The 66,830-nt window shown below is 30.1% G+C and overlaps 4 protein-coding genes across 4 annotated transcripts; all 4 read right to left on the minus strand.

Moving 5' to 3' along the window:
• Nucleotides 1-14,368: 14,368 nt before the first annotated feature.
• On the minus strand, nt 14,369-17,343 carry LOC123213671 (CASP-like protein 4D1). Its single transcript, XM_044633139.1, has 5 exons — nt 17,226-17,343; nt 16,975-17,069; nt 16,662-16,888; nt 14,663-14,724; nt 14,369-14,388 (listed from the first exon to the last, which is right to left on the minus strand). Exons 1-5 carry the CDS (start codon nt 17,341-17,343, stop codon nt 14,369-14,371), a joined length of 522 nt encoding a protein of 173 aa, XP_044489074.1.
• Nucleotides 17,344-20,723: 3,380 nt separating this feature from the next.
• LOC123213672 (serine/threonine-protein kinase BRI1-like 2) lies at nt 20,724-21,725 on the minus strand. Its single transcript, XM_044633140.1, has 3 exons — nt 21,623-21,725; nt 21,411-21,535; nt 20,724-21,359 (listed from the first exon to the last, which is right to left on the minus strand). Exons 1-3 carry the CDS (start codon nt 21,723-21,725, stop codon nt 20,724-20,726), a joined length of 864 nt encoding a protein of 287 aa, XP_044489075.1.
• A 1,027-nt stretch (nt 21,726-22,752) lies between these two features.
• LOC123215038 (transmembrane 9 superfamily member 2) lies at nt 22,753-26,546 on the minus strand. The gene is made up of 7 exons (XM_044635080.1): nt 26,286-26,546; nt 26,108-26,148; nt 25,263-25,851; nt 25,040-25,177; nt 24,774-24,930; nt 24,196-24,680; nt 22,753-23,216 (listed from the first exon to the last, which is right to left on the minus strand). The coding sequence occupies exons 1-7, from the start codon at nt 26,447-26,449 to the stop codon at nt 22,997-22,999; spliced, it is 1,794 nt and encodes a 597-aa protein (XP_044491015.1). The 5' UTR covers nt 26,450-26,546; the 3' UTR covers nt 22,753-22,996.
• Nucleotides 26,547-45,939: 19,393 nt separating this feature from the next.
• Nucleotides 45,940-47,368, minus strand: LOC123213674. The gene is made up of 3 exons (XM_044633141.1): nt 46,684-47,368; nt 46,173-46,606; nt 45,940-45,984 (listed from the first exon to the last, which is right to left on the minus strand). The coding sequence occupies exons 1-3, from the start codon at nt 47,366-47,368 to the stop codon at nt 45,940-45,942; spliced, it is 1,164 nt and encodes a 387-aa protein (XP_044489076.1).
• Nucleotides 47,369-66,830: the final 19,462 nt, after the last annotated feature.

The raw sequence follows: 66,830 nt of genomic DNA on the forward strand, positions 1-66,830 counted from the left end.
AGAGACTGCAGAGACAGAAGCCAGCCCACAGTGACTGTTTTCATTTATTTAGAGCCCAAAGCCATCACTCTTGAATTGAATGAATACCCATTTTACAAAAAATGAAATATAAAACATGGAAAAGAATTAGAACTAGTGGTTTTCTGATTTTCTTTCACAATTTAAACCAAAGCAAAGACTAGGTCAGAGTGATGGTGTACAAAAAGGCTTCCCATTTCTCTCTTTGCTTTTTCAATTTTTGGGACCATTTGCTCCTCTCTTTCCTTTCCCCACCTTTTAATGCACCTCCCCCTTTTATCCTTGGGACACCTTCCTCATTTTCTATTAATTTCTCTTATGGATTTTAACACATCAAAGCAAACATATTGACCCTCAGTTTTAAAGGGGTTCGGACAAATATCACTTCACTCCTCAGATTTATTTGAAATTATTCATTTGCTAATTTTATTATGTTGATTAAATTGCCCCCTAAGCTATTGAAAATCCATCAATTGCCATCTTAAAGTTAAGAAAGAAAATTTTGTTATTTAATACGTTTTGGAGTTAAGCCTTCGAGGTATGATAAATATGAGAATATCTCTAAAGTTTCCCAAAAAAAAGATTAAACTACAATTTTAAGGGTAAAAGAGACCACTTAAAACTATTTGAGTACAGATGGCATTGGCCTTTGGGGTGTTGGCTGAGGATTTTTAAATAGTTTTCTAGCGGTTAAACTAAAATTATAATAGTTGGGTATTTGAGGATTTTGAATAAACTTAGGGACCTAAAAAAAAAAAAAAAAAAAAAAAAATATATATATATATATATATATATATATATATATATATATATATATATATATATATTCCAAAGGACTATTTTCCGTGTACATATTAGTGTTTTCTCAATTTTTACTCATTAATGTTAAAAAACTCAAATATTCATCTTTTCGTTAATTTTTGCTGTTATTATTAGAAGTAAACTCATTATTTTATTAAATATTTTAAAAAACTAAAACTTTATCATATTTTTTCCCTTAGGTTTAAAACTCTAACAATTTTTTTAACCTCCACCCAAAATTTGAAAAGTGACTAATTCCCCTTAGAGTTTCGATCTCCCTCTTTTTGACGAACAATGACTTCCCAGTCATCGGTGTTCTCCCCCTGAGTCTCTGAGTCTCTCTGCTACTGGTCTTCAAGTGACAATGCATTTTTATCATATGATCTTTATCTAACGAGCACGATTCGTCTTTGTCTACCCTAAATTAGTGTCATAAGACATCAACAAACCCTTTGTCAACATCTTTTGACGTCAATCTAGGGCGAATGAAAATGAATGTCTTCATTCGCCTAAAGAGACGAAGACACATGTTGGCTTATTCACTTCGTTGGCTTTACATCGTGTGTTGACATTTCTTCATTGTTAGCCTTCGTCATCGATGATAGAGTGAGAATAATGGGATGAAGGAGGTCTCAGTCAGAATCCGATCATCGAAGAAAGAAGGACAATATTGAAACCTTAAGGAGGAAAATTTTCAAAATTTAATCATGAAAAAAAATGGTTATTTTTCCAAATCTAGGGGGAAATAAAAAATATTTTATCATTTTTAATATATTACTTATTAAATAATGATTTTACCTCTAAAACTTAAATGGTTTAGTTAATTTTAACTGTCCAGTTTTTTAAAATGAATGGGTAAAAATTTGAGAAAATACTAAACTTTGTGTGGGAATAAGTCCTTTGGCCTCTCTCCCTCCCCATATACATATATATATATATATATATATATATATATATATATATATATATATATCACCTACCATGTGGTCCATCAGCATAGGCATGAGTATGATGCTATATATGTATCTATTTTGAGAGAGTATTGATATGTGCATGAATAATATGTATAATTTTGTCTACAAATAATGATATATTATCATGTGATTTGTTAGTTTTAAATTAAATATAAAGTAATATCTAATTATATGTAACATATTATTCTTTATTCACAAAGTTATTTATATTGTTTATGCACATAATTTTATTATTCGAGAAATGAAACATTATTATTATTTTAAATATATAAATATTAAGTTATCTGACATATATTCAATATTAAAAATATTAAAACTACATGAAAAATACTTCAACTTGAAATATATAAATCTAGAAAATAACATCGAACCCCAATGGTGATGGCAATTTAGTTTGTTAATAACTCTGTATGTCTCACTTAATTTGGATACATGAGTTGTGACTTTGAGAAGTATATTAATATGAGTGTCAAATGGCAAGAGTAGGATTCAGCCGACTTTTAAATGCATCAAATACTTGCTACTATTTTTTTCTCCTGTTTTTTACTTGCATTTTTTAAGACAAAAGATTTAATTAAAAACAAATATGTGAAATAATTTACAAATAAGTAAAAAATATTTAACTTTTTTTTTTTTTTTATAAAATTTCTACAAATTCTTCATATGCACAAGGCATTTGGTAAATTAGTAGTCAATAGTTAATATTCAAATTTCAAAGATTAACGTTAATTGACTCATAACATGTAAAAATATGATACAAACACGATCCATTTACATAAAATGCCAATTATTTAAAGAGGTAGAAATAAAATGTCAATTATTTACAGAGGTAGAAGTAAAAGGGAGAATGGATGATTATGTCATGACAAAGAAAAGCTTATTACTATCACGTTTTGACAGCCAAGAGAAACCCAAAGATGAAAATAAAAAAATTTTAAGGTTAGTTTGTCTCTACGTCCTAGTCTTTGATGGTACCTTACCCTACCCCCGGCCGAAAGAAGCCTCTTCCACTTGGAAAGCAAGAATGCCAAAAAGTTATAAATTCAGAAAGGTACAACTATTTACACTACCATATATATGGACAAAAATAACATCTTCTTAATTGGAATTTCTTCTCAAATGTAATCTTTGCGTGTTTCCATGAATGAAAATTAAGGCGTAAATTGATTTGTGACTTGGGATATTATGGGGGACTGAAAATAATATTGGAACTATATGTGCCACCAAATAAAAAGTCTAGATGTCCAAAGAGAATATAATAAATGGTCTTCAAATTTTATTAGAATTTGCTACTTTCGGCTGAATTTATACAAAACCAACATCTAATGTGGTAACCCGTGTGATAATCAGCCACAATCATTGCTCTTTATTCAAAGAAGGCCAAAGGACTTATTCCATATTCCCCACCTCCCTTCAAAGTATGTTGTTTTTCCAAGTTTCTTTTTGTTAACTTTGAAAATCACATTTATCCACCCATGAGTGGTTAAAATTAACCGAGTTCATTAGTAATATCATTTCCCTTTTTAAACCCTAAAAACTAATAATTTTCTCCCAACCTAAGTTTTGAAAAACAACATCTTCCCCCTAGGGTTTTCAAATTCAATTTTTTGACCATGAAAAGGCTTCTTCGGTGATCTTCAGGTAATATCTCTTCCTCTCTAATGTGTCCTCTTTTCGACATTGTGCAGCATCATCGTTGAGGAAGATGATGACAGGTCTAACAGCTTAGGTGATTGCACTTGATTAGGGATGTTAGAGACTAAAAGTCTCACATCTAATAAATATAACATAAGAGTGATATATAAGTGTTGTAGATTGGACCTTAATACAAGCCAATTGATTTTGTGTAATGTGGGTTTTAATCTTCACACTTGTAAGCCTAATATATATTTCAATACGGTATTACAGCACGAGCCAAACGACAGGCTTAACAACCCAAAGTGTTCCTAGATACAAGTGATAATACATCTAGGTCTAACAACCTAGGTGGTTGCACTTGAGCGAAAGTGTTGGAGATTAAAAGTCTCACATCTAATAAATAGAATATAAGAGAGTGTAGAGATGTCAATGGGCCGGGTCGGGTTGGCTTCAGCTCGGCCCATTGAGTTAATGGGTCGGGTCGGGTTGGCTTCAGCTCGACCCATTGAGTTAATGGGCTGAGCCGGGCACAAGGCCCAAATAGTAATGGGCCTTCGGGTCGGGCCGAACCATTGAAATATAAAGGCCCAAGGCCCGGCCCATATAATAACAGACCTTAATTGGGCCGAGCCGAGCTTTAATCGGCCTGACCGGGTTGGGCTTTAATCGGGCCGAGCCGACCCAATTTAATCAATTTTTTAAAAATATTTTTAATTAAAATTTTTAACATAAATTTGTTTCAATTATTAAAACCGATAATAGTATCCCGAATATTTTATTTAAAATTCCTCACTTGTGGCGGAGGAATACCGTGGTTATATGATGAAAAATATTATAAATTGATAACATAATACAAATAAATTAATTTACATACGGTATAAATTATAAAATATAAATAAAATATATCTACTACATAACATTTATCTACTCATCTTCTATATTTAAATCTCTGAATTCTTCAAAAATAAATAATTATTATTTGAGAATTTAGATATTTTATAATATTTTGTAATGATAAAATTAAAATAAAAATGAAATTGTAAATATAAAAAATTATTATTTACGAATTCAAATATTTTTCGAAAGAGAGAAAATGAGATTAAAAATATAATGAAATAATTGAAATTGAGAGATTAAAAGATTTATAAATAAAAGTGAAAATAAAGGAAAATAGAATAGATTTATTTAAAAAAATAAATAAATTAAAAAAAATTATGCAGAGGCCAATCTGCCTTTCTACCAAGTGGCAGAAGCATAAATCTGCTTCTGCCAAGGTAGAAGCAGACCAAGGCAGCAGAAGCAAATTTTTTGCTTCTACTGCCTTTTGCTTATGCAACCTAGAAAAAAAAAAGAAAAAATTTATTTTATAAACAATGTTGGATCAGGTCGGGTCGGGCCAGCCCATGGGCCTAATATTAAAGCCCTAAGCCCGACCCGATAGGCCCATGGGCTTGGCCCGATACTCTACAGTGTCGGGCTGGGCTTTATCGTGCCCGAGCTTTTTTTCGTGTTTAGGATCGGGCCTCCATTTGGCCCAGCCCAATTTACGTGTCTAAGAGAGTGATATATAAATGTTATAGATTGAACCTTAACACAAAACAATTGGTTTTGTGTAATATGAATTTCAATTTTCAAACTTGTAAGTCTAATATATATTTCAGCATGGTATCAGAGTAAAAGTCAAACGACAGGTCTAACAACCTAAAGTGTTCTTGGATAGAAGTAACAATACACCTAACCAAAAACTAACTGAGCCAATGGCAAGTCTAATAACCTAGGTGATTATATTTGGGCAGGGGTGTTGGAGACTAAAAGTCCCACATCTAATAAATAGAATATAAAATAGTGGTATATAAGTGTTGTAGATTGAACCTTAACACAAGCCAATTAATTTTGTGTAATGTGAGTTTCTCACACTTGTAAGAGGGTATGCCGGAGAGGAAGAGACGTTACCTGGAGATCGTTGGATAACTCTTTTCGATGTTGGAAATTGAATTTGAAAAATGACAAACCCTAAAGGGGAAAATGCTATTTTTGAAAACTTGGGTTGAGAGAAAATTATTAGTTTTTAAAGTTTGGGGGGGGGGGGGGGGGAAATGAAATCAAATTTAAGTTTATTTTTGATATTAAATATAAAATTATGATTTTTCCCTTAAAACTAACAAACTTAATCGTCCATGGATAGATAAATAAGATTTTCAAAGTTAACAGAAGAAAACTTAGGAAAATAACATACTTTGGGTAGGAGTAAGTCCTTTGGCCTTCAAAGAAACACAACACAATAAACATCAACTGTTGGATCTTCTTCATTTTATCAAAACACACCATTTGATTCATCTTTATTTTGCTAGCGGAAAATGTAACTTCTCTACTCTAGTCTAATTTTGTTAACCTTTGCAATACAATCACCTATAGATGAAACATCAAATTTTTCATTCTCAATATCCTCTCTCAAATCAGATTGTTTGAAAAATAATATGGTTTACCAAAGATAATGAAAACCAACTCTGAAGCTTTAATAATACAAACTGCTACAGAAACACAACCATTTTAACATTCTCACACCACTGTAGAAATGCACCATTTTCACATCATTAGAATCCTTTCTAAAGCTTATAAAACACAAATTACAATAGAAACATACAACTACTTTCACATCAACAAAATCCTCCTTGAAGCTTATGAAACACAATCAACAAAAACACATATCACAATATAACACACAACTACTTTCACATCAATAGAAACCTCATTGAAGCTTATCAAACACAAACAATTTCAAATCAATAGTCTCCTCCTTGAAACTTTCAACTTTTAGGGGCACTACAAATACCATGAGACATTAATGTTTTACTTTATCATCCTCCTTGTAATATCTCCACAATGCAACATTGTTGTACACATCTCTTTGTTGAGACTTAAAGATAACCTACTTATTAGACATTATGTTAATTCTTTGTAACCTCCTTTTGAGACTTAAAGATTACCTAATTATTAGACATTATGTTAATTCTTTGTAACTTTCTTTTGAAACTTAAAGGTGACCAACTTATTAAACATTAAGTTTTTCTACTATAAAAAAACTCAATGTAACTGCTCTAAAAGTAGTTAATAAGGAAGATTAAATATGTAACTGTTCTTAAATAAGTTAATGAGGAATAATGAAGATTATATATATAACTGCCTTCAAAGTACTCAATGAGAAATAATGGAGATTAATTGAGTGGTTCATGACTTCTACTACTTTGTAGTTTTTAATTGATTTTAAAAGGCTTCATAAAACTCATTAAGTTATTAATTAAATACATTAGTTATGTTTTCTTAATGGTAGAAAACATTTTTTATTAATACACTTATAGATGAAAGGTCCCTAGCCTAACTAGTATAAAAGGTTTGTAACACTACTATCATTGTACTATCATTGTACTATCATTTTGCATTTCGATGATATAGACTAAAAGACACTAAAATGAGAGGCGTGAGTTTGTGTTCTATTGTTTTACTTGAACAACAATGGCTAGAGCATCATGTATATTTTCATCATTCATATGATGCATATTCAACAAATAGATAAATAGTAATACTACTTTCAATAGTGATATCAAAGCCTCTTTGTCATCATGTTGTTCAATATTTAGATTATAGTTTTACTACTATTTGTTTTGCTTTATAAGATTAATCATATATGATATGCATATCTACGATGTTGATATTATATAATTTCATGTAACTGATTCATTTGACCCATTGAATTTTTTGCTATTTATTTGATTTTTTTTTATGTATGTATTTATCTTAAGATCTACATATTTTAATGTTTTAGAGTATAAATTATTGCATGTGGGTATAATCTAATTTAACATGCATGTTATTTTCTATTATGAGTTCTTTATTCATAATTGGACTAGACATAAAAACATAAATGTGCAGAAAGGAATTTTTAACTTTTGATTAAAAGAGAGTTTGATGAACTTATACACGCACACTACGGTATAAAGTTTCAGTTCTAGTTTTAAACACCATATATGCATGTATGCTAAACCTTTGTTTTATTAAAAAAAGAAAGGGAGGTATTAAATATTTGGTTTTTTATTCTTTGATACAAATTTCTATGGATGTCTTATTCCAAGTATTGGATTTCATATTGATATCTTAGGAATAGCCACAACCAATGTCTTCATAATCGGATCAAATATCAACCCAGTAGAAGGGACAATTTAGTTCAACTAGTGGTCGGACCAATTAACCAGTGGTTAAATTAGTTAACTGTTTATAAATAAGATTTAAAATAATTTTATATAATTTATCATTAAATATATAACCTGAAATATTTTGATATTAAAATAAACTTAGTTTAATATTGTACATATTCAAAATTGATATATGAGGTCTTTGGTTCAATTAATAATGAATGTTTTACAAAAAAAAATTATTTTTTATGTTTTTTTAGATAAGTCAATTATTTTTTATGTTGATTAGGTCAAACCTGAATTTTTACTCAATCTAATCGAGAGGTTTGAATGTTTCAATTTAGTCCAAAGCGGTTTAACTTTAAAAATAGTTTTTAAGCAAATCAAAACCGTTTGGTTAGAAAATCTTAGTTCAACCAGTCGGATCTAATTTTCAAAGCCATGGCCATAACATCTAGTCATAAAGTATAACAACATGTATATTTGAACAAAGATTGACAGACATATAAATTTTTATAATTCATTTATGGAAAAAAGTCACCTTACCCACAAGAAGGTGAATATTTTTTATAAATTAATTACAAGATAGTGAATTTACGATGCAAAAATAATATTCTTAAACTCTTAGGTATGAATTATTCTTTTTCTATTTGAACTTTACTAGTTATAAAGTTAGTTGATATATTATGTTTGACACAACCTTTTCCCACAGGAATATTAGACTTTATTAATATTTTAAATTTATTTTTCTGCTTTGTTACATGAGATTTATATGTTTCTTGGTTTATTATAGTATTTTCTATTGCTTTATTTAACAACATTTCTCATATTCCAATGCTAAGTGGTGATAATTTTGTTGATTGGAAAAAAACAAATCCTATTAACACTTAGGCGTATGGATATTAGCCTGGCGATTCATGAGGAACAACCTCTTGCTATTACATAATTAAGCACGCCACAACAAATTGCTCATTATGAACGATAAGAGAAATTCAATCGATTGAGCATGATGCTTATGAAGGCTTATATGAGCAAGAGAATTAGGGGATCAGTCCCTGTGACATGGTCAAGGATCTAATAAAAGTAATTGAAGAACAATTTGTGACTTTTGATAAGGCATTAGCAAGTACCCTCATGAAAAAGCTTTCAAGAATGAAATTTGAAATTTCTAAAGGAGTACGTGAGCACATTAGAAAGGATGAGAGATATTGTTGCTAAAATCAAATCCTTGAATATTGATATTTCAAACTCTTTTCTTGTGCACTTTGTCTTTAACACTTTACCCATGGAGTATAGTCCGTTTAAGATTTCCTACAATACATATAAGAAAAATTGATCAGTCAACGAGCTTTTGACCATATGTGTATAAGAGGAAGAAAAATTGAAATGTGAGAAACTTGATAAGAAGCAAGAATGTGCTAATCTTATGACTCATGGAAATAAGAATAAGAAAAATGGCAAGTCTATTCCTAAATGGAAGAAGGATGGAAACGTGCCAATAAAGAAAAATGGCAATAAAGATACATGCTTCTTTTACAAGAAGAAGGGACACATGAAGGATTATGCCAAGTATAAGAAATGACTTGAAAAGAAATGTACTTTTGCATCCCTAGTGTGTTATGAATTCTTATTGGTTGATGTTCCAAATAATACATGGTGGATTAATTCTAGTTCTACAATTCACATTGTTAATACCATGCAAGGCTTTCTCAACCAAAGGTAGTCGAAGGGAAATGAGCAAAACATCTATTTTGACAATCAGATGCATTCACAAATTGAAGTTGTGGGGACTTTTTGTTTGATTTTAGAATGTTGTTTTATTTTGGATTTTGAAAACACCTTTTATGTTCCTTTATTTTCAAGAAATTTAGTTTCTATTTCTAGACTTATTAAAGTTAGTTTTAGTTTTCTTTTTAAAGATTTTATGTTTAGCATTTTCAAAAATAAAAGTGTTGTTGGCACTAGTTTGCCAATTGATGGTTTTTATAAATTTAATCTAGACCCTATTGATGAATGTAATTTTTTGGATGTGCATGGTAACAATATTAGCATAAAGTGTAGTATTGTTAATGAGAACTCATACAGTTTATGACATAGGAAATTATGACATATCTTTGTTTAAAGAATCAAAAGACTAATAAATAATGAAGTTCTAAAAGCTCTTGATTTTACTAATTCTGGTATTTGCTTGAATTACATAAAGGGAGAGCTAGGCAACAAGAACATTAAAGGTGCCAAAAGAATTTCAAAACTTTAGAAATTATGCACACAACCATATGTGGACCATTTAATCAATAGTATAAAATATTTCATTTCATTTATTGATAACCATATTAGATGTAAGTATATCAATCTTCTACATGATAAAGCAGAACACTTGATGCCTTTAAAATCTATAAGACATAAGTAGACAAACAAAAAGAAAAGAAAATTAAGATAGTAAAATCAGTTAGAGATGGGGAATACTATAGAAGGTACATAAAAAAGGGACAAATAATAGGTCTATTTGCTTAATTCCTAGAGGAAAAAGACATAATTGGTTATTATACTATGCCTGGTACACTACAACAAAATGGTTTAGCTAAAATAAGGAATCATATGCTTATGGACATGGTAAAAAGCATGATTAGTTACACTAATCTTTCAATGTCCCTTTGGAGTGAAGCTTTAAAAACTACAATATATATCTTGAATAAAGTTCCATCAAAAGTCGTTTTTAAAACACCTTTTGAACCGTAGAAATGATGGTTGCCTAATATGAATCATATACGTGTATGAGGGTGCCCAGTTGAAGTAAGGGTATATAACCTAAACTTAAAGAAACTAGATCCAAGAACAATTAGTAGTATTTTATTGGTTATGTAGTGAACTTCAAATGATACATATTTTATTGTTCCGATTATTCTCTTAGAATTGTTAAAACTAGAAATGATAAGGTTCTTGAGGATTTTGAGCATAGTGGGAATGACTTACCTTAAAAAAAAAAAAAGAATGTGAGGAAGTAAAAAACCAAATTATGAGTCCCACATTAGAACAAAACATATATTCCATAGGGAACAAATTCATAATAAACATCAAGAACAAGTTTATAATGAACAAGAATTGCAAGAAACAATAGGAGTAAGAAGATCCTCAAGAGAAATAAGACCAACAATTTTTAATGATTATGTTGTATACCTACAAGAGTCAAAATTTGACATTAGACCTAAAGATGATCCTCAATCATTTTCACAAGCCATGAATGGTGGCAATTCTATACTTTGGTTTAATGCCATGAAAAAAGAAATAAAGTCAATAGTTAAAAATAAAGTCTCGATCTCATTAAATTACCAGAAGAAATAACAACTATTGGTTGCAAATGAGTTTATAAAATCAAAAAAGATTCCTTAGGTATTGTAGAACGATATAAGACTAGACTAATAGCCTAAAGTTTCACTCAAAATAAAGGCATTGACTATCATTAGACATTCTCCAGTTTGAAAGAATTATTCATTTAGAATTATCATGACTTTAATAGCTCATTTTTTACTTAGAATTACATTAAATGGATGTGAAAACAATATTTTTCAATGGAGATCTTGAAGAAGAGGTATATATGATATAACTTGAAGGTTTCAATGATAGGGACATTTGGTTTGCAAGTTAAGAAAACCAATATATCGGCTAAAACAAACATCCTGCTAATAGTATATAAAATTTCATAAAATTATAATATTTTTTCAGTTTTATTAAAAATATTGTTGATCAATGTATATACCTTAAGGTTGGTGGAAGTAAAATCTTTTTTTTAGTCTTACATGTTGATGATATCTTATTAGCAACTAATGACATGGATATGCTACATGAAATGAAATACTTTCTTTCTTAAAACTTTGAAATGAAGGATTTAGGTGAAGCTTCTCATGTCATTGGCATAGATATTCATAGAGATAGATTATCAAGGATATTGGGTTTGTCTAACAAGGCTCACATTAATAAAGTTTTAGAAAGATTCTAGATGCAAAATTGTTAAAAGGGACAAATTTTAGTCACACTTAATGTCCACTAAGTGATTTGAAAAAATAGAAAACGAAATATATGTCTTATACATCTGCAGTAGGACGTTTGATGTATGCACAAGTTTGTACAAGGCCTGATAATACATTTGTAGTATAAATGTTTGATAAACATTAAAGTAATCTAGGATTGGAACATTAAAAAGCTGCTAAAAAGGTCATGAGATATTTGCAAGGGACCAAGGAAACATGCTTACTTATAGGTATACTAACCATTTGGAATTGGTTAGGTATACAAATTCAGGTTTCGGTGGATGTATGGATATAAGAAAATCTACTCTAGGTTATATTTTCTTCTTACTAAAAGAGTTATATCTTATAAAAGTGTCAAACAAATAATTGTTGCTTCATCCATTATGGATGTAGAATTTATTGCATGCTATGAAGTTACGTCACAAGCATTATGGTTGAGAAATTTTATTTCTGGATTAAAAATTGTCAATTCAATAGTAAACCTTTCAAGATTTATTGTGACAACTTGACAGTAGTCATTTTCTTGAAAAATGACAAAAATTGAAGTCGCATGAAACATATTGACATAAAATATCATGTTATTAGAGAACATATTAAGAAGTGCAAAATAGATATCTAATATTTTAGTATAAAACTAATGATTGCAGATCCCATGACCAAAGGACTATCGACTAAACAATATAATAATCATGTGGATCGTATGAGACTTATTAGTTTGTTCAAGTTTTGATTTTGTTTTGCTTCTTATTTGGATGTTTAGGTTAAAAAATTTTGCCAAAACAAAATTAAAATAAAGGAAATATTATTTTGTGCACAAAAGAAAATATGTATGTCTACATGACTTTGAATGGACCATTGGAGGACTATTTAATCATTATTACTAGAGTTTTCATTGATGACTATGATAATTTTCAACAATCAAATTGTTCAAATAGGCTAAGTGGAAAAATGTTGTACACGTTTCTCTTTTAAGACTTAAAGATGACCTACTTATTTGATATTATATTAATTCTCTGTAACTCCCTTTTGAGACTTAAAAATGACTTAATTATTAAGCATTAAGTTTTTCTATCATAAAAATGTTCTATGTAATTTCTCTAAAAGCAATTAATGAAGAATAATATAAATTAAATATGTAATTGTTCTTAAAGCAATTAATGAGGACTAATGGAGATTATATATGTAACTACTTTCAAAGTAGTTAATGAAGAATAATGAAGATTAACTGAGAGGTCCATAACTCTAGTTACTTCTTTAGTTTTTAACTGATTTATAAAGGCTTCATAAAACTCATTAAGCTATTAATTAAACATATCAGTTTTTTCTTTTATGGTAAAAATATTTTTGATTAATATATCTATAGATGAAAGGTTCCTAGCTTAACATATATAAAAGGCCTGTGATAATACCATTATTATACTATTATTTTGCATTTCACTAATATGGGCTAAAAAACACTTAAATGAGAGGTGTGAGTTTGTGTTTTATTGTTTTACTTGAATAATAATGGTTAGAGCATTAAATATGTTTTCATTATTCATATGATGCATATTCAACAAATAGATAAGTAACAATATTGCTTTCAAACACACCACAAGATCAAATGAAACAACACATCACTTCCATACCTCTTTGAAAATTCATACCATTCTAAACAAATAAAGAAAAAAACTGAAATCTAAATCTACATTGCAGTATTCTTCGTACTACACATCCACACTATTGTTTGTATGTCTAACAATCTCATATATTCATCCATTAGAGTCAACCTCATCAAATGTATTTATGGTGGCAATCACTTAGGACAAGACAGTTACATTCAACTCAAGTCTCAATTTTTAAGCCTAGTTATAGACAAAGGTTTGGTGAACAAATCAACCACCTAACATTCAAAGGTTACATACTAAATATATATTGTTTTTGCAATCACATGCTCTCTAAAAAATTATATATTAATTTTCAATATGTTTGGTATGACTATGAACAATTGAATTAGAGACCAGAAGAATGGGATTCTAATTATCATACCAAAGTACTATTGAAGTGACTTATTAAATTAATAGTTCTTGAAACAAAATCCTTAGTCATGCCAACTCAGTAATCATTTGACTTAAAAGCCCAATATTCACTCTTAGTTGAAGACATAGACATGACCTTCTATATTTTAAAATTTCATTACATCATATTATTCTTAAAATATACAAAATACCTATTGGTTGATCTTCTATCCTTAATGTTACTAACCTAATCAGCATTTGGATAGACTTCTAATTGTAAAATTGAAATTGGGTTGAATATCAAACCATGATGAATAATCCCTCTAATATATATCAATACCATTTTACATGCTTATTATTAAAGTTGTGTAGGTGCTTAAAGAATTTAACTTAGTTTATTGAGTACAAAAGCTAAATCACGCCTTTTCATAGTTAAATATTGTAAGGTAATGATAATACTTCGATATAAAATGACATAAGTAAATAACTCATTATCCCTTGCAAATAATTTAACCCTTATTGACTTTGGTGTAGTGCAAGGATTAACTTCATGCATACTGGTTTTAATAAGTGAATCTAAAATAGATTTTGCTAGAGACAAATGAAGCCCCTTACTAATCCTATGTGTTTCAAGCCTTGGAAATTAGTTTAATTCCCCAATTATTTAATGAAAACAAATCATTCAACTCAAAAACTAAGTGTTGAATAGAATCAAGATTTGTTCATGTTAGCAATATGTTATCTACATAGATCAAAATGTAAATCTATAACCCATTTTTATGCAAAAAAAAAAAAAAAAAAAAAAAAAAAAAAAAAAACAAGAGAGACTAGAATCCAATAGAGAATTCAGAACCCCATTTTCTAGCAAAATATTTTTTGATTTGTCATACCATGCTCTAGGGGTTGGCTCATAAAAAGACCTACAAAGACATAACCTAAGGGACTATGGCCAATGCCCCGAGCCTTAGTTTTGTGATGGGATATGATGCAACATGGCCTTTGGCACGATGGGTTACACCAAATAAGACACAACTTAGCCTGACTCGACCCTTGGATAGGTCTAATTGTAATTACTATCAATCAAATAAAGACAACAAAAGGCACGATGATAGTAAAAAGCACTCTCAAGCATTAGAAAAGTTAAATCTAGTTGGAATATCTTGTCTCTAAGCTTGCTTTTTTCACTCAATGAAGACAAATTCACATGCTCCAGAAAACTTTTTCTTCTTTACATGCAATGTACTTTATACTTTACCTCACTTTTTGAACACTTGTATCTACATCTTTCAAATCATCTTGCATTACTAAATTTATAATATGAGCACAACATCTAAGTTGGAAAAATTCACCATTACCAATAAGTTTTTTTTTTTTTTTCAAAATTAATTGTTTTCTCAACAACTCAACAAAGATATCATTGGTAGAGGTAAACATGTCAATTAGGTTAGGTCAAATAAAGACTTTGTCCAATACTGTAGCATGTTGGGCTCATCCCATAGGTCTTCTAGGTCGGACTATGAGTTTTAATATTAGACCTATGGGTTAGTGCAACTTGACCCGATGTTGTTGAAAATTTAAAAAAAAAAAATGACAGAAGTGCTTTTCCTAAGCAAAAACCTTCAATGACTACTTGTTGTTGTTTTTTTTTTTAAGTTTTTAATTGTTTTATTTTTTTTATATAAACTAATCCAAATCTTCTCTATTTCTAATTTCATTTACAAATCTCTTAATTCAATTTTTTCATTATATTCTCAATCTTATTTTCTCTCATCAACTCTTTTTTAGAAAATTGTCTAAATTCACAAATAATAATTCTTTGTGTTTATAATTTCATTTTCATTTCAATTTTATCATTACAAAATATTACAAATAGATCAAATGTCAAATGAATTCAGAAATTTGGACTTTGAGGATGAGTAGATAAAAGGTATGGTATACATATTTTATTTATATTTGTAATTATACAGTATGCAAATTAATTTATTTATACTATGTTATAAATTTATAATATTTTTAATCATGTAACCACAGTATTTTTCTGTCACAAGTAAGAGATTATAAATAAAATATTCGAGATACTGTTCTCAATTTTAATAATTGAAAAATAATTTATGTTTAATTTTTTTAATTAAGTTTTTTTAAAAAAAAAATTGTTTAAATAGGTCGACCATGAGCTAACCCAATCAAGGTTCAATTAGACTCAAAGGTCTATTACTGTACGAGCCTAAGGCCCAACCCGGCCTATGAATATGTCTAGAGGTATTATTCAAAGTTATGGAAAACAATTTGCTTTTGATCCTTCATTCAGTTAGTAATGAATAAAACTTTCTTTTGTAACATCTAATCCTTATCAACAAAGAAAGCAATAATGCATATATGCCCATCAATTGCAATTGAAGTCCATAAGTTTAAGGGTCAAGCTTATCTTGCACGGTGCTTTTGCAAAACAAAAAAATGTTTAATATTTGTTCCTGATCATATTCTATCAGGTTAATGGGGTATGCCACCAATTGACAACTCTATTTATACCGGTTAAAATGTTATCCCTACTATAAACTATCTCTAAAATTTTTTATAATAAAAAATTACCAATAACCCTTTAAAAATTAATCAGCCTCCACATATTTAGCACAATATGTAGATGCCTGTATTATATTATAACATATCAATCACACCCGGGCTTGAAACCCAGGTAAGTCTGGCTCGAGTTTTACATTGGGTTTTTCTTGGATTTTAGGTTTTTGCATCCGAAGTCCATGTACATTTTTTATTTCGTAATGATATATTATTTTTAATTCCAAACAATTTAATCAATGAGCTTAGTTTCTCCAACACAACCATTAAACCGTGTTACAGAATAACAATTAAACCACAACTTTCAAATCTAGTAGATAAAAGAAACCAAGAACAAAGATTGAACACTAATAAAGGAACTAGAAAGTGTGCCAACTAATATATTGATTTCCTGATTTGAAAAGCCTTTGTTTATCCTATCTTTTTGACGATCTATTAATGGAGGAAAACACAGAAAGTATTGCCATGCAAATGAATCCAAGGAAGAGAAGGCCAGTAGCAACGTTAGCTTTGTCGAGGAATTTCTCCGTAATCGAATCTGTTTCATCCAGCCCACTGAAACCGAATGTAGCTCCAACGCTTTTAATAAAATCTTTCAGTAGTTTTTTGAACTCGAAGGTTACTGCAAATCCAGCCCCGGCACCAGTAGCCAACAAGAATGCAATGATCTTCAAGAAATAACCTTTATGCCCATTATTAATTGATAAATGCATCCCATTTTATATATATATCCTTATCACCAACGAAATCAAACTCTGAAAGACATCCATTTTTTAGAAGCCTTGGAAGCATGGTATATAGCAAATGGATTTTGAACAAAAGTGTAAAGGAAGCCGATAACACCTGTTGCTATAACATATTTGAACAAATTCACTTTTAAACTCTTGAGATATTATTACTGCATTCATATTTTCGAAATTCAATAATTTTTTTGAATTCTAACTAAAAATTTAAGAGATCATTGTTTCCCGTACGCAATAACAATCTTGAAAGAAATTTGTGTACCATCACTAAAAGTGAATTTATCTAGAAACAATAAGACAATAGAAGCAGCTAAAAATCCAAGTGTTAGGAGCCTCAGCACAACTACTGATATCAAGACCGACTTTGTTTTAGAAGCCATGGATGGATCATGAATGCTTGGATTTATACATTTACTTGTGCCCATATATATATGTATGTATTTATGTATGTATGTGGTCATTAAATAGCTTACTAGAATAATTCAGAAAGGATCTTTTAAACAATTGGCATCTTTAGTACTTTAAGATTGTTGACAGAAATTATATACGGCAAATGAGATGATTAAAAATTAAATAAGATGTTAGAACTGTATATGCAACAAAGGAATTATTTAAGTTCGGAAAGTAAAGAGAACAAAGGCAGCTTCGTCTCAGGTTTTGTAGTTTGTAAATGAACCAAATGGTTAAGACAAGGCACAGACTCAACCTTGTTAATGGATTCATCTATATTGTTTGACTAATTAATCTTGAATAACAGCTGACCAATGGATACATTAATTACAAGTTCAATCTTTAGTAAGATGAAACTTTTCTCGCTAAAACCATTTAAATACTTGCTTAAACTCTTAAATAAAAAAACCCACTTGCTAAAACTCTTAAATAAAATTAAAAAAAAGAAAGTTTGGTGATGGCAATAAAACTATTTTAACTATCTTATTATCATTTTTTTTCTTCCCAAATAATTATATTATTGGTTATACTGCAAACATTTTCTTTAACTAAACTCACGGAAAGATACTCAAAAAAATGATAAGTCATAAAAATAAAAATCAAACATACTAATTTAGCACAGGGGAAGCAACCCCTCGCCTAAAGTCAACAACATTCTAAATTATACTACACCCTTATCTTGTGTCTATGTAAGAAAATAATAATTTTTATCAATTAAATTTAAATTTAAAGTAATAAATAGTACTATAATGCCACTATCTTTATTCTATAAATATAAAGGCTCATGCAAAGAAAAAGATAAGATAAAAAGAACCGATAAGGAATCATTTAAAGAAACACAAATATCTTAACTATAGATCTTTAAATAATTACGTCTTTTATAAAATAATTCTTTTATAATCACTATATAAACTATATTGAAACACTTTTTTAGAGATAAAAAAACATCATTGTGAATACAAGCTCTTGAAGAATGGTTGAAACATATTATAAAACTCTCTCGTGTTTTATTTGTCTCGTTATCATTTGTAATTAACATAATAAATAACAAAACTTTCATGTAGTTCCTATTGCCGTAATTATAGTTAATTTTTACGCAAGATTCTCTATTGCAAACTTACAGTTGGTGATGAAAAACACATCAGCACTAACTTAAAAGAATTGAAGTTGAGGTTTCATGTAACTTGTGATGTTTTTTTTTTCAAAATATTGAGGTTATTTCTTTGATAAAAATTAAGTATTTTTTGTAAAAATTTCACAAACATTGAGCGTAGTTAATAATAATAGCCCTTTAAGAAAGGACGACGATTTTGGGGTGACTATGGGCCGTGGGGCACCTAATATAGCCCGTTTGGCTAACATGACCTAACTGTCTCGTATTGGCCTGCAATCACCAATCATTAGAAAATTGGTCGTAGATAAAAACTAATATGCCTTGTATACCAAAACTCAGGTAGATTCGCCCCAAACAGACACCCTTTGCTTGACAAGTTTCCATTCAAAGTTGGCTTGGTTGACACTTTATATTCACAGTAACCATGTGATTATTTCCCACATGAACTTTTATGAAATAACAATTTCTTTTATCCCTTTTAACTTTGAAAAATCTTTCCTTTTTAATCCATTATTCAAAGCCAAATGTTAGTTTTTATAATAAAAAAATATGCATCACTTTTTACCAATGTTTTTAAATTGGACTAGTGATTAAATCAATTGTCTCATTGATTCACAGTTTGATTAGTTCAACCAACCTACATGCAACGTGAAAGTATCAATTTCAATAAAACTTTTGCTCCAAGAGCTAGATTTGACACCATTAGAGTTGTTTTGGTTATTGTCACTCAATATAAATAGAATGGCTATCAATTTGATGTAAAATTAGCTCTCTTAAATGATGTTTTGAATGAGAAAGTATTTATAGAGCAACCATCAGGTTATGAAATTAAAGGGGGAGGACAAAAAAGGTTTATCGGCTTAAAAAACCTTTGTATGACCTTAATCAAGCACCCAGGGCTTGGTACTATAAAATTGATGATAATTCAACAAGCTTGGATTGAAAAATAGTTCTAGCAAGCCAAACATGCATGTCAAAGCTAGAGAAATTGAGGTACTCATCATCTATCTTCATGTTGATAATTTAATTTACACTATGAATAGTGTTGCCTTGATGGAGGATTTTAAAAGACTGATGATTAATGAGTTTGAGATTACTGATTTGGATTTAATGAGCTATTTTTTGGGGTTGGCAGTACAACAAAATGGTGTTGGAATTTTTCTCTTTCAAGAGAAATATGTTCACAAGCTACATGAGAGATTTTAGATAAAAAACTGTAATCCGGTGAAAAGTCCTCACGACACCAATTAGAAATTCAATTTAGAAGATGGAATAGAAAAAGTTGGTGGCCATATGTATCGAAATTTGATTGGAAGCTAGGTGCATCTAACATAGTAGGCCAGACATCATGCATGCAACTAGCTTTTTGTCATGGTTCATGCAAAATCCATTATGGAGCTCTTAGAAGACTACTTAAATATTTGAAAGGAATTTGTTCATCTGGGCTTTGGTACTCTAATGCCAACAATATTTTGTTGTATAGTTTTTCAAATAGTGATAGCTAGATTCTTTTGATTCAGGTGCTATATGATAGAGCTCAAAGAAGCTATGGTCTATTGTTTTGTCCTCAGCAGAAGTTAAGTACGTGGTTATTACTTTAGTAGCTTGTCAAGCAATATTGTCATGACTACTAACTGATATTGGGCAAAAGTAAGTATGGAACAATTATTTTTATTGTGACAACCAGTCAACTATTATTATGACAAGGATTCTAATGTATCAGAGTTGTTTAAGACATATCAAGACTCGACATCACTTCATAAGAGATTTAGTGACTAAAAAGAGTATAAAGATAGTTTATTGCAACACTAATAAACAGCTGAATTATTTACAAAGGTTCTTCTACTTGAAAAGTTAGAGCACTTGAGGAATATTTTAGTTGTAAATTTTTGCATTATAGGAGAGTGTCAGAGATAAATGCAAAAATTAGTTAGTCTATTTTCTTAAAATTCAAGTGTTATTGTCTTTTACTTGGTCAATTTGTAGTTACTGAAAGTCCTACTCTAAAGAATTGTGAGCTGTGTTTTTAGTTCGTAGAAGATATTTGTTAAGTGGGTTGTTATGGTGTATGAACTTTAGGCCTTCTGTTTTATTTGCTTTGTATTTAAAGGTGGTTTAATGCTCAATAAAGTTGCAATTTTTATGCCCAATATTTCTTGTGTTTATAACTTGTTTGATATAAAGTCCTCTTTGATTTTACCTCTCTACTTTTGTTGTTATAGAGAGAAGCTTGTGAGAGTATAACAACCATTGCATTTTTGACATATAATGTGTGGGGTGCAATTCTGGTGAAGTAAACATAGTCCTCAGGCAACTCCTCTTGCAATCTTTTTCCTTTGATATTCCATGGAGCACCTCTTCAAGACCACCAACACCCAAGAACTCATACACAAGGAGTCTCTCCTCACCAACTTTGCAATAGCCTAATAGATGCACAAGATTTCTAAACTTTATATTCCCTAGAGTTTCTATTTCAGTAATAAATTCTTGGTCTTCCTGGTAGCTCAACCGGATGAGTTTCTTGATTGCCTTGAGGACTTCTCCAAACCCTCCACTTCCAATAAGGCTTGCCGCAGAGAAACCATTGGTTACCTCAATTAGTTGGGAGAACTTGAGTTTTCTTAGCTGCCTTCGAAATGTTGCAACATTGATGCTCGATGGCTCTTTCTCCTTATCAATCTTCCATTTTGTAGCTGCATGAGTTGTTTGCAAGCTATTAAGTATCCTGATTCTTGACCCCTTTTTGCTTCCTGAGGACTTGTACACATTATGATTGCCCACACAATCAGATGCATATCGAAGCAATGGAAATGAGGACTCCCGTGAACAATGCTATTAACCCAAGTTGCAGCTGAGGCCTTTCTTATCGCCATCTGCACTTACATTTACCGCTGGTTGATTGTTGCCATTTCGGCATTCAGGCAAGGAAATCCCCCACAAAGTCCTTTTTTCTTTTGGCGTATTGAGTTGCTTGAAGTGTGCTAAGCTGCCCCTTTGTGGAATGGGCCCTGTTAATTAATCGTTTGACAGATCAATTTGCCCCAAGAATGATAGGTTTGAGGAGGACTCAGAAATTTGACCCTACAATCTATTACGCAATGTATCAAAAACACCTAAATTCCAGAGCTGGCCAAGCGATGATGGAATCTCCCCAGATAGCTGGCTATGAACTAATTCAAGAACCTGAAAAGTAATCATCTCCCTTATTTTGTCGGGGGTGTTCCCTCAGCTCATTGTAAGAAAGAACGAATTACTCCAATGTTTGATAGAGTAGGAGGACTCAGACAGCTCCAGAATACATGTTTGATCTATTCCTTCATTTTGGTCTTCACAAGTCTCATGTTTGATCTATTTGCTTCATGAACTGTTGTTCATAACAAGACTTACGTCTTTATTCTTATGTATTATACATGTATTGTTGAAATTCAATACAAATACATATACAATTAACCCATGGATTGATCTAATTTCCAATTCAAGAAATTTTATAGTTTTATTTTTTATCGTTGCAACATGAAAACCTCTTAGGAAGTCACCTATCTTAGTAATGCTTTAATGCTGTTAATCCACGCAGGATAAACTTTGAAGTTTTTTATGAGATCTGATGCATTAAATATAGTTAATTCTTCACCAGCTTTGTGAATCTTATTGGCTATGATTGTATTGACACAAATTATAAGATTTGTAATTACAATTTACACAAATAAATTATAAAAATTTATCTATACAAATTGAAGTGGTAGCATTTGATTGGGGGATTTTAAAATAAGAAAAACAAACAAACAAACAATCACATTACCCAATCACAAGATGTCACCTTAGTTTGTATAATTTGTTTATACAAATAATTTTGTTCCAATGAAATCTTATGGTTAAATGAGAATTGCATAAGAGGTGATTCAAGTAATATATGCTAAATAATAAAACTATTTGTCATTTTGAAAACACAAAATAGGTACACAAATGATGTACCATTATGTGATTGAATGATTTTGAATAAAAAATAAAATAGCACTCAATAATATGATGACACATCATCTGTGTTCATTTTTTGTACTCAAAGCATATATACGTAATATTGCTCTATGCTAAAATCTTAAGCCAGTCAGAAAATTTTAGGTACAAGTTTCCTGGACATAACCAGAAGTTTAAGATAATAAAGTTGTATACCAGACAATTTAGTAGTATTAAAAAAAAAAAAAAAGTTACCTTTGCTCAAATCCTATAACACAAAAAGAACTTGATTTCAATGAAATTAAAACAAAACATATGACATGATGTGAATAACATTTATAGGACAATCATAGGGGGCCTGTTTGCCACAAAGTTACGTATGCCCGCAAGAAGGCATAGTAAACTTAATTAAACCAAGTATTTTGATACCTGAGGCACTCTACAACCTAGCTTCTAAAAAAAATCATAAGAATTTTATGGCTAAGTTAATGCGACAAAACAGAGAGGCTGACTACTTACTCACATTTGATCGACCTGTATATATGCCGAACGAAAAACAATGAGGCATGGAAACCCACTGTCCCAAGCATAAGAAAGAAGCCATAGCAGATGCAAGCCATGTAGCCAAAGAAGAACGAGGTCTGCATAAAACCAGACATATCCGATCGTGCATAATAATAATACAAGCAATATGCATAGATAAACACACCAGTAGATCCACCACAAAGGAAAGACCTGCGATAAATCAAAACACCAATTCAGTCCAAAGATTGCACAGAAGCAAAAATGTTAGAAGCTTTTTTCCAGTTTAAAATTTAAAGACCATATATGCATATATTTGCCATTAAATTAAAAATTTTTAATTTAACGATAACTACAAGATAAGACAATCAATTTGATTATTAGATTGCATAATAACTCAAGAAAGCTATTAATCTTCTGATTGTATGAAATCAGAGGTACAAATTCAGTTATACAGTCCCAAAAAGAAGCAGCTCTATAATGACTGGCAACAATGGACTAAAACAAACACACCACATTCAGTTTATTGTATGTGGAAAAATTTTGAGATTGTACACAGCACACAACATACACAAGCATAAATTAACTAAGGTCCTAAATTATTAAAACATGAACAATCAATCCAAAATACATAACATAAATTAACTAAGGCCCTAAATTATTAAAACATGAGAAATCAATCCAAAATACAAAGGCAGCAGGTAATAGAATAATTTAACATTATATCAAAAAGCAACTGAGATTGGTTGTTATTATGTTTATAACTCATTACAGTTGCATTTAATTTTTATGAAAATATTTAGAAAGAGCCCTCCAAAGTTAGCCAATCAGTCACATATTCAGGTAAATGGAATAATCAAAATTGCTGAGCACCTTAGATTGTGCACCAAAATATAACACCAAAAACAACTGGTAAAAAGGTCCCAAAGAAAATACTTCCATTGCAAGGTACAGCCTAGATGAATCTTTATCAACCTACAATAGCAATGTTTTCCACACTATGCAGAGGATTGTGTTTGAGAAATTATTTTCTAGTTTAGGCAAATTTAGAGTTAAACCAGCTGATTAACATTCAAAATGCCTTTTATAATCATAAATGGGAAACAGAACTAGAAAATAATTGTATATTTTTTTATAGGGATGATTAAAGGAACCAAATGAAGATGACAATACAGTAAGATAATCTGTGTACCTCCACCACCATTCATGATCTTCTGCAGCTAGTTGGAAGTATGTCAAAGCCACAGTAATGAAAGCAGTAACAATCAGCAGAATAATGAAGACAATAAAGAGGATGCTGTATATTGTGTAAATCCGGTGGCCCCAAACACTAGCAAATATGTAGTAAAGCTCAATGTAGATAGCACTGAAAGGGAGAAAACCTGCCATTGCCATCTGAGGAATGGCACTCCTATACCAAGGCAGTGGTGGGATCTCTCTAGGATACTTTGTTGTACGGCAGGGAGCTAGGAACTCTGCCTTACTGTTTTTACCAGCAATACCACCTAACACAAGCAATGGTGATGTGACTAATGTCCATATAAGAACTATGACCACGATTGTGCCAAAAGGCAATGCTGCAGTAGCACTGTAAGCAATGGCAACAGTATTAAGAAAGCAGAACGTCAGGAATAATGGTCCGCAGAAGAGGCATCCAGTCAGTAACAGATTCCTCACCTATGAAAACAGAAGTTAAAAACTAAACTAGTTCACAAGGAAGACTTTACATAACAAGCGATATTCAGAGATGAGAAGTGCATCAGTGCATACCCAGTTCGAACCTTCAAGCTGACAATAGAAAGACGAAGCTGTATATCCAGCAATCCCAGAAGTGAGTGCATATATGACCACCAATGCAGTAAACAGAGCTCCTCGGTTGTATGGATAAAATACACCAACCAGTGCAAGCATAAAAATAAACACCGTGCTGGAAAAATTGCAATATAATAAGAACAAGGCATCAATTATTGGCAAAAAGAAAAAGGTCAAAATAAATTAAGCACTTTAATCTGAATGAATCAAAACAAGGTCCTTACAGAGTGAACAACTGGGTACCAGAGCCAAGAGCAGCAGCAAACAAAGACTTGTGTTTCGGGAATCGAAACACATCACCATGAATATACTTCCATCCAGTTTCTTCTTGGTCATCAGCAGTTTCCTCATCTTGGGCATACCTTTAAAGAATTAAAAACGAACAGTCAATTCCAAAAAGTAGAACACAAACAAACATCTACCAATAAATCGAAAGATAAATCTTACTTCATGAAGTCATTCTTCAGAACACGCATGAGAATCGTTGCTAGAAAACCAGTCAACAGTAGAACTGTTACACATGAATTTATGATTGAAAACCAATGAATTTCCAAATGGTGAGGCAGTGAGGAAGAAAACGAGTATTTCTCCATCCTCTTTTGAAAAGGAGTGTTAGTCTCCTTCCATTTCACACTGTACGTGAACTCTGCATCTACATCTTTGTCCTCCGTCAAGTCCACCAAAGAATGGGGATCCATTCGTGCACTAATCTCAATGACACGATCGTTATTGTAAAGAATATCAAACTGGATATGCTTGTAAAGGAAATACTTGTACTCACTCGGGTAAGTTTTCCCTTCCTTATCAACTTTACCAATGAAACCCCAAATTGGCAAGTCATCATAATACATTTGGAAGTAATAGTCCTTCTCTACCGCTTTCCGAAACTGAGCAACTTTTTCCTTGTTCAGCTTCTTCGTACAAACAACAGCAGAGTCTTTCTCATCTCTGAAGTGGAGCTTATAAGGAGCACTGACGAGACGATCCCCATTCAACACCTCACCAAGTGCTTCCTTCTTCTCTTTTATTCCAGTAACTGCACAGTAAATATATAAACAATAAAATTTAAAGATCTAAAATTCAAGCTTCAAAATAAAATAAACATACCCACATAATAATATATTATTTTCCCTAAAAAACTGACATCGATTACTAAATAAAAAAGTTTCTTTTTAAATACCAATAATATTCATCCCAATTATTCAAATTCGAAACATCATGCGAATTAAACATAAATAAATGCAATTTAATAGAAAAAGTCATTTCAAACAAAAGTTAGTAAAGATAAGAACCTGGGGGGCAGAATGGCAGATCGAAATAGCGATAAGTTTCACTGAAACAAAATAATACAAATTAAAAAATATATATAAACACAATTGGCACATCAAAATAACAGCTTTTAACCTGATAAAGAGAAATGGTTTATGATTAAAGGAATAAAGAAGAAGCAAGATCAAACGAAGAAGTTACCTGGGGTTGTGGAAAGGGCCAACCTTGTTGGCGTAGAGAGGAACGGAGTCACCAACCTTGAAGCGGTGATCGGAGGCATCGGATCTAACGTGGATAAGGCAACAGCCAATCAGAACTCCCAGAAGAAGGAGTTGTATAAAACTGTTGGTCATAGTTTCGCTCATTTTTCTAACGAATCGAAGTATAAATGGTATAATTTCAAGGGAAAAATGGAAGAGCACGCTGCACAGGAGCTGGAGACATATGCATATATATACAGAAATTGTCTATTTAAAAGGAAATTTTATGAATGAAGGTGGGCATTTGAGGAAAGCACTTATTTTTATAAATAAATTAACATATTATTGTATAACTAAAAATTTAATTAATTTATTACTGAATGATATTTTCCACTTTTATTTTTAGAAAATAATAATTTATCACATTTTTTTAAGTTTAAAAAATCAATTTAATCAGTTAATTTGATTACTTTTATTAATAATAACTGTTATTTAGAAACTTGCTTTAACAAAAATTTAATCTATTTTCTCTTTTCATTTTTTATATTTTTTTTGTTGAGTTTATATATCTTTTTTATTATTTTTTTCTAGTTCTTTTTCTCTTTCTCTTTCCCTTTTCCAAGCCCGATCTACCTAAACTATGGCGACACGATATGGCTACAGAGAATCTAGCTTCTACTAGTTGACTATCTTTTTTTATAATTTTTTTTATTTTCTAATTTTCAATTTTAGGTCGAAAAATTATATAACTTTTAAGAAATGTGTCGATATTTTAAAAAGTTTGAATGAGTATAATCTTGGTTTGGTTGTGAAAAAAATATTGAGATGACATGATTGAATATATGCTGAATAAGTCTTTTTTTTTTTGTTTGGATAAACACAAAATTAAAACAAAACATGAAAGGGAAAATTTTAGGATGAATTTGAAAACTAGCAATGAATATAAAGTTTTTTTTTTTTAAATTAATACATTTTCTATTTACGAAGAGCAAATTATCAAAAAGAAATCATTAACATAAAGTTATATGGCTAAATTTTAGCACAAGATTTAAGCATCAATGTATTTGTAGATGCTTTGACAATTAGATAGAAAGTCTCTAAAATCAAATGCCAAGTGTTTGGCCGAAACCCCTTTCCAAATACCCTTAAATTTTTGTATTCAAATTCATCTACTTCAATTAAACGTTCTAAGTGTATTTAGCTTGTACATAATAGCAAACAGATATGGTAGAAATTTATAAATGAGTTTGTATAAATAATAAAACTATATATATATATAGTTATATATATATATATAGTTATATATATATATATATATATATATATATATATATATATATATATATATATATATATATATATATAGTATATAAATAATATATTATCATATTATATAAAAATCATCAAATATTCATTCAATACAAATAACTTGCATAACAATACAATAAGTGTCACATCAATTTATACACTTGATGTGTACATATGGCATATGTCAAATTGTTAGGGAAAAAAAAAACAACACATTCTAGTCCTACAAAAATAAGTAGGGGAGTGAATATCATAAGTCAACTTTACTTTAAATGAGACTTAAATTGTCCATCGCCTTTTAAATTCAATTAAAAAGATCTATTGTGTAAGTTAGTGGTTGTGGATGTGATACTTAAATGCATTGGGGGTAAATTATACTTCTCTTGTAACTCTAGATTGCACATCTTCTTTCTTATGTAATTTTATAACAACTTATCTTATCATTTATGACATAGATAGAAAATTATACATATTATGAGATATTCGAATTAATACAATATAGTGAGTGTATCGTACGATTCAATATATATTATCAATATGAATTGATACATTTTTTTGAAAAAATAATAATGTGATAAAGTGTATTTGAGAAACCTTGAAATTTTTGGAAGTGTTTGTGATTTTTTTTAAATGATGACTAACATTTTGAGGTTGAGGCTCTTTTTGGGCAAACTAAAGTCACGATAGTTTGGATCTTCAAGGTAACCAAGGTATTCCTATATAGAGTAGTAGAGGTTTGGAGTGAGAAAATGAGAACATTTAAGGTCAACGAACAACGCCTCAAGCCTTACCTGATTAATTAGCCAATAGAGATAGGTGTTTCACATCTATTGTTGGAGTCTTTTCCAACTAAAACATATATGTGAGGGTTGAGCTAATGACCATAAACAAGCGCTACTGAGAGGTAACCCGAGATCTTTATTAATTTTGCTTTTATTTCATTTTCATAGTGTTTTATGTTTTTTTTTTTAAGTGTTTTGGGCTGAGGGAATAGAATTAGGTTAATTGGGCTATAATTCTTAAGCGATAAAATTGAGATGAAAATTTTGACGCCACATTTACTGCACCCAATAAGAATGTAATTAGTTTCAAATCAAGTTTAATTTTCCCAAAAATTTTCATTTATGCACCGAAGTTATTTTGTTATCTTGGCACCCAAGCTCTATAATTAGGGTTTCCAGAGTTTTCCCTCCTAATGTGAGCACTTATATAAATGTGTTTCAACTCTTTCTTTCTAACACCTCCTCTTAACCTAAAACCTCTCCCTCTACCTCTTCCTTAGTCAACCTAAAGCTAAAATTGGCAAGAAATTCACAACACCCAAATAACCTTCCTCTTCTAATCTTGAATCCACACAAAATGTCAATAGACCAAGTTGACAACTTAGACACCCAAACCATCAATGTCTTTATTGGACCCTACTATTCTGATTTTCTCTATTGTGATCACCTTTGAAAGACCAATCCAGAGACACTGCTACAAAATGCTTCTAGTGCGATATATCAAAAGGACCATATATCTTTATTTTGAGGCACTATAGCACCTCAAGATTTTCAAATAGGTCAATGAAATATTAATAGTCTATAAGTTGGATCACTTTGCCTATTTTGCCTTTCCTAGCCATCAACCATTAACTCTCAAATTTGCGAGTTCTTTAACCTTTGACTTATTGGCCCAAACCTACCATTTCCATCTCTTGAGCCATAATTGTGTTCTCATTGTCATTGAAGTCAACTATCTTTTTGGGTTTTTAGATTAAAGATCCATGATAAATACTAAGACTACTTTTAACTACACCCAATTTTGGTTTAAGTTAACTGGGATAGAGTATAAGAATAGTTCACTTGACAAATCTTCAATGTTCAATGACCTTACTCACTGCATCTTACATAGGTTCATTTCTCACCATTTTTATGCGTAAGCAAACAATGATGTTGTCGTTTCTAGAACAAATCTTTATATCCTATTTTGTTTGACCACTAAAACTTCATTTAATGTTGGTTCCTTCCTTTACAACTATCTACATCAGGTGGCTATAGACAAGAAAAATAAAAAGCCAAAAATCATGTGTGGCGGTGTTATCATTGCCTCTGCCCAACATTTTGTGGATTTTAGTGTTCCCTAGAACACCATCCCTTGAGTCTCGAGTGAGATGTTTTTCACCTTAGAAATGCTCAAGAATATAGGCATATGTAAAAGGCAAAAGGACGAAAGCTTTGCTTTTGCACCTTCAAGAAATGAAACTACTAGAGCATCATCCTTAGGACCACAAAAAGGAAGAAATAGAAAAGGAACCACCAACCTCGAAGGAAGAAGAGCACATTGCTTCTCCTCTAGCTCCTACTCTAGTGGCATTGAAAGAGCTCAAAAAGCTTAAAGAGAAAGTGGAGGCCATCCTATTAGGCCAATACCTTATCTAATCATGAAAGAATCATGAATTAGGTTGTAAACCAAATTAATATTCTTGACAAAATACTATACAATCTGAAAAGGAAATCTAATTCTACAAAACAGGAAAAATTATATACACCAAATCAGAATAATATCAAATTAAAATTAAATTAAATTAGAATTAGATCAAATTAAATCAATTAGAATTAGATTCAATCAAAATCAGATTGAATGAGAATTTATATATTATTTAGCAAATTGGAGCTCGTGAAAATAAGTGCCATGTGTGCTCAAATAATAGAGAAGTTCATTGTGGAAAAGGATCAAAAAGACTTTTAATAGATTGGTTGGTTTGTTAGGTTAGTGTTAATAAGGGTGGGAAGAATATTTTGTTTGTCTTAATAGGATGTTTTTTTCTATTTGTTGGTTTTTTTTTCTTTAATCAAATGTAACAAGCTTACCATGCCTTTTTTTGATTTGTTGTTATGTTTTTCCTACTCTACTCTAGATATGCAATCTACTTATTGTAATTGTTTTTTCGTGCGTAATAATAAATACAATGAGTAGACAATTTGCATGGTTCAAGAATTTGCATTTAGATATATTATTTTCGTTCACTTATTATTTCATATATGATTATATTTTGATTTCAATTGGTCATTAGAATTACTTGGAAATATTGCGTTGATATAGGTATAAACTTGGAGTGAATGAATTTTCATACATGCATAAGTGTGTGTGTGTAAGTGTGTGTGTGTGTGTGTGTGTGTGTATGGGGGGGGGGGGGGGGGGGGGGGGGGGGAACTTTTATGGAATCCTTCGATTTTATTATTTTTTTGTATTTTGTAACGTTTTTTTTTTTACTTTATATTTTTCATGTTTTAGGATTTTTCTTTATATTGTTAGAATTTTTTTTGGGTTTTTGCATACTAGGTACATATGCATTAAGTCTAGACACATAGGTAGATGTCATTACAAGGTTACTAAAGTTGCACATTAAGATCACCTTTAGCAGTCACATTAATAGTCTAGGATCAATTGCAGATCAACGAAAACTTTATAAATTTTTTGTAACACCCGCAGGTGTGTCCAAGGGTATATTCGTCTTTTGTCTTGACATGTGTATTAATGTTGAAATAATTAATGTGTGAAATAGTTGACACACATTTGTGAAAGGAGGCCACACACCTATGTGTGTGTGGCAAAGAGCGCAAAGTTGTCTTTTCCCGATTATTGCTTAATATTTAGCTAAGTTTAGTGATATGCATGCCTAGGCTGTAAGGTTTTTAAGACGCCAATAATTGACAGTGTAGTGGAATATAAAAAATTTTTTTAAACAGAAACAATCCTAAAAACCTCAATCAGGATGCCCATTTTAAACATAATAATAATGAAACATGCAAAACACTAATAGGGTGTTTTAGAACTAATACTTGCATTGATGACTCTTTCAAACTTCACGTGACTAGAGATAGTATGTTATCCAACCCTTACAAGGCAACCCCTTGATATATATGCGAAACACGAACTCAAACAAAGGAAATCCAAATGAAGAGGTTGTTAGGGCTCTTGATTGGAAAAATCATTAAAGACAGAAGGAGAGAGCACAAAAAACAGTGGTTAGGGTTTTTGTGTTTTGTGTATACTTCTAAATTTACGCAAAATATATATATATATATATATATATATATATATATATATATATATATATATATATATATATGTAGCACAGTTGGAATTCTAAGTCCACACAACACCCTTAACACAGAAATGCATGACTGGCATGAAAGATTGTCTAGCCGACATCCATTTGGCCATTTGCATGGTCAGTAGCACTTATGTATGTCGGTTGACATGGCTAGGGCTTGCACAACATGGCCAAAACTTGCACAACTAACACACATGTGTGTTGACCAATATGGCCAAGAAGAAAACATGCACGGTTAACACTATATGTGTGTGTCGACTAACATGTTTTCTTTCTTCATGGTGCCGATCGACATCATGCATTTGCATGGATGAAACCTTTCGTACCAAGTACACAATTAGCACTTAGTCAAGACATGGTCAAACTAAGTCCTCTCAACCTATTGGATAAACCCAGTCCATTCGTGGTTTCTTTTTCGACCATGAACACCAGAATTATCAACAAACAATTCACTCCTTTTAATTCAATTCAACTCATTTATACGTGTATGTCAATGTCTAGATTTGGGATGAATCTAAACACAAACCAAGATTGGCCTTTAACAAAACGTCATGGCCACTCGAATAACAGAGTACCAACAAATATCTCTTAAACTTTTACAACATCATTGTTATGTGTAATTCAATCTTTTTGTTAACCAATATCTCTTAAGGTTGAGACATATAAATGTATTTATCTCAGTGGTTCCTTAGTATGAACTAATACACATTAATGACTAATATGGATTACACTACAACTTTATCCCTCTGTGGCTACAAATTCAAACAGTTATGAATGTTGTTTAATATTTTTATGTGAAATATCTTCTTTTGTGCTCAAAAGTGATAAATCTTTTATCGATCAAACATAGCCTCCACGTGTCTCTTAATATGGCCAATTACTATCTTTATAGTTACCCTAATTACGACAACACGTTAGATAACATCAAACCATATCAATCTTTACACAAAATAGTCTAATAATCTTAAGTCAAAAGATCATATGCACGTGTGGTATTCAGAGGATTTTGGGCTCACGTATGACAGATAATGTGACTTTCAACCTTGTTGTTTTGTCTCCATTCGAATCCTATATTGAGTTCATTATAGACTTTCTAAAGGATAACATGGGAGAATCCATGGAAGGACTAATAAGGATAATAGTAAATACTAATGTACACATTAAAATGAAAAAGCTGGTATAAAAAAGGTAGAAGAAAGAAGTAATACTAAGGTTAAACTGAATTTCGAATCTCAACCAGTACCTTAAAATACATTGAACAATTCATTTTCACCTAACACAAAATTTAACCATTATAACTCCATAGCTGTATTGTATTTAATACACTTCATTCATCGTTGAAGTTACGAATCTTGAGCAAGAGGAAGAAGTGCAAAACAAATGTATTGTCTGCATGGCCGACACTAGCTACTAGTAATCCCAAAGAAGTAAAAACTACTTTTGCTATTGCTACCTTAGCTTCTTTTACATATATTTTTAATAGGTTCATGAACTTGAGATCCTTGCAGAACCTATTACAACTCAAAATGATTTTAATTTACCTACGTGCTTTGTGAGACTGCGAAATAATGGCAAATATGGATTCTTGAAATTAGATTTATTTTTCAAATGTTTTTATTTTTGTCCCTTTTCGTTAGGCCTGGTAAAACTAGAGTTTTATAATTGATAGGAAGATTGATTTGTTCTAACAGTTGGACAAACACACATTTTTAATTCTAAGAAAAATATAAGAAAATTTGATAAGAAAAATAAATTTCTATATCAAATATTTAATAATGATAGATAAAGCCCTATTGCATGGATGTCCTAAAGTATTTTAAATGTGGAATTTTAAGAGAAATTAACCAACATTGTTGCTAAGCTTGGACCCACACACATTAAAACTTTTGAAGCATTTTTATTTAGAAATTTCATTATAATGAAAATAAAAAAAAATTAAAGGAAAGAAGTTTAGAATATAGGACATGTTAAAAAGAGTTATATTATATATATATAATTTTAAGTATGTAATTAGATATTTGACGATATATTATTATTGAGTATTATTTTATATTTAATTTAAAATCATTAAATTATATAATAATATATCGTATAAATATTTATTTATATACTTACTTAAATAATTTTATTAATAAAAAATTGGCGCAAGGGCGTTTCCCACCTAAGGTTTGTTACTAACGTAAATCTCATCCCTCAACTTTGTAAAACTCAAACTCATCCCTTAAGTTTATAAAACTCAAAATCTCATCCTTTATGTGTTAAAATTGGCGGAAATAGTTCGTGTGAAGAGCAATAAAGTAACCGAAGCGCTGACGCACTTGCAGTCCGTGTCAGCCATCATTAATGTGCCATAATTTCTTCACATCGAGGGCTGGAATTATTTGAACAAAAATCAACGGCTCACGATAAAGTTTGAATTTATTTCTCACGTCCGCATACAATTATATAATTCAGCAATTTAGACATAGATTTCTTCAACCACGATATCTGGCACCAGCGCCAAATTTGGCAAAGTACTACATCTCTGTGTTGTATGTTCGCCAAGTTAAATGGCGGCAGAAAATTAAAAAGTTTGTATATAGAAAAACAATAAATTCAACAAACAGAAAAAGGAAATATTCAAGCCATGCCGTTAATGTTCATTTTAAAGGAAAGACTGGACTTGGCAACTAAATTAATTTGTGTACAATGAACATAGACCACCCATTTGGATTTCTTTTTGGTCAAAAGACTTTTTTTCACTCAAAGATTAGTGCAAACTTAAATTTATATCTGTTGGCTTTTGAAAATTTAAATATTTATAAGTTTATTAATTTTCACTATCATATTTAGGGTTAAAATCATTATTTAAAAACTTTATTTAAATAAAGAAAATTTTATTTTTTTTTCACTATAATTTTAAAAACTAACTATTTTTCTTTTAACTTAATTTTAAAAAATTACCTTTTCCACTCCCACAATTTAGGATTTTATATTTTAGAGTTAATGACCACCCTCTTAAAGTTTGAAACATTGTACTTATATTATACCCCTAAGTCTTCATTTTATCTTTCTGACGATCATTTTTCTTGGCAATTCACTTGGACATATCATCAATCTCACAAATGGCACCTCCTCTCCCTCTCCGGTGATTTCTCTAAACATAATCCATTGAAAATCTGATCAAAATGATCAAATTTTTGTGCACAGATATATGCAAATTTGCATAGATCCATGCGATGGCATATAACTGATTTGTGTGTTAGCCAATGCACAAATTGTAACACAGATTTGTGCAAATTTGCATAAATCTGTGCACAAAACTTTGGTCATGTCAATAGGATTTGTGGTGGTTCCCACGTTAAAAAACCATTGGAGATGGAGGGGAGATATTGTTGGAGTGAATCATTAGGAAAAACAGACATTAGAAAGATAGAATGAAGATTTGGGGGTATAAATATAATATTTCAAAGTTTGAGGGGATGACTGTCAACTGTAAAATATAAAACCCAAGAAACCCTAAATGGTAGGGGTGAAAAAATAATTTTTTAAAATTAAATTAGAGAGAAAATAATTATTTTTTAAAATTAAGGTAGAAAAAAAGAAATAAATTTTTTTTATTTAAATAAAATTTCTAAATGATGATTTTACTTTTGACTATAATAACTAAAATTGATAAACAAATAGGTACTTAAATTTTTTAAAGTTAATGAACATGAATTTAGGTTTATATTAAACCTTGGGTGGAAATAAGTCTTTCGACATTTCTTTCTTACGAAGAAATTTCGAAATGGTATGTAGTGCTCTAATTGAAGATTTTTTTATTTAATTTACGAAAATCCTATTGATTTTTTTTGGTAATAAATTAATTTTTTCAAAAAACTAATAAAATGTTTTGAAAAGAATTAGAAAGTTCGATATATAGCAAAACAATAAATTTAAATAAAGGAAAAAAGAAACAAACAAATCATGTCATTAACGCTAGTTAAAAAGGAAAGAATGAATTAAGCAACCCAATTAATGTATATACATAGCATATGGTGAATGGCCAAGACAACCCAGCATTCTAATTCAGGATTTTTTTTTAATTTAAAATTATGGAAACTTATTAAACCTATAATCAATTAATCTGTGCAAATACCTCTCCAATACGAGCCGACCTGAGTCTTGTTGCATGAAGATGACAAATAAAAATAAATTTCTCTTTCTTTTGCATGCAACAGGAAATATCTCTTTCATCCGTAAGATTTTGCATAATTAAATACACACAAATATTTTAAAAAATCGTGCTAAGACCCACTTTTGATAAAAATGTCTATACAAACACTTTCCCCCAACGATAATATGTAATACCCATTTTTCCTTTTACAAAATTATAATTATTGTATTATTTTTAATCCTCCAATTCAAATTTTAATAAAAATAAAAGAAATTACAAAAATTGAAAAAAAAAATAGTTGTCTTATGCTTATCTATTTGTTTAATATTGGAAAGGGTATTAATTTCACATGCAGATATATTATACCACGAGATTAATCTGAATCGAATGAGCTCAAATAAGAGTCAACTCAAGTTTGATAAGATCTTGCTCAAACTAATGATGATTTTGACAAAGAATGCTTAGAGAAGAAGAAGAGAAATAATTGGATAAGAAAAAAGAAAAAAAGGAAGGTCATGAAAAAAAAAATAATTGTAAAAGATAAAAAGTTGTTAGAGAGATGAATTTACAGAAAAATTTCCAACAACTCAATAGTTTCAACTATATAGCTACCCTGACTTGAGTTTAACTCATTTAAGTTAAATGTTAACTGAGTCTAAGCTAGTTTAGTGTTAATTTAATCTAAATTAGATCAACGCATACGATACTTTGTGTTTGTTTTTTTTTTTTTAAATCTTCAAAAGTATGTATTCATATAACAAAATGGTGATTTCGAAATCAAATTGAATCAAACAAATTAAAATAACTAATTTGACAATCTTGTAATAATGACATAGTATAATATGTACCTAAGGGTGAATATGTCTGAATATCCTAGTAAAAAAACAAGATCCATAATTAACTAGTTCATAAAATTTAGGAATTGAAACTACAACTAAACAGACTAAATTCTTACCCAAAACCTACCCCGTTAGTTTTGATTCAAGTTTGATTCCTCCTGACATTAATCATGCCCCAACTTCTAAATCACCTTCACTCTCACCTCCTAGCCCCTATTCCATCAACTTATGCTTCTTGCATTTCTTCTTGGTGGGTTGTTCTTTAGCATTAGACATTTATTCTTCTTTTATAGAAAAATAAAAAGTAGAAGGAATTCTTTAAACAAAACATTTAAACCATCATCATCTCTCCTTTAAAACTATATAATATTAAAACAAATTGATGATTTTGAAATCAAATTTAATTGAAAAAACTAAAATAGCTCATTTGATAATCATGTAATGGTGACATAATGTATTATGTACCCAATGGTGAGTATGTTTGAGTATCCTACTAAAACAACAAAAATCAGAATCGACCAATTCCTAAAATTTAGGAACCAAAAGTAGAGCCGATTAGAACAAGGTCTTACCTTAAACCTATCTGGTTGGTTTTGATGCATCTTTTTATTCCTCCTAACATTGTACATGCCCTAACTTCTATGTTAGCTTTACTCGCACCTTGTAAACCATGTTCCAATGACTTCTGCTTCTTGCACTCTTTTTGGTGGGTTATTGTTCTTCAACATTAGACATTTCTTCTTCTAAAGAGGAATAAAAAATAGAAGGAATTCCTTTAACAAAACATTTAAACCATAATTGTCTTTCCTTCAAAAGTATGTAATCTTAAAACAAAATAGTAATTTTGAAATCAAATTTAATTAAATAAACTAAAATAGTTAATTTGGTAATTATGTAATAGTGACATAATATGTATGTACCTAGGGGTGAGCGTGTCTAAGTATCGTACTAAAACAACATAAACTGGAATCAATCAGTTCCTAAAATTTAGGAACTAAAACCAAGACTTAATCAAACAAGTTCTTACTCGGAAACTGCTTGGTTGGTTTTGATTCAATTTTGATTCCTTCCGACATTGATCATACCCCAACATCTAAATCACCTTCACTTGCAACTTGTAGTCAATATTCCAATGACTTTTGCTTCTTGCATTTCTTCTTGGTGGGTTATTCTTCAACTTAAGATATTTCCTCTTCTTCTACAGAGGAATCCAAATTAGAAGGAATCCCTTCAAACAAAACATTTAAAATCATTATCATCTTTCCTTATTTTTCCCTTTTCACCTTGAGTTTCTTTGCAAGTTTTCTTTCCAATTCCAAATCTTTATATGCACTTTTGCTAGTATTCGGCAAATTCATTTTAAAAAAATCCTTCAAATTTTGTTTCTCGACCCCCCTCCTCTTTTATCAAGATCCTTAATTCTTTTCTCTGTTTTTCAGATGATATATATAGACTCATTTTGTCTCAAATTAAGACCTAAACTTCACTTCACCTTCTTCTGATAAAATCAATTCCTTCAAACTCTACTTTTCCTTATAATTAGTCTACATGAATAAACTTTGCGATATCTTCCGATGTTTTAACTTTACATCCCTATTTATTCTATTTAATTTCTAGGATTTCTACAATAAGCATTAAAATCATATAATACCATTTCACAAGCATAAAAATGGTGATCCTCAAGGAGGTGGATTGCGACAACTTTGCCAACAGCTTAGATGCGAGAAGGGTATAGTTTAGTTTCTCCTTGTTTTTAAATTTCAAATATTCTCAAACCATCAGAGAGTTGGCAACTTGAGGCCATAGATCTGGTGTTTGTTTAAATAAATATTTTATTGAGTGTTTGTTTTTTGCTATATAGCGCCTATTGATGGTTTCGATTCTTAGTCTAATACTATATATTACTCTTACTGATGCTCCCTATAAATTTATCTATTGCTGCAATCCAATAAATATTTTTAAAAAGATATAGAGTCAATTTTTAGTCTGAATAATCTTCATCTCTATATAAAACATTTTAAATCTGATCAAAGAAGATAAAATATATATAATACTTGATAGTAAAAATAAATAAATAATATTTGTAGCTCTTGGAGTTTCCAGATCTGTTATGAAAGGGAAAATCTTAATCATAGTTTTATATTAATCGGATCTATTTGTTATATTAATAGATGACAAAAATAAGTTTTTCATCTTTAAGATTTGACGTATTTAAATAATCTTGTGTGATTCAACAATTATCGTACTTATTTTGAGTACTGCAAAACTAAATAATCCTCTTTAATAGTGATCGTTGTGTAATTTTAGTAAACATAAGTTTTGATAGTTGATATGTGTATTAACTTTTAACTATTGTTATTCAAGTTCTTTTATCAATTAGTTCTTCTCACTTTTATGATCTTTTAGTGCATATTTCTTTTAGTTTACACTTACTAATAGTATATTAATTTGTATTAGTTGCAGACACATCAAAAAGTCTCCGAACTATTGGTGATGGATTCATATGTTTTTTTCCGAGGTATCAACACTTAAAGGACATGACATAATGGAAAATACAATAAATGTATTGCTTTCTCTATTTATAATCTTGCAATAATTTTCAACATGAATGCATTTCTTTTTCCTATTGTTTCAATGCTATAACAAAACTATTTTATGAGTTAATCAAATGCATATTCAAGGAAATTACATTAATAGTTTTCAAGACGAATGTGATTTATGATATTTTAATAGAATAAGATATAATAATTGATCATTTATTATTTATATAAACAATTGACCAACCTTTTTTTTTTTTCGGCTAAGCAACCCTATCATTGGTCATTAATAATTGTTTATCCACTCTATATAGATTGCATGCTCTAAATATATGTATACATGATTTCTTGATGGTACTTAGAATAAGTAAACCAAGAAAATTATTATACCTCATGACGTCACACAAAGCTTACACAAACCTTACAAGTTTTAAGCTTTGTGTGACATCATAAGATAGGATGATTCCTTAGTTTACTTATTCCAAGTTCATTCATATAACATAGAAATAGTAGTTAAAGGTGGATAGATGATTATTAGTCATTTGTCGTTTACCATTTACCGTTAACATTTATAATTATGTTATAATTACGTATGCTACTTTTAATATAATAAAATACTATAAATAGTTTTTTATTATCAGTATCCTTATAATTATCTATTTGATAATTATATTTTTTTATCTATATACATTACTTTTGTTATATAAGAAAGTTTATAAGTAAACCTGATATAACTGGAAAGAAAATTTAAAAGTTATCTCTTAGTTGGTTTTTCATTTTTAGTCTTATTTATATTTAATACCTACCTTATTTCTCAATTTTTAACTACTAATTTGCTGGGAATCTTAGTGAACATAAATACAAATAGTTTATATATGTATTAACTTTAACTTTTGTTATTCAAATTGTTTATTCAATTTATTCATTTTGCATTATAATTTTTAGTACATGTTTCTTTAATTTTGACTCTTACTAACATTATATTAATTTGTATCAGATGCAAATACATCCAAATGTTTTCGAACTACCAGATATAGACTCAATTGTTTTTCCGGAGGTATCAACACTAGAAGGACAAAAGAGAACGGAAAATATAGCACATATATGGCTTTCTCTACATATAATCTTGCAATGATTTTCAACATTAATGCATTTCTTTTTCCTATTGTTTCAATGGTATAAAAAACTTGATCAAATGCATATTCAAGAAAATTACGGCAATTGTTTTCAAGAAGAATGCAATTTATGGTTTTTTGATAAGATGAAATATAACAATTAATCATTTATTATTTATATAAACAATCATTGATAATTGTTTATCCACCTTATTAGATTGCATGCTTCAAATATAAGTATATATAGTTTTATTAATAATATTTAGAATAAATAAATCACGGAAATTATCATATTTTAATGATGTCACATTAAGCTTAAAAGACAGCATGAAATATAATGATTTCTTTTTTTGTTAACTCTAAGTTCATTTATATAATACATAGATTGTAGTGGAAGATTAATAGTTGACCATTCACCGTTTAATATTAAAATTTATAATCATTTTATGATTAGAGCGCTTTTTTTTAATATAATAAATATGATGATTAATGGTTTATTAGTTATGTTTTATAATTGATTTATCTAATATTTATGTTTTCAATTGAGAGGACTTCCCTCGCAGAAAGTGTTTTCATATTAAACTGTTAGGATCCCAAGTACAAGGTATGAGACTTGGATCTCACATTAGAAAGTATGAACAACTAGTGTGAGGTTTATATGGCCTTGGGCTCTTCCATCTCAATAGCTAGTTTTTTAGGTGTGGTTTTCCTAAGGTTCGTATCATTTGGTATCAGAGTCATTACCATGTCTCCGAGTTGCAATCGTGCGACGCGGGTGGTCACGCTGCATTGCAGTGTTCGCCCGGGGCTAGCAGGGAGCTAGCACACAGCCAGCCCGCGTGGGCGCTGGGGCTGCGAAGCTTGATGGTATGTTAGGATCCTAAGTACAAGGTATGAGACTTGGATCCCACATTGAAAAGTATGGGCAACTAGTGTGAGGTTTATATGGTCTTGGACTCTCCCATCTCAATAGCTAGCTTTTGAGGTGTGGTTCTCCTAAGGTTCATATCATAAACTTTTCCATGTGAGACAATGAAATTAATGTTTCATGCAGTACTATAAGCATGAGAAATCGAATGGGTTTTTCCGATCGACGGTCGAGGTTGAAAACTTCATTATGTATGAAATATATCCCCGCCAGTTGGAGAAGATTGCCCGAGAGACACATATAGCAGAGCCTTCGGTGAGTAATATTTTATACATATTCAATAAACAAAAATGTTTTTTCATCGGAAGAGAAAATAAAAGTTATATTAATTGCAAATATTAGTCACAGGGGACAGAAGGCAAGAAAAGAAGCCGCTTAACGTCTCAAATTTCCCAGGACTACCATGAAGGGGAAATAATATTTGTCTTAACCCAGGAGGAAGCAGTCAAAGCATTTTTGAAGGAAGCGTACGACAATCTGCAAAATCTTTTGAAATATGAAAACCACGGAGAGAGCAGTTCTAGAGTAGATTGAGCTTCATATTGTAGTGAACCTTTGATTTTTGTAATATATGATCATTAATGCAAGCATATATATTTGTTATAGGCCGAAAGACAATTTCTCACTGATGAAACAATGTTTCTCAACTTCAAGGTGATAAAGTGCCAGCAAGTAGAGGCACAAAATGAGGAGACAAATGATGCCATTACTGATGCTGTGCCAAGATCTTTTCGGATGCTACAAGAGAATGATCTGAAGTTTTTAACGTGCGAAGTTTTAAGATAACTTAGCCAACCAAATCGTGAACTCCTGAAATGCACATTAAAAACTTCAAAGCATTTGTATCTATAAACTTTCATTATAATCGAAACAAAAGAAATATGAATGAACGAATGCTTAGAACATAACAGGCATGAAAGGGATAACTTCTGCGAACTGTCATATAATCCACAGATTTATATAGAACAATTTAGACATAAATTTCTTCAACTATGATATCTGGACCTAGCTCCAAATGTGGGAAAATATTTTATTTCTATGTTGTATTTTTCACCGAATTAAATGCTTTATATAAATTAAAAGATTTTATATGGCAAAACAATAAATTCAAACAAAAAAAAAAGGAATCTGCAAATCATGTCATTAATGTTCATTTGAAAGGAAAGACTATATAAATGTGTACATTGAATATATCAAATGGACAAGATGTACATACCAAAACAAAAATTAATTTACCCAAAAAAAAAAAAGACAAAATCAATCAGATAGATTTCTTTTTTAATTAAAAATGAATTAGAAAGTTTGGATATAGCAGAACAATTAATTCTAATAAAAGAAAAAAGAAAGAAACAAATCATATCATTCATCCAATTAGTATATATGTGATTACCAATTATTTTTCAAATTTGTATATCTCAAAATATACTCTTCTTAAAACTGATGATGCTAAAAAATTTAAGAAATTTGTTGAAAACGTGTTCTCGAGACAATAAATGTAGTAGCAAAATTATAGACATTGAGAATGAATGTGGATGAGTACTTTTCAGTACTCATTCATGTATCATACATTAGGAATTAAACAGTAATAATTCAATTGTTTAAGGGTTAGAATGTAATTTGTAAAAGTTAGATTTGGATCTAATTACACATACGGTAAATCACCTTAAAATATATGTGATAAATCAAATATGTGAGTTTAGCTTTTCAAAAATGTGTTTTAATATGTAGGAATAAACATTAAGGATATTTAAAGCACAATTAATATATATTAAGGAATTGGGCCAAATATACAATTAGGTTAGTTTATGGGCTTAACTATATAAAGAGTTGTATTAGAATTATGATTTCTCTTATAATAAAGACATTTATTATAATCCACCTAACATAAAACAACAATTAGAGGGTTTGTGAAATCGTAGCCGCCTAATCCTAGAGAGAATGAGTTTTCTCAAAACTTTCACACCTCATTCATCAATCCTTAGTGATCTAGCAATCTTTTATGCTATAAACAAGTCTCCATATTGTTGTATATTCATGGTTGCTTTGGTGTGGATGAGTAGAGGTTCTACTACGTTGTAGGGAGTAGTGGAGGTGTTTGAGACGTATTCAGGGCAAATTCTGATTAGAAGGATCCATCAAACATAAGTTTGCAACTCGAAACTTGCTTTTTATTTTTCACCTTATTTCATTGTCAATATCATTTACAATTTAGATAATAAAAATTCAATATTCTAAACTCTAAACTTAAAAACCAAAAACCTAAACCCTAAACTCTTACACATGAACCATAAATCATAAATTATGAATTATAAATTATAAACACTAAATTGTCAAACATAAACAAAAGATACTATATTGTAAACCATAAATTGGATAGTTTTTTTTTTTTTCAATTATTATTTCATTTATTTGTAATTTGAAATTTGTATTTTATGCAATGTATTTTTAAATTACTCAATTCCAAATCAATAACACACATATTACTCGGTTACAACTTCTATTAATCACACTTAGTACTATAATTAATTTTTCAAGTTTAAAGTATTGTTTGCATTTTACAGTTAAAAATTTCAATTTTAAAGTATTCAATGGTAATGATAAAATTAATAAAATTGAGGTAAGTGTAGGAAATATAATAAAGTTTGCAATTTTAAATTTGAAAATATATATACAAATATGGGCCTAAGGGCTCAGGCCTGAGATTTGCCTCAGACCCATATATGGAACCCATATTAAGTATAAAATAAAACGTAATTAAACCTATAATTATATACTATAAATAATAATATTATATATATAGATAATAAATATAAATTTATATATAAATAATAATATATTACTATATTATTAGATGTTATTTTATTATAATTTAAAATCACTAAATTATATAATAATATATTTCGTTTATAAATAAATTTATATTTTTTATTTATACGGATAATTATTAATTATAAATATATTGTAATATATTTATGGAAAGTTTTCAAGAACTTTAAATAAATAATTATTAGATAATTTTTAACGACTTGTTTCTAGTTCGCAGTTTACTGTAGTTCAGATTAGTCTGATTTTTTAGGGATATTAATTAAAATAGGTAAAAAAAATTTCGTTTATACGTTTTTAGGCCAGTGAACAACTGTTTTACCAAAATAAGCAAACCAATATTTTTTTACCTGTTTTACCCTTACGTTAAAAACCCTAGTAAAATCCAAAATGAAATATTCTGAAAGTTACTTTGCCGAAAACGGAAAAGGGGAGGTCAAAATCAGCAATCTGAAAATACAGAGCAAAAATCACCGACGAATATTGGAAAAATAGTAAAAACAGCCAAAATCTGTCGAAGTGGTAATATATATCAAAATAGTAAAAACAGCCAAAATTATGATTGTCAACATTGGGCATGTGGGGAAATTGATCTCAAAGCGTGGACTTTTACCGTATACGACTCTTCAACTAGCTTCATATCTTCCATGGATAAGTTCATTAATATGATGGCACGATATCAACATCTTTCGGCTATCATATGCCACTAGATACTGGGAGATTAGGGGTGATAACCCTAACTTGGAGTCATTCACGTTGATGCGATGTACTGATGTTCCACAACAAGGCAAAGCCTCTGGTGATTGTGAAGTATTCACACTTTTGATGATAGAGTATTTAGCGACTGGTCAGAAATTTGACTATACATCCTCTGATACTATTCCTTTGCGCAGGATGATCGCGTCTAAGATTTTTGCTCACGGATGCACTTGTTGATATTGTTTCTTAGTTATGTATATTTATAATTTTTTTGGATTGTATGTGTAAATAGTCCATATATTTTAATTGTTATGTTATGTTGCTATTGAAGTGCATTTTTGGTTGGATTGGTTGGATTGATTGGATTGCTATTGAAGTGCATTTTTTGTTGGATTGGTTGGATTGATTGGATTGATTTTGAAGTGCATTTTTTATTGAATGGATTGGATTGATATTGAATGGATAATGATAATAATATAGGGGAGACTCTGCCAAAATTGTTTAAAAATATTACCTTTGTTACAAAGCCAGGTGGCTTTCCACCAAATTAAGTTAAGAAAAAGTGGTGGGAAGGCATTTATGAATTACAAGCTCATGAGAAGAAAAATTGGCTAAAGTAATGTGAATGCATTAATAATATTGGAAACTTGGCTTGGAAGGAAGCCACTTTTGCTGATTGGAGGGGCGACAATTCTCCTATAAATACCCCGCCTCTCTTCATGTAATGAGTATAATTTTTCTCCTGCTCTTCTCTTCATTTCATCCGGTTCATATATATATAATTATTCTCTCAAGTTGCTTTCTCTCTTTTCTCAATTCTTCTTTAATAATTTATCTTTGCTAAATTAATTTTATAACAACCTTATATATATATAGTTTATCCATTATAGCCATGATATCAAAATTACTTTTAACATTCTTTTATCATCCCTTAATTTAAGCAATAATGCACTTCACAGTCACAAAAATTACAATCTATTAATACAATCAGAGAGAACAGAACAAAAATTACCATCTATTAATACAATCAGAGAGAACATTATAGTTTAATATATAAATAAAAACCATCCATTGAAATTTCTGACAAAAAATAACATTACAGTTTAATGGACAAAGTGAATATTTCAAACAAAAAAAATAATTTCCCATAGTTCCAAACATTTGGAGATTTACACTGTACTGTCTATTCTCCTCAAATTGCACATCCTAAACATCTGCAATAGAACAATACAAAACATTATTGTAAAAAAAATAAAACCCGAAATGCAAATGTAATATATAGCAATTTGATACCTGGACGTACAAGCAATTAGATATCTCGTCTTGCCTTTTATAAAGGGTTCGTACAAGTAAGTCTAGTATGCCCACGCTGGCGACACCGACTACAAACAGGTTGACATACTTCCTCCCCCTGCGATGGTCTCCTTCTTTGTTCCGATGGTCGACCTGAACGTCGATTCTGCATTAGAGGTGGCTGGATCGTGGGAAGATTCTCCGGACGTAACCATTCAGAAGGATCTCCTAGTGGTTCAACACTCTCTCTATATACTGCTTGCCAATATTCGGTTGAATAATATTTACTAACCCATTGATAACAATCAAAAAGATTCTGAAACCTGGCCACGGCTACAACGTGTGTACACGGAATATGTGACAATTGAAATTTCTTACAGCTACACTCCTGCACACATAGATCCACTATAACGATCGATTGGGCCACACCGTGGACTTCATATCGGTGCATATTTATTGGTTTGACAACCATGTTAGCTGATTTTAGGATATCACCTGCTATTTTCTCCTCAGCCCACGGACTGAGTTTATTTGTAGAAGCCTCTGCATGATTACAAAAATATATATTATAAGTGTACATTCAATCATCATGAACAAAAATAGTAAAAAATTATACAAACCTGACATAGTGCGCCGAGAGTAAAACCATTTCTGAATGGTGGAACGCAAAAACTCAAGTAGCATCATAACCGGTAATTTTCGTGCGTGTCGTGCTAAGGCATTAAACGATTCAGCAATATTTGTTGTCATTATATTATATCGAATACCTGGGACATAAGCACGGGCCCAACGTCTATAGTCTATACCCTGTAAATATGCACCTGTTGAAGGATTTTCTTCATTAATAATTCGCATTGCATCCTCAAAATCTGGTATTCGATAAGCTTTCGCTGCTCGCCAAAACAACCCATCTATATGCTTTGTTTGTTTATACTTGCTTCGCATATTACCTTTTATATGATGGTTACACCAACCGTGGTGTGCATTTGGAAATACTTCTCGCACGGAGTGAATGATAGCATGATGTCTATCCGAAATGATGGCCAAATCTGGAATATCACTTATACACCCATGTAACGCTCTCAGAAAAGGGGTCCAAGTCATTGTTTCTTCCTTTCCCCCCATACTAAAAGCCAAAGGATAAATTTGGTTGTTTCCATCTTTACCCACAGCAACAAACAGTGTACCCCAATAACGTCCTTTTAAAAAAGCTCCATCAATACAAATAACAGGACGACAATATTCTCGAAATGCTCTAATTGAGCAACCTAAGGCCGTAAAGATAAAACGAAACCGATTATCCATATCAGTGTCAATGTGTGTAATGGTGCCAGGGTTTTTTTGTTCCAAATTGTAACAATATACAGGTAATTGTCTGAACGACTCTTCAGGAGAACCTCTAATCTCATTCAACGCCTAATTCTTAGCACGCCAAACTTGAGTATAGGAGATATCTATTTTGTATCTATCTGCAACATCCGTTATAATGTCTTTTGGCCTATAGATTCGATTAGAAGCAGTAAACACAGATTGCAATATTTTTCCAAGTGTCTGTTTACCTGCTTGCCTGTGGTGAGGCATTATCACATCCCGAGGACATGTGTGAGTTTCTAACTTTCGTAATACAAAAACATCTGTGTTATGTAATTTAACTCTCCTTGCCTTCCATTTACATTGAGGATGTGCACATTTGATATCCCATCTTTTTTTGTTCGAACTAGCCACATTGATCTGATAGCCTTTTTTCTAAGGCATCCCTATACATCGTATCTTTCAACACCTGTTTAGATGTGAACTGATCATTTACTTTGATTCTCCCATCTCGTGGTGGAACTGAATGTAATGTAATACCTTCGTTTTCTATATCCTTGTAAGGATTTGGACCACCGAAAAAAGGATTTGTAACTTCTACGTTCAAAGGAATAGGTTGGTCATGCATTGTTGAAGTGTTATGAAACAAACTTTCCTCAGCTAATCTACTTGGACCAATTCCTGCTTCATGACCACTCCCATTATGACCTCTGTTTTCATCATTATCATCACCGGCATCATCACATTCCTCATCACCACCATTATCATGACCACTTCCGTTATCCCAATCATTATAATTACCGTTTTCTTCCTCATCTGATTGAAAATTTTCTGTCAGAATAGTACCCATCTCATCACATCTATCTGTTGTATCCCGTAAAGGGCCTTGCTGCCTTCTTATTTCATCATGTATCATAACCTCAACCCCATCACCCTCAGGCATACCTTCTGGCTGTGTCTCAGAATATATATTATCCACAGAGTTAATCGCATCATCCATAGGTTTAGTTCGCTGTTGTTGCATATTGGTTATGACTTCTGTAGGCCTTGTAAACACTGTAAAAAATAATAGATCCCTTTTATGTGTCTTTGATAATCTCATCATAATCCGTATATCAAAATCATCCTTCAACAAATACGGTAAATCACTATAAGTGGTCGGATTTTGCATATAAATTTTTACGCTATTGCAACTTTGGTTAATGCCTAACCGAGAACATACTGTTTCTACGAATCCACCAAAATTTATTTTTTTACTAACTGATACAAATGTTTCAACTCCACCAACGTATTTCAAACTATTATCACCTCGGTTAACCCAATGTCCAACATATCCAAGCAAATATATTATACCCATATTTCTGCATCAAAGAAATTGTAAAAGAGATGAGCAGACATGCAAAACGCAAAACGCAAAACACGCAGAGCGCAAACCGCGCAAACGAATACCGCACAATCCGCGTAGCGCACAAACCACGCAAACCGCATACCACGCAATTAACCAGGCATGAACTGCGATTTCCGTTTTTTCTTAGATCTGGCTAATAAAACTATAAAATGCATAAATCTGAATATTTATAAAAAGATTTCAGCAGTTAAGAGGTGTTGATTACAGTTTTAAACTTTATATTTGAGTTTGACAGTTTTCTGGATACAGATATTATTTATATAAAGGAAATGCAAAAAAAACTTACTTGATATATGATAATGATGAATGCGACAGAGAGCATACATAAAATTTGTTGTCGTTGAAGTGTTGATAGAAGAATAACGTTGAGAGAGAAGACGACGGTGAAATAAGATGAAAGCTGCGCAAATTGATTAGTTATGTGAAATGAGAAAGGGGTATTAGTGGAAAAAAAATATTGGTTTGCTTATTTTGGTAAAACAGTTGTTCACTGGCCTAAAAACGTATAAACGAAAAATTTTTTGCCTATTTTAATTAATTACCCGATTTTTTAAATATAAATTAAAAAAAACAAAAACAAAAATGCAGACTTTTCCAGCCCTTTTAATGCGCGCTGTTCCTGCTACTGACGACTCTTGACGCCAGTTGCCGACGATGCTTGACGATGGTTGATGAGGACAAATTACAGAAAGAGGCCGTTTGCTATGGTTGCGCAGGTTCAAGCCTCTGCTGTGACTGACGTTCCTTCTTTATCAAGTGCAACAATTCTTCACAGTGAACAAGTATTATTTAAACTAATAAGCTGCCAACTAATATTTAAGAAAAACTTGTTAGAATGCAGTCTGCTTAATATACATTCCCAAGCATTCTGTATTATAAATTTAAACTATTATTTAATTCATTATAGCGTTACCAATTTGTGATTGCCCAACCGCGGTTCCAAACAATATTATTTACCGATTTTAATGCAAAATTATTTATTGTTTTCAATACAATATTATTTACTATTTTCAATGTGTTTAAAAAGCAGATGGTAGTTTCGTTTTTAATATTTAATAATATTTTATGCTAACTTATAATATTTAGAAATATTGTTTGTATACGTGCATTGTTATACGCTTATATAATTCTTAATAATATTGTTTGAGATATGTGTGGTTTGATTTTTATTTTGATTTCTGTTATAATAATGATATTGTATGATTAATTTGTAATAGAATTCTCATGATAATATATTATTATTTGTATACAAATTTGTATTCACTATTTATATACATAATTTTATTAATTATAAATATGCGATAATATATTTAAGAAAAGTTTTTAAAAACTTTAAATAATTAATTATTAGATGATTTTGTTATTACAAATTCTTAGGTATGTTTGTTTCCGAGTAATGAAAAATAATATATATTTTTTTCTAAATTTATCATCGTTATAATCATCTTGTTTGATTTTTGGCCAAAAGACTATCCTCACCCAAAGTTTGGGATATTAATTAAAATAGGCAGCACTAGTCTCCCCAAAACCTTTTTCGACAATAATTATTGTGTTTTACCTTTTTAAGCAAACCGTTGTTTTCATTCCAAAAATACCCCTCGTCTAATTTCTCAAACGCAACGCTTACCTTTCGCCGATTAATTGATTAACTTTCACAAAAAGCATTCAGATTAAATTATGTGTAATGAATAAAATTTATAATATGTTTTTCTTTAAATTATTTGTAATGAATAAAATTTATAAATTAAAAAACAGATTAAAATTTTATAAAATAATTGATTTTTATATACCGAAAATAATAGATATATAAAAAATGGTATATTTTTCTTGAAATTGTGCATTTTCTTTTCAAAGAGGTTGCAGTGAAGAGATCTGGGAATTTGGAAAGCGGCGCGGGAAGGGAATAGGTGCTTTAAGAGGTGCGGAAATTTGAGAAAAAGTGCGAAAATGGTCGATAATTTAGAAAGGGGTGTGGAAACCTTGGAATGGAAAAGGGTGTGGTTGCGGGAATCTAGAAAGGGGTGTGGGAATTTCTGAAAGAGTGCGGCAAGTTTCTGAAAGGGTGGAAAGGGTGCGTGGAAGGTGCGGTAATTGCGAAAAGGGTGCAGCAGTTTCTGAAAGGGTACGACAATTGTAGAAACGGTGCGACAAGTGTCGAAAGGATGCGGGAATTGTCGAAAGGGTGCGGAAATTTCTGAAAAGGTGCAACAAGTGTCGAAAGGGTGCGGGAATTTGTTGAAAGGCTACAGAAATTTCTGAAAGGGTGCGACAGTTTCTGAAACGGTGCAGTAAGCATTGCGGGGTGATTGAAAACCCTAATGTGTGGACATGTGCATGCATGCACAACTTATCATCTTTAATGAAAACCCTTTATTAAGAAAATTTAAAAGAATTTAATGATTAATTTTAATAAGAAGAGAATTCAATTCTTCATTAATTTTTAAATAGGGTAGATTTGCGGCAGATAAAAGTATTTACTGCAATATTAATAAAACTACGATTATTTACTTCTTCCATAAAAAAATCCTTATTGTTATTTCACAAAGATCTCTTTCTTTCTTCACTTATTTTTAAAAATCCAAATCTGCATTATAACTCCAATCTCATAGTTTTCTTCTTGAATCCATCCATCAGAAAAAATGGTAGGAGTGATATTTATGCTTGGATTTGGTGGAGAATGTCACAACGAAGAGGGTAATAACGTCAAATATATCGGTGGATTTTAGAAATTATTTTTGGCCAACAGAAGAATCAATTACGAATGACTTATGAAAGGAGTATGTTCTCGTTTAAGTATCAATTAAAGTTTTAATGAAATTAAAATTTATATGTCAAATCCAACCAAGTTTAGCGATTTGTCTCATTTATTGAAAGATGATAATGATATCCGAATGATGATGTAGCTATGTAAGTCTCGCAAAAAGTCTCTGTTTTTTCTTGAAGTGGTTTTACAGCAAAATGAATTTCGAGATAATTATGAGCAACATTCACAACCAGATCAAGAGATTCATCAAGGGATTCAACAAAATCCATCAACCGAAGTTCATTCCATGGATAACATATATACACATGTTCACCAAGTTAAATTTCTGTGTCACATGTTCACCAAGTAAAATGCCTACAGATAATTAAAAAGTTTGCATATAGCAAAACAATAAATTCAAGAAATAGAAAAAGGAAATATACAAACCATGCCATTAACGTTCATTTAAAAGGAAAGACTAGACTTGGCCAACAAAATTAATTTGTGTACAATTAATATAGACCACCCAATTAGATTTCCTTTTTATGAAGAAATTTATAAATGGTATGGTATGCCTTTTTTGTTTAATTTATGAAAATCCTATTGATTCTCTGTAATAAATTAAATTTTTCAAAAAACAAATAAAATGTTTTAAAAAGAATTAGAAAGTTTGTATATAGCAAAACAATAAATTCAAATAAAGGAAAAAAGAAACAAACAAATCATGCCATTAATGTTAGTTTAAATGGAAAGAACGAGTTAAGCAACCCAATTAATGCATACGCACGGCATATGGTGAATGGACAAGCCAACCCAACAAGGATTTCATTTTAGCGAGAAATCTTGTATATATGGTAAGAAAACCCAGCATTCTAATTCAGGGTTTTAGTTTTTTAATTTAAAATTATGGAAACCTATTAAACCTATAATCAATTAATCTGTGCAAAAACCTCTCCAATACGAACCAACCTTGGTCTCGTTGCATAAGTTGACAAATCAAAATAAATTTCTCTTTCTTCTGCATACAACAAGAAATTTAATTTTCATCCGTGAGATTTTGCTTAATTAAACTACACACAAATATTTAAAATCGTGATAATACCAATTTTGATAAAAATATCTATACAAACACTTTTTCCCCAACGATAATATGTAATACCCATTTTACCCTTTACAAAATTATAATTATTATATTATTTTTAATCCTCCAATTCAAATTTTAGTAAAAAATCAAAGAAAGTATAAAAATAGAAAAAATGAAAAACAAAAGTATTTGTGTAACACCTCTCCCTATAAGTACTACCTACCAAAAGAGAAATGTTACGAATTAATATCCGGAATGTTTATTTTTTTCTTTTAAAATACTTTAAAATAAACACATCACTAAAAGTGTTTAGAAAGTATTCCAAGAAAACTGAAAATATGGAAATGAATAAAAGATGTATATACTCATATGAAAACTCATCTGAAAGCATCTTAAAACAGAGAGTAATCATATACAACTGTACAATCATCTCAAAAAGGTCAAAATTCGATAAGAACATGTCACTGTATGCATGTAATATAAATCAGAGATAACCTGTTCCAGCCGGATCTATCTTCGTTGACCTGACCCTGCCTCGCAGCTACCTCGATCACCTGTACCTACAATCAGGAAAGAAAAGGAATTGAGAGATAAGAACACTCAGTAAGGGGAAAGAATTAAGTAAACTGTCTTTTTTCCTGTTCTAACTCACTCTTAGGATTCAACCTCAGTCATAACCCCCATAAAAACTCGAGGGGATAATCTAGTTCATGTTTTACTATTTGGGTCATACTTTGTCCTATCTGGTGTCTATTTGATACTTTCTGGAAGCTGATTATAGGGATTTGACACTTTTCTAAGCTCGAGCTCTCTTCTTTTCTCTTACTACACCATTTCTGAATCTAAATTAAGCTCTATTACGAGCATGCTCTATTGCGAACGGACTCTACTGTGGGTCTATGTCCTACTACGGACGTGTCTTACTGCAAGCAGTGTAGTGTAAAGTGCCCCTTCATAGTTCATAGCATGCATGCGTGTTTTATATCTTACTAATTTTGCTTCTATCTAAATCTATTCATAACTCACCAGACCATACTCTTAGGATGACCCTTGAATCTTGAGCACCAAATTCCTTTTCTTGTTTTTCTTTCTTTTCTTCTTCTTTTCTTTTTCTCTTCTTTCTTTCCTTTCCTTTCCTTTCTTTTCTTTCTTTCTTCCTTTCCTTTCTTTTCTTTCTTTCTTCCTTTCCTTTTTCTCTTTTTCTTTCTTTCCAAAAACTACGAAATACTGTTCACAGAACAGTCATTTGGCAAGACAGCCTTTTTTTTCATATAATTTAACAGCCCAAACGGTTTCTAATTCATACAAGTTATATATCATTGGAAAGAGGATTCAAAGATCTTTCCAACAAGCTATAATAGCACTCATAATTCAATAGATAAGGCAGCCAAAACATGGAATGAAATCAATGGCAAAAACTGTCTTCACTGTTTATTTGGTAAAATAGTCCTTTTTGTTTTATACAATATTTAATAGTCCCAATTATCTCTAATTCATACAAACTATATATCATTAGAAAGAGGATTCAAAGATATTTCCAACAAGCTATAATAGCATGCATAATTCCTCAGATAAGGCAGTCAAAACGTGAGATGAAATCAATGGCAAAAACTCTCCCATGTTTATTTGATAAAGCAGTCCTTTTGGTTTATACAAGATTTAACAGTCAAAATGATCTCTAATTCATACAAGCTATATATCAGTGGAAAGAGGATTCAAAGAGCTTTCCAAAAAGCTATAATAGCACTCATGATTCATCAGAAAAGACAGTCAAAACATGGGACAAAATCAGTGATAAAACTGTAAATATTATGCAACTCTCTGCCATGAACAAAATCACACACATAGATATCCCAAATGGCAAAACAACATTTCTCAACTTCAAAATCATCATCTATAACTTAGGTCCAAGGAACCAAAAACCTAAAACATGTAACATATCAAGGATGATACCTCTTACTTTATTTAAAGCCAATTTTTTGCAAGTTGGCTTCCTTTTCCTTGTCTTGCTTCCTTTATCACCAAAATCACCTTAAATCAACACCAAAACATACTAACATATTTATATAACATGCATCCAATACATATATAAACATGGGTAAAGGGAAAAGGAAGAGATCTTTTGGTTACCAAGGCTTCCAAAGTGCTTCTTTGTTTCCTTTTCTTATTTTGTCTTCTAAAACCCCTTCAAGTTCTTCTTTTATCTTCACAAAACAAAAGCAATTAGCATGGAGAATGGTGGCTGCTGGAATGGACGAAAAGAAGAGGGAAAAGTCTTGAAGATTCTTTTGTTTTGTCTTCTTCCTTTCTCTTTATATACATCTTTATCTCTTTCTCTTTCTCTTTTTCCTTTTATTTTTCTTTTTCCTTTTCTTTTTCTTTTTCTTTTTTTTTATTTCTTTATATATATATATCTAGAGAGTTATATATATATACATATATAAATAAAAACACACACATACATGCGAATATATATATATATATATATATATATATATATATATATATATTCTCGAAACAGGGTCAAAAGATGTAATTGCCCTTGAAACATACCTGAGGGTATTACAATTTGTCATATGCTTATATATTTGTTTAATATTGGAAAGGATGATAATTTTCACATGCAGGTACATATATTACACCATGGGATGGATCCAAGCTGAACAAGCTCAAATGGGGTCAACTCAAGCTTGATAGGATCTTGCTCAAGCTAACAACGTGTTTGACAGAGAATGCCTAGGGAAGAAAAAGAGAAATAATTGGATAAGAAGCAATAATGAAAAGAAAAGTCGTCAACAAAAATTAAGAGTAGCCGTAAAAGATAAAAAGTTGCTAGAAAGATGAATCTACAAGAGTTTCAACTGTAGTTACCCTAGCTTGAGTTCAACTGATTTGAGTCAAACATTAAATTAAGCTTAATCCAACTTAGCGCTAATTTAACCTAAGTTAGATCAATCCGCACAATGCTCTATGTTCTTTTTTTTAAATCATCAAAGGTATGTATTCTTAAAAGAATATGGTGATTTCATAATCAAATCGAATCATGTAAACTAAAACAACTTATTTGATAATATTGTAATAATGACATAGTATAATATATATTTAGGCGTGAGCATATCTAAGTATCCTATTAAAAAAGTAGGATTCAGAATTAACTAGTTCCTAAAATTTAGGAATCGAAACCACAACTGACTAGACTAAAGTTATTACTTGAAACCTACCTAGTTGGTTTTGATTCAAGTTTGATTCCTCCTAACATTGATCATGCCCCAACTTCTAAATCACCTTCACTCTCACCTCCTAGCCCTTATTCCATTGACTTATGCTTCTTGCATTTCTTCTTGGTGGGTTGTTCTTTAGCATTAGACATTTATTCTTCTTCCATAGAGGAATCAAAAATAGAAGGTATTCCTTTAAACAAAACATTTAAACCATCATCATCTCTCCTCTAAAAGTATACAATATTAAAACAAAATGATGATTTTGAAATCAAATTTAATTGAAGAAACTAAAATAGCTCAATTGATAATCATGTAACAGTGACATAAGATATTATGTACCTAAGGGTGAGCATGTCTGAGTATTTTGTTAAAAAAACAGAAACCAAAATCAGCCTATTCCTAAAATTTAAGTACCAAAACTAGAACTGACTAGAACAAGATTTTACCTTAAACCTAACCGGTTGGTTTTGATTCAATTTTTTATTCCTCCAAACATTGGACATGCCCTAAAATTTAAATGGGGTGTAAGCGATAATTTAAAGATGTAAGAGGTGTTCAATATGCTGTAAATTATTGTTAGACTAATTACATGAAACCATATGTGTATCTATGTAAAATTTAACTCCCAAATATAAAGGGAGAACCTTAAATAAGTTGAAACAACTAATAAAGAACAATGAATAAGAACAAGAGTTTTTCGGACAAGTTAGAATTTCCAAATTTTCTCTAACACAATAATAAGTAATTGTTCATAGTGAGTAACTCGGAAATTTAGATAAAGTGCATGTAACATTTTTTTTATAATGCTATTAAAAATATCATATTCAAAATTTAATACCATAAACATGAATTTATTTTTCTTTTCTAGTAATATTTGACATATCAAAAATTAAATCTAAGTGTAGAATTGACAATAAATTCTAAATAAATTAAAGAGACGTAAATTGTGATTATGTATTGGTCTGCTAAAACTGTTAATTAAAGATATTTTTTGAATTATGATGATAGTTTAAAAAATAGAATAGAAAAATAAAAGATAAATTCGTTTATGATATAAAATGAATAATTAAGAGGTAAGATTTACAATATTTCCATAGATGAAATACTTGCTAATTATTCATTGCTGTCCGCGGCCAACACCAAGTTTACTTTGCAAATATGCTTGTGGGTTGGTAGCCTTGCAAGCAATATAAGAGACTGGTCTCTCCCTCTGGTCTGTTTCATTGTAACTCTTCTTTCTCAGTTTCTCTCTCTATGTACTCTCTCTCTCTCTCAGTCTAGGGTTAATAGATAATTAAAAATGGGGATCCTCAAGGAGTTGGATTGTGACAACTTTGCCAACAGCTTAGATGCGAGCAGGGTATGGTTTAGTTTCTTCTTGTTTTAAAATTTAAGATACTCTCAAACCATCAAAGAGTTGGCAACTTGAGGCCATAAATCTTGTATTTGTTTAAATAAATATCTTACTGCATGTTTGTCTTTTGTTATGCGAGGGCTACTGGTAGTTTTGATTCTTAGTCTGACACTATATATTACTCATATTGATGCTCCCTATAAATTTATCTACTATCACAAATCTAATCATATTTAAAAAAAAAATACAGAGTCAATTTTCAGTTTGAATAATCTTTATCTATATATAAAACATTTTAAATATGATCAAAGAGGATAAAATATATATAATACTTGGTAGCAAAAATATATAAATCATATTTATAGATCTTGGAGTTTCAAGATCTGCTATGAAAAGGAAACTCTTAATTATGGTTGTAAATTAATCAGATCTATTTATTATATTAATGACTAACAAAAATAAGTTTACTATCTTTAAGACTTAATGTGTCCAAGTAATCTTGTGCAGTTCAATAGTTACCGTACTTACTTTGAGTATTATTATAAAACTAAATAATCATCTTCCATACTGATCTTTATATAATTTTAGTGAACATAAGTTTAGATAATTGATATTTGCACTGACTTTAACTATTGTTATTCAAGTTTTTTCTTCAGTTAGTTCTTATTACTTTTATGATTTTTTTAGTATATATTTATTTATGTTTGGCACTTACTAACAGTATATTAATTTGTATCAGTTGCAAACACATCAAAATGTCTTTGAACTACCAGTGATGGATTTATATGTTTTTCTCGAGGTATGAACACTTGAAGGACATGACATAATGGAAAATATAATAAATGTATTGCTTTCTCTACATATAATCTTGCAATAATTTTCAACATGAATGCATTTCTTTTTCCTATTGTTTCAATATGGTATAAAAAACCATTTTTATGAGTAAATCAAATGCATAATCAAGAAAATCACGACAATAGTTTTCAAGAAGAATGCAATTTATGATCTTTTAATAAGATAAAATATAATAATTAATTATATATTATTTATATAAACAATTGAAAGATTGTTATTGATCATTGTTTATCCACTCTATATAGATTGCATGCTTCAAATATATGTGTATATAGTTTTATTGATAGTATTTAAAATAAGAAAATCAAGGAAATCATCATATCTTAATGATATCACACTAAGCTTAAAAGATATCATTTCCTTGTTTACTTACTCTAAATTCATTTATATAATACAAAGATTATAGTTGAAGGTTGATAATTGACCGTTAACTATTTAGCGTTCAAATTTGTAATTATTTTACGATTACAAAGCTTTTTTTAATATAATAAAATATGACAATTAATTGTTTATTATTTATGTTGTTATAATTTGTCTATGTAATATTTATATCTATCTATTTATATACCTTTTTTTTTATATATAGAAGAGTTAATAAGTATATATATAATACAATCGGAAAGATAAATTTAAGGTTACACCTTAGTTTGTTTTTCATTTTTCAATTTCTAACTACCTTGCTTGGTATTCCAATTTACATACAATGACAAAACGAATAATAGTAATTCTATTTTGTGTCATTTTTTTAACAACCCGTCCGGTTTCTTCTTGAATTTATATCTATTGATTTCTCTCGTCATTTTTCTTTGATAAAAACTTGCTAAAGTTCATTGGGATGGACGTGATTCAGAATGCCGCAGAGGCCCCGCAAGAGGTCAATCCTCTCCAGCCCCTTGTTGAAGATTTTCAAAGACAAGTTACCAAGCATTTGAAAGAAATGTTTGTCGTAAGTTATTCCTTTCTCTCTCTTCTCCTTTTTTTTAACCAAAACCTCATTCAGTTTGGTCAGAAAATTAACCCTCAGGGTGCATTTGGTTGAAGAATTTTAAGATTACCTTGGTAATCTATCTTTTATTCCCTTGTTTGGTTTGTCCCTTAGATATTTAAAGATTACTGGGGTAATCTTGAGTTTATTATAATTATATTATTATTTATTAATTTTTTGAGATAAAAATAAATTTATTTTTAATTAATATGACAAATAATATAAAAAATATTTAAAAATAATTATATTCAAGGGCATTTAAGTAAAATAATTTACTAGTAATCTTTTATTATCTTTAACCAAACACAATAATTATTTATACCTATCAAATTTTATCAAACATAGTAATCATTTATATCCAGTAATCTTCTAAGTAATCTATCTTCAAGGTAATCTTTCTATTTTAGTAATCAAACATTACTCAAACCAAACATCCCTTCAAAGTATAGTAATTGATCTAATAATTATTATATTAAATAAATTATTATTTTATAAATATAATTTATTTTTTTAATTTTAATATTTTATCAGTTTTATTAATCCCAAAATCTCTTATCATTTTCCTGTTGATAAGTTGTATGAATTGTAACGGTTTGATATCTTCATATTTCTTCTAGCAAGCGGTAGGGGAGCTCAAAAAACAGTGCCAGCCCGTGGTGGCACAGACTGAGGGCACAAATAATGTAACTTTTCTTCCCTCGCTCTCTCTGCCACAATTTCTTTAGTTTTTTTTTTTTTTTTTCATTTTAACGTTGAGTAAGAACCAGCAAAGTTAACCTGGTTTAACTTATTCTTACGCTACAGAAACAAAGCAAGGCAAAACTGGTAGGGGAAATCAAAAGATCTTTTACTCTTCCTGCACAACTTCTTATTGGTCACGCTGATGACGTAATTAGCATTGTTCCTTGATTAGTTGTATAACACTCATAAAAGAAAATTATCAATTGTCTTACTCTTACAATTTTGTGTTAATTACTACAGTTTCCTCTGCCTGCATCATTGTTCGACCAACTGAAACCAAAAATGGCATGCAACCAGGCATTCACTTTCGCTGATAGGCTTGAAAACTGGAAGCTTCAATGTAAACAGCGAGTAAATGGAAAACTCGATATCGTAAGTAATTCGATACTCTGACATAGGCATTCCTAGCTTATCTGAAGGCATCCATGCATTAGGTTTTGAGAAGACTTCCCTCGCAGAAAATGTTTTCATATTAAACCTTTCCATGTGAGACAATGAAATTAATGTTTCATGCAGTACTATAAGCACGAGAAATCGAATGGGTTTTTCCGATCGACGGTCGAGTTTGTAAACTTCATTATGTATGAAATATATCCCCGCCAGTTGGAGAAGATTGCCCGAGAGACACATATAGCAGAGCCTTCGGTGAGTAATATTTATACATATTCAATAAACAAAAATGTTTTTTCATCGGAAGAGAGAAAATAAAAGTTATATTAATTGCAAATATTAGTCACAGGGGACAGAAGGCAAGAAAAGAAGCCGCTTAACGTCTCAAATTTCCCAGGACTACCATGAAAGGGAAATAATGGCTGTCTTAACCCAGGAGGAAGCAGTCAAAGCATTTTTGAAGGAACCGTACGACAATCTGCAAAATCTTTTCAAATATGAAAACCACGGAGAGAGCAGTTCTAGAGTAGATTGAGCTTCGTATTGTAGTGAACCTTTGATTTTTGTAATATATGATCATTAATGCAAGCATATATATTTGTTATAGGCCGAAAGACAATTTCTCACTGATGAAACAATGTTTCTCAACTTCAAGGTGGTAAAGTGCCAGCAAGTAGAGGCACAAAATGAGGAGACAAATGATGCCATTACTGATGCTGTGCCAAGATCTTTTCGGATGCAACAAGAGAATGATCTGAAGTTTTTAACGTGCGAAGTTTTAAGATAACTTAGCCAACCAAATCGTGGACTCCTGAAATGCACATTAAAAATTTCAAAGCATTTGTATCTATAAACTTTCATTATAATCGAAACAAAAGAAATATGAATGAACGAGTGCTTAGAACATAACAGGCATGAAAGGGATAACTTCTGCGAACTGTCATATAATCCACAGATTTATATAGAACAATTTAGACATAAATTTCTTCAACTATGATAGCTGGACCTAGCTCCAAATGTGGGAAAATATTTTATTTCTATGTTGTATTTTTCACCGAATTAAATGCTTTATATAAATTAAAAGATTTTATATGGCAAAACAATAAATTCAAATAAAAGCAAAAAGGAATCTGCAAATCATGTCATTAATGTTCATTTGAAAGGAAAGACTATATAGATGTGTACATTGAATATATCAAATGGACAAGATTTACTTACCAAAACAAAAATTTATTTACCTAAAAAAAAAAAAGACAAAATCACTCAGATAGATTTCTTTTTTATTAAAAATGAATTAGAAAGTTTGTATATAGCAAAACAATTAATTCAAATAAAAGAAAAAAAGAAAGAAACGAATCATATCATTGATCTAATTAGTATATATGTGATTACCATTTATTTTTCAAATTTGTATATCTCAAAATATACTCTTCTTAAAACTGATGATGCTAAAAAATTTAAGAAATTTGTTGAAAACATGTTTTTGAGACGACGAATGTAGTAGCAAAATTAAAGACTTTGGGAATGAATGTGGATGAGTACTTCTTAGTATAATTCATGTATCATGCATTAGGGATCAAATAGTAATAATTTAATTGTTTAAGGGTTAGAATGTAATTTGTAGAAGTTAGATTTGGATCTAATTACATATATGGTAAATTCTCTTAAGATATCTGTGATATATCAAATATGTGAGTTTAGGTCTTTGAAAATATGTTTTAATACATTGGAATAAATTTTCAAGATATTTAAAGCCCGTTAATATATATTAAGGGATTGGGCCAAATGTACAGTTAGGTTAACTCATGGGTCAAGTTATAAAGAGTTGAGTTAGAGTTATGATTTGTCTTTTATAATAAATATATTTATCATAATCCACATAATATAACACAATAATTAGAGAGTTTGTGAAACTATAACCACCTAATGCTAGAGAAAATGAGTTTTCTCAAAACTTTCACGCCTCATTCATCAATTCTTGGTGATCTAACAATTTTTTGCACCTTAAACAAGTTTCCATATTGTTGTATGTTTGGGGTTGCTTTCGTGTGTGAGTAGAGGTTTTACTATATTATAGGGAGTAATGGAAGTGTTTGGGATGTATTTGGGGCATATTCTAATTTGAAGGGTCCATCAAACATTAGTTTGTAATCCAAAACTTGCTTTTTATTTTTCACCTTGTTTCGTTGTCAATATCAATTACAGTTTAGATCATAAAAACCCAACACTCTAAACCTTAAACTTAAAAACAAAAAGTCCAAACCCTAAACCCTTATAAGTGAACCAGAAATCATAAATCATGAATTATAAACCATAAACACTAAACCATTTAACGTAAACAAAAAATACTAAATTGAAAACCATAAAAAATGACAACAATTCTTATTTGAGAAGCTAGGACAATAAATTGGATGGTCTTTTTTTTTCAATTATTATTTCATTTACTTGTGATTTGAAATTTGTATTTTATGCAATGTATTTTTAAATCACTCAACTCCAAATCAATAACACACATGTATTAGCCGGTTACAACTTATATTAATCATACCTAGTACTATAATTAATTTTTCAAGTTTAAAGCATTGTTTGCATTTTACAGTTAAAAATTTCAATTAAAAGTATTCAACGGTAATGATAAAATTAATAAAATTGAGGTAAGTGTAGGAAATGTAATAAAGTACAATTTTAAATTTGAAAATACATATATACATAGGGGACCAAGGGCTCAGCCTGAGATTGGCCGCGGACCCATATATAGAAACTGTATTAAATATAAAATTAAACGCTACACATAAATGATTAAATCTATAATTATATAATTATGTATATAAATAATAAGTATAAATTTGTATACAAATAATGAAACATAACTATATAATTAGGTATTGTTTTAAGTATAATTCAAAATTATTTAATCATATAATAACATATCGTTGTTTGTATACAAATTTGTATTTATTATTTATACACATAGTTTTATTAATTATAAATATATGTTAATATATTTGTGGAAAGCTTTTAAAAACTTTAAATAAATAATTATTAGATAATTAATATTTGTTATTACAAATTCTTATGTATATTTGTTTCCAAAAGACTATTCCCACCCAAAATTTAGGCCCTTAACAAATTTTTATCTATTAATTCTGAAAAATTTATATACTCACTCACCATCTAATTCTATTAATAATTTCTGTTAATTTAGTTTTAAATTACCAATTCACCTTTTTTTTTTTATAAGTGTAATAACAAAAACAATTGTAATAATAAAAAAAAAATCTAAATTTGAATTCACATCAAAGAAACTTATAAGACTAGCCTTATTTTCATTAAGGTCACCATCTTGGATCTCATCACTTCCTATTTGGGGCCAAACCTGCTCCATTATAATATTATCCAGAAAATTCAATATCATCGTCAAAAAAGCCCAGAATAATTCTCATTGCCTCTCCACCACCGTCTAAGTGATCAACTTATAATTGGAGACCAATACCGAATCTCGTGAGATAAGCTTTCAGGTTCCCTTATTCTTCCCTTGTATCTACATCTATAATTATAACTGCAACAAAACTGACTAAGAGTCTCACACGGCTTCTTACACGACTTCCACCCTTAGTGATTGGTGGGTTTCATTGACACCTTGTAAAAATCCCCAAAAATGGGGAGTGGATCGAGCTTGTTTAAGATCCAGGTATGGGGTCTAAGGTTCCATGGGGATGGTAACACCCCACAAATCCCAAACCATATTGTGTTGGCGACCTTCTCTCTTCATTATGAAGGAAACAAAAGGGAGTTTTAGGTTGAATGAAAAAGGAAATGATAAGCAGTAGTAGTTGTTCTTTTCTTTATTTATACAAAGCTAGTTAGGGGTATATATAGTCCAATTTAATGCGGTTTAAGAGCTTTTTAAAACCAACTGAAAAAAATAATAATTTGGTCTCGTTTGAATTACGATTTTAATCTATTAAAATTATTCACTTCTAAATTTATATTATTTAATTAAATTAATTAAATTATAGTGTTCTAAAATATAATATAAACATATAAAATAAAGGCCAAAGGACTTATTCCCACTCAAGCTTTGATGTTTTCCCAATTTTCCAACCATTTAACTATAAAAAACCCAAAAACCCACCTATTAGAGGTTAATTTTAACATTTTCTGTTAGTTTATGGTTAAAATGACTATTATACTCTATCTCCAATGAAATAACCAAAATACCATCCAATGAAATGGTTTTATTATTTTTCTTAAGAATTGTTAATTGATAATTGTATTATCAACCAAGCATCCGCAGTTTACAAAACACTTTGTGGGCAACAAAAAAAAAATCTGAAAGCTTCTTCTTTGTTATAGTTCAAAACCATCAAAGGATTGATGAAGAACATATGTACACGACAATTATCACAAGCCAAGTTGTGTAGAATCCCCCTGGAATCAAATCTAAGAATCTTTTCCAGGTTTTGGCATAGAAACTCCTCTAGAATTGATTTGGAGAATCTTATCAAGTATTTCGATTTGGGTAGTTGCCCACGAAGCATATAATATGTACTAGCAAACTATGTCATGAAGATCAACTAGAGAGGAAAGAACATTATGTGTGGTAGATAGAAAGGAGAGTGTTAAAATCCTCTTGTTCTTAGAACTAAGAACACATAACCGCAAAGCCCAATTATAGTATGTGACAATAATAAGAAGGAAATGCAATAACCCTATATTTTTCTAATATTTCATTTAAAATTTTTATACATTGTTTAATATCAAAATATCTCCATATTTTTTCTAATACCCTTTATATAACATACAAACTTGATTTAACAAATAAAATTAAATTTTGAATTAAGATTCGTATAAATACTTTTTTCTCATAAATTGATTTATTTTGACTCAAATTTAAAAATACGAATTTTTTCCTTTTGAAGGAACCTACAGTATCAAATATTGAGTAAAATGACAGTGAAAGTAAGTGTTTGAATGATGTGAAAAATGTATATAAGTGAGGGTTTATATAAAAGTGGTGAAGGGTAGTTTTGGTATTTTAAAATTTTTTTTGAGGCATTTTTGCTTAGGAATAGGAAAATAGAGCATTTTTGCTTAAGGGGGGCAAAATGGGTATTTATTTTAATTTCCCTTAAAAAAAATTATTTTATCAAATATAATTGTTTTTTTTTTCTTGTTGATAAATTATTTAATCTTCAATAAGATTTTCAATACCTAATTTCTATTGGTTAATGAAAAAAATGTTATTCTTTATAAGTATGTAATTTTTAATAGGAAGTTACACTTGACTCTTATAAATATGAGTTTGATCCTCTTTCTATCTTTTACAACAAAAAATCTAACAAATAACAAACTTTAAATAATAATAAAAACTTGTTTTTTTTCTTCATCATCAAGACAAATGTTTAAGTGAGACAAATCAGTCTTTTCTAAATTCTTCATTAATTCCCTTTATATTTTATAAATTTCAAAATACAATGGATCAATGTATATTTTTCTATCTTCAAACTATTTGAAAAATATAACTTTAAGATTTATGGGTTTGATAGTTTGATATTTAATTTTTTATTTGTAATTTATATGTGTTATTGGACTCTAGTTTAAAACTCATTTTTATTTAAAAAATGTGTTCAATTGAATACAGAAGTAAATGTATTGATTAAAATTGTTCAATTGAATGAGATCCTAATCGCATTTTTATATAAATGCGAAGAATGAGTCTTTGTATGACATAGATAATTTTGTTATATTTTTCATCTTTTCTTTTCTAAAGAATACATATAATGTACGTCACACTTCACATAGAAATGAATTAAAATTGTTTTATAAGGATTGTGTGTTAATGTATATATTTTTTAAAAATGACAAATAAATAATTACACTTAGATTTGAAGACTAATTTAAATGATGTATGCATAGCCATAGTCAATTATTGAGTCACGTGCTCATAGTGCCACGAGATTAGTGTCTCATTCATATGTACAATACTAAGAAAAAATTCACACAGTCAAATTATTGCAATCAAGAAAAGGATGAGAAATGTTATAGGTTGTTTTGCAGTTTTTTAATTCTAATTTTCTAACCAATATTGTATTGGTTCGTAAAGCTTTCTTTCATTATAAATTTTATATGTATAAACGGTATTTAATGTCAATAGTGGCATATAAAATATTAAATGGGACAAATATTAAAGAATTAAAAATATAAAAAATATTTATAATTTGAAATTGATCTTATAAATGAATTGTTGGTCACCAAAGTAGTCAAATCTTGAAGCAAATAAATTTTAAATTATAATTTTTTTTTTAATTATCCACCAACTTTTATATTTAAATATGACATCAAGATTACGCAATTTTTTTTGTTTATAAATAAATTAAAGTTTGCATTATGAGACATTTGGGATTAGCTCAAAGGTTAATTAATTGTTTTTATAATTGACAAACATATTGTGGTAATTAGTATGTTCTATTAGTTTTACTTTGTATATCCTAAGATAGTAAAATTGATCTAATTAGTGCATATATAGTTATATTTGTATATCAAAGTATCACCCAAAGGAAAACTTTGATGTACCTTAAGTTATATTCTGAATATGAATTTAGGTGATGACTTTTATGACTCAAAGCATTAATGTATGAGTATTTTAATTCTATTCAAGTGTTTGCATCCGTT

This window comes from Mangifera indica, chromosome 4, assembly GCF_011075055.1.
Source record: "Mangifera indica cultivar Alphonso chromosome 4, CATAS_Mindica_2.1, whole genome shotgun sequence".
NCBI classification, from domain to species: domain Eukaryota; kingdom Viridiplantae; phylum Streptophyta; class Magnoliopsida; order Sapindales; family Anacardiaceae; genus Mangifera; species Mangifera indica.

Bases quoted from the DNA above. Each gene is read 5' to 3' on its own strand.
- LOC123213674 (XM_044633141.1), bottom strand. From the start codon at position 47,368: ATGGATAATCGGTTTCGTTTTATCTTTACGGCCTTAGGTTGCTCAATT. The intron at 46,607-46,683 runs GTTTGTATAATT...GTAATCATGCAG, and splicing joins CTCTCGGCGCACTATGTCAG to AGGCTTCTACAAATAAACTC. The intron at 45,985-46,172 runs GTATGTCAACCT...GTTCTATTGCAG, and splicing joins GACCATCGCAGGGGGAGGAA to ATGTTTAGGATGTGCAATTT.
- LOC123213671 (XM_044633139.1), bottom strand. From the start codon at position 17,343: ATGGCTTCTAAAACAAAGTCGGTCTTGATATCAGTAGTTGTGCTGAGG. The intron at 17,070-17,225 runs GTACACAAATTT...AATATGTTATAG, and splicing joins TAAATTCACTTTTAGTGATG to CAACAGGTGTTATCGGCTTC. The intron at 16,889-16,974 runs GTTTGATTTCGT...TATTTCTTGAAG, and splicing joins AAAAATGGATGTCTTTCAGA to ATCATTGCATTCTTGTTGGC.
- LOC123213672 (XM_044633140.1), bottom strand. From the start codon at position 21,725: ATGATTACTTTTCAGGTTCTTGAATTAGTTCATAGCCAGCTATCTGGG. The intron at 21,536-21,622 runs GTAATAGATTGT...ATTAATTAACAG, and splicing joins AGGTGTTTTTGATACATTGC to GGCCCATTCCACAAAGGGGC. The intron at 21,360-21,410 runs GTAAGTGCAGAT...TTGGGTTAATAG, and splicing joins ACAATCAACCAGCGGTAAAT to CATTGTTCACGGGAGTCCTC.
- LOC123215038 (XM_044635080.1), bottom strand. From the start codon at position 26,449: ATGAGCGAAACTATGACCAACAGTTTTATACAACTCCTTCTTCTGGGA. The intron at 24,681-24,773 runs GTATGCACTGAT...CTGTTTTCATAG, and splicing joins AGCTTGAAGGTTCGAACTGG to GTGAGGAATCTGTTACTGAC. The intron at 23,217-24,195 runs GTACACAGATTA...GATTTATCGCAG, and splicing joins GATCATGAATGGTGGTGGAG to GTCTTTCCTTTGTGGTGGAT.